General features: G+C 34.8%; 3 protein-coding genes across 3 annotated transcripts; 2 read left to right on the top strand and 1 right to left on the bottom strand.

The window, feature by feature from the left end:
• On the top strand, positions 4,437-5,278 carry LOC109845368. The gene has a single exon (XM_020414616.1). The coding sequence runs from the start codon at positions 4,488-4,490 to the stop codon at positions 4,941-4,943; it is 456 nt and encodes a 151-aa protein (XP_020270205.1). The 5' UTR covers positions 4,437-4,487; the 3' UTR covers positions 4,944-5,278.
• Positions 6,762-16,140, bottom strand: LOC109845182 (putative ALA-interacting subunit 2). The gene is made up of 7 exons (XM_020414401.1): positions 15,879-16,140; positions 13,378-13,439; positions 13,216-13,290; positions 12,993-13,109; positions 9,688-9,758; positions 9,252-9,549; positions 6,762-7,055 (listed from the first exon to the last, which is right to left on the bottom strand). Exons 1-7 carry the CDS (start codon positions 15,970-15,972, stop codon positions 6,762-6,764), a joined length of 1,011 nt encoding a protein of 336 aa, XP_020269990.1. The 5' UTR covers positions 15,973-16,140.
• Positions 57,939-64,357, top strand: LOC109846329 (kinesin-like protein KIN-14R). The gene is made up of 17 exons (XM_020415556.1): positions 57,939-58,150; positions 58,413-58,927; positions 59,378-59,546; positions 59,629-59,705; positions 59,788-59,983; positions 60,298-60,374; positions 60,472-60,571; positions 60,657-60,764; positions 60,841-61,020; positions 61,113-61,398; positions 61,480-61,641; positions 61,715-61,930; positions 62,232-62,269; positions 62,351-62,499; positions 62,576-62,701; positions 63,263-63,508; positions 63,725-64,357. Exons 1-17 carry the CDS (start codon positions 58,117-58,119, stop codon positions 64,355-64,357), a joined length of 3,312 nt encoding a protein of 1,103 aa, XP_020271145.1. The 5' UTR covers positions 57,939-58,116.

The following is a 64,768-nucleotide window of genomic DNA, read 5'->3' on the forward strand; positions in this document are numbered from 1 at the left end:
CCCTATCTATTACTACTATTTAAGAGAAGCTATTTTTTGATGTTCTACTCCTAATTAGTCAACATTTAAAAAATTCCCAAACATATCCCAAAATTGTACTCACAACTTCTAAAAATTCACAGCTTAATAGACGACACGTTTGGAAGATTATACCATGTAATTAACTATTCTTTTAGATCATACTCCCTTTAAAAGCACGAGTTCGGAAAAAATTTTCAGTAGATAAAAATTCCATTGAAATTCAAATACTAATCCATTAAGTAAAAGTAAGTTGATAAATTGATGAATTCTTATTGGATATACATAGTATAAAGATAGGGATATAGTTTAAATTGAAATGTAAACCCGAATGAAATTATTAAATCTCAACTTTACAAATGTATACAAGATGAAGGGCGTATATGCAAAAACCAAACAAATCAACGAGACAAATAATGTCTGCCCCAAATGTCGAACCTAGGAACAACGCAAACCTACAAATGTACATAATATGGATGAGATATTACAAAATCCACCAAACAAATTAAACAGACGAGAGTCGTTCTCAAAATTATAAAAAAGAAAAATTAAAATAAATGGTTGTGATCTAAGGACACAACATGGCGATTTCTCACCGACTAAACTTCAAGTAGTTCATGATACTGCATAATTTGTTTCAAAATTTAATTATACTATTATTCTTTATATAGAACTCTATTTATAATTGTTATTCTCTCACATGCAAAATCACATGCCAAATATATATAAGCTAAGAAATTATAATAATTTTCATAGCACTTTCATCTTCTTCTATAGATATGTGTCTTTGTTATTTTCTTCTTATTAGATTAGATTTGATTATTTTAAAGCAATTAATTATATTACATATTTAATCTTTTTTCATATTAAGAAATAACAATAATTTTTACATCACTTTCATCTATTTTCTTCTTATTAGATTAGATTAGATTATTTTAAAGTAATTAATTATATCGTATGTTTGATCTTTTTTATATCAGAAATTGCAATAATTTTTATAACACTTTCACCTCCTTCAATAGGTATGTGTCTTTGTTATTTTCTTCTTACTAGATTATATTGTTTAAAAATTATGAATTATGAAATTGCAATAATTTTTACATCATTTTCATCTATTTTCTTCTTATTTGATTAGATTATATTATTTTAAAGTAATTAATTATATTGTATATTTGATGTTTTTTTTAGATCACAAAGTTTAATTATACTATTATTATTTAAATAGATACTATTTGTAGAAAAATCAAAAAAAAAATCTCACACGTATTTTAGATCTCAATGCCAATTGTAATACTTACATATTAGTTTTTGTTAAAATAAATTTCATGCTTGGGCTTAACTTATACGATCCTGTTTTAACCGGATTAGATAATTTATTTTTTCACCCAAACTCTTCCACAAAGCCAAAAGAGAATAGTAATGATATAGCTATATATATCCATAGGACTATATATATATCTTGAAAATGAACGAAGAAAACCATACAAACAAAAATCATATTAATTACCCCACACACTCACTGTTTTTAAAACCACCATTCTCCATCTTCATCTATAATATATCCACATACCCAAATTAAGTTGTTAGAGTTTCCCCCTCATCAACTACAACATTGATCAATGCTCCTTTTTTCTTTTTACTTAAACTGTATAACATTCATTACGATGAGGACTCATCCGGGTCCTCTGCCTGCCTTGAACATCCAATAAAAAATAATATACTAGGCCTTGTAGTTAGTTAATAATGAGATCCTGTCATTATAAATAAATTAAGTAAAGATTAATAATTCGTAGGAATGTACTGCGTTCTCTTAGCTTTCACTGCAAACTTGTTAGCTGTTTATTCCTGACCCCAAAAGATTTTCAAAATTAATCTTGAGGGTTGCTTGCATTAAAAAAGTTCTATTAGAGGGCCCATACAGTCTGTTTTATAGTTTAAGATTGTCGACACATTTTGTCTCTGATGCATATCAATTATGAGTAATAATATAATTTAATTGATCTAAGTATATACTAATATATTTTTGGACTATTGTCTTGTCTTTTGCTCTTTATTATATACCAATCTAATATTACAATTGATATAGACGATGAAGACACTCCTGTAGAATTGCCCAAGAAAAAGATAAATGTGGAGAATGATTGATCTCGTTCTCAACTAAATATGAAAAAGAAGGAACAAATAATAATAATTTAAATATTTTATTATAGAACTTAATCTTTTGAGTAAATTAGGAACCTTCAAAAGAGATTTTGAAGCAAAATTTTTAATATGCTTATGTGATTGATTTTGTCATATAAAATTATACTAGTCACCAGTAATATTTATTTTTTATTTTTTATTTTAAGTCTATCAATAATTAAGATGTCTTGTAGTCTTGTGAAAAGTATGTACTCTGTGTTGAGCTTATATAAACCATCTTAATATTAAGTCTTTGGTTATATTTTATTAACACATCAACAATACATTATTGTATTTTTTTAAAACTTAACACTACATTTAATGACTAAGATAAACAAATTGGAGATTAATGATTTGATTCGATAAACAAGTATGTTATATGAAGTTTGATATATACAAATTTAAAAAAATAATGTTGTGTATACAAGTATATAAAAGTATATTGATCCCAGTTTTACACGCAAATTTGTTTCATAAAATTTTTAAAAATGTTTAAATAAAATTTATGTCAAATGTAATAATCCATGTATAAAGATTAACTCAAGATGAACTGGCTTATTTTATAGCAAGAAAATAAATAATAATAATAATAATTTTTATATTTAACTACGTGCATTGCACATGCATAGAAACTAGTATTTTAAAAGGATAATCAGGTAAAATGCATAGAAACTACGTGCATCCCACGTTTTGGCTTCATTTTTCTTTTCTTCTACTTAAATTAAATCCAAAAATCTCAAAAAACGCAAATCTTAACTAAGGGGGTGTTTGTTTGCATGCAAGTGAAAGATGAAAGTGAGAAAGTTACTTTCATTTAACAATTAAGGTGTTTGTTTTCATGTAAGTGGTTATGAAAGTGAGATGCAAAAAAGTTGCCACATATGATTTAATGCAATTTTGACTTCCCCTAAAAAAATGGTGAAGTCACATGAAAGTGGCAAAAAGGTAACTAATTTAATTAAATAATTTTAATTATACTTTTCTAATTAATCTTATTTTGCCACGTCATCTTCACATTGCACTTTAGATAATAATTTAATTTTTCAAACAAACACTGTATTTCACTTGCGTGCTGACATGGATGTAAAAATCATTTGCAAAAAAAAAGTAACTTACATATTTTAAATTCACTTTCAGATTACCAAACACCCGGGGGTGTTTGGCATTCTAAAAGTGAATTTAAAATATGTAAGTTACTTTTTTTTGCAAATGACTTTTACATCCATGTCAGCACGCAAGTGAAATACAGTGTTTGTTTGAAAAATTAAATTATTATCGAAAGTGCAATGTGAAGATGATGTGGCAAAATAAGATTAATTAGAAAATATAATTAAAATTATTTAATTAAATTAGTTACATTTTTGTCACTTTCATGTGACTTCACCACTTTTTTAGGGGAAGTCAAAATTACATTAAATCTTATGTGACAACTTTCTTACATCTCACTTTCATAACCACTTACATGAAAACAAACACCTTAATTGTTAAATGAAAGTAACTTCCTCACTTTCATCTTTCACTTGCATGCAAACAAACACCCCCTAAATGAATTACCATTTTTTTTTCTAACGTTCTTATCTCAAATATCTCAACTAAAAAACTAACTCCTGATTCTTTCTGTTTTTGTAACGTTCTTGATAACCATCTTCTACCAAGAATAGAGATCAATCCTCCTATTTTGCATCGCACGGGTCTCAGCTAATTTATAATCCACATGTTAATAAAAATAAAGACTTGTTCTTAATTCATATTTTTATCCTTTTTAATTTGTTGTGATTGCATTCTATCAAAATAAATAAATCATTTTACTGTGAGTAAAAAGTGTGTACTGTGTGCATGCGCGCATCACGTGCTCCAGAATTGATGAAGTGAACTATCTAGTGCATTTAATTAGTTCCATTTACCAAATATTAATTTCGCGGTTACCATTTAGCAATAATAGATCTCTAATAAGTAATAAATATATAAAGATTGCATGAAGGTTAAAATATAATCACAACGAGGCATATTATGGGCTAAATGGGCTGCCATGTGGGCTGAAACTTGACTCACAAACTTTGGACATTCTAAACCCATTATTATTAGCTAAATCGAGCAATTTAAACAAATTGTCCGAGTCAATCTCCTCTAAATCAAGCAAAATCCTAACAAACGTAACAAAAAAATAACCCTAATAAGATCTAAATCCCACTTTTCACTCTCCTCGCCAAAAAAATAAAAAGCCTTAAATAACAAGCAAAAAAAAGGGAGGGAAAAAAACACAAACAAATCAAGAGGAATGATAAGCGATGGAGACGGAGCTGCAGAAGCTAGAGAGCTCCACACCCCGGTCCATGAGCAAATGTTCAAGCATCATCATCAGGGACGACCATCAGTCTGATGTCAAGTACACTAGCCTCAAGGACGTGTTCTCTGCCGCCGACCCTCCTGTCGCCAGAAGAAACTCCTCCGTCCTCGACATCAACTCGTCGACGATATCGATCAAGAACCAGCTCGTCAAGCATGCAGCCTCGGCGTACCTGCAATCGGCGGCGATCATAGCCGCGCGTGACCAGAACTGGTTCACGAGTGTTTGGCGCCAAATGAGATGGCAACGGATTTTCAACTCGCGGTGGCAAGAGTGCGTCCGTGGGCCTGTTGGGCTCTGCGTTGGGCTTATAATGAGGGCCGTTAGGAGGATGGTGGCCCACGCCGCGACTCAAGTTGTTATAATCCGGTCCCGGTCAACTCAGGCGTCGCTTTGATTAATTAATTAATTAAAAGGGTGGGGAAGATTTACAAAAACTATCATAAATTGTGGTGGGTTTTGCGTAAAATTATCGTAAAATATTTTTGTTAGATAAAAATAGCATGAAACTTTCTCTCTAAATTACAATGTTTGAGGGGCGGTCACGGTAATTTGTCACGTGCTTCGCATATGATTTCATTGGGTTTTTCGCGGATTAGAAAGTTCATGCATGGTAGTTTTCAGTAATAAAAAGTTATGTCGTGGGCTAATGTAAAACCCCCCCAATTTCATGATATGTTTGAAATTTTTGCCCTTTTTCAAAATAATACTCCTCTCCAGCTGTTCTAATTTCTCGTAGGTCGTGAATAATGATTATGGTCAAGTATTGTAATTAATGACTGGTTGATGAGTAGTTGGATTTCTTAGGTGTGCAATTTGGAGTGTTTATTACTTTTTATTATTATTGTTGTCATTTTCGTGAATTATCTGTTTTTATTTTGATTGTTTTATGATTTTCTTCTTGTTTTGTACTTTATCTTTATACTTAGGATGCTACGCCAAATTATTTACATCAAATAGAAATAGCAACAACTACATTATTGACCAAAAATATAACCAACACTAAAATCAGCAGCGCAACGATCCGCGATATGAATGTGTGGGCATATCAAAACTGGAGGGTAAGACATGAAGAAACAAAAAACTACCTGTAGTTTTTTAATGTTCGAACCGATCTTTGAACAAACAATACAGAGTATACATCAAATGCGTTACAAGAATCACGCAGAAAGTTTTAAATAAGAAGGTACAACAACATCGATATATACACTCCTGCACTGTTGAACAATACATTTTCAAGGAATTTATGTCACAGATGGTTTCCTGCCACCTTGCGATGAAGATATGTATGTACTGTGAGAGAAAGAGCATTTGAAACCCGGTTGGCTTGAAAAAAGATGAAAAGGGTTCAAAACACTGCCTTCTCATCTTTGCCGTATTATCTAGCGCTGAATTTTCTGTTTAAAGAACATGCTACATCACTTTGTGTCCTGCATTGCAAATTGGAGAAGCATAAATAATTGTAATTGTGAACTAATAGCGATGCGCCAAAAAGAAAACAAGTAAAACTAAGAATAAAGGAAGGAGGGGAAAACATAATCATGCCCGAATTCCAGCATATATCATGTCTGCATAAAGATGCAGAATACAGCATCTCCAAGTTCAATATTGGCATGTATCCAAGTAACGTCTCAGCTCGAGGAGACGTAGTGGATTAGTTTTAAAAGGATTAATTGCAGATAGACCACCTCTGTACTATCGCCAAATTGAACTTATTACCCATGTAGTCGAGTTCTATTGTTGAAGATAGAACCCCTACAAGAGTCCTATTGCTACATGTAGATCCCCAGAGTGAAAATCTACAGTTACAGATAGCCCCTGAAAAAGCTCCAAAAAATTCACTGAGGGGTTCTATCCCCAGTTAACCTAAAAATACAAATGCCAATGACGAATAAGGAGTCAAATTCGATCACAGCTCTTCCTTTTGGTTGAAGGTATAGTGTGAACTAGGTATGCAACATAATAACATTTCACAGGACCACATTATTGCTACCAAATAAATGATTGCACAACCAACATCACAAATAAAATGTACTCAAAACCAAATTTTCGCAACCAAAACTCCCACAAAAATTAGACAGGAAAGAACAATTGGATTACAAAAAACTCTCAAAACAGAGTAACTTTTTGAACCACATAAAAGTTGTACAAGAAAAGGTAACTCTAAACAAAAATAACAACAATGATAATAATAATACATTATGCACAATTAACTTCACCTGGGATTTTTCACATGAAGCAAAGCAAACAAAATGGCAGTGAAGATGGAGAAGCAACCAGCAACAATGTAGGCTAAGCCAAGAAAATTGTTTTTTCCTCCCAGCCAATTTGATGTTGTAAGAACGAGCTTTTTCTTTCCGCCAAAGCTGTAAGTGTTATAGTTGTTCGTGAGGTGGACAGTTAAAAGTTCATCAGCTTCCAGGTCCTCTTCAATTATGCCGTACAGCTTCCGGAACTTGGGAAGAGCAGCAACTCGCATCCATATAATAAGATCTTCCTGCTCACTAAGCTATTTGGGAGCAACATTCCGAGTAAGGAAAAACACCATAAGTTAGAAATTGGAAATTGGAAATTGGAATACGATGTACATCAGCTAAGCTCAGTATTCATTATTTATTGTACACTCATATCTTTTTTATTAAGGGTACACAGCCTATTTATGGTCCTTTTTCTAACACAAACAACTCAAGATGCCTTATCTGATAATATACTTTCTTGTCTTATCCTTATTAGTTTCCCTATAATATATATAATATATTATATATATATATATTATTTATATAATAATATATAAATTATAATAATGTGCCCGCATGTCAATAGTGAGGCGAATATTCACCTCACTACCAAGATACATATCTTCCCCTCACTCATTTGAAATCGGGGCCCACAGATTATATATTATAATAATATTATATAACTATATATATATATATATACTATATATAATAATGTGCCCGATTTCAATGAGTGGAGAATAGTACCTCAACAAAGCATACCCATTGTTTATCATATATATATTATATATATATATATTATATAATATTAATATATATATACTAGATATATAATAACATATATATAACTATTATATATATAATATATATGAGAAAAATGAGTATCTTTCAGTACCAAGACAAAAAGTTGTTTTGCTAGTGATGTTATATATCCCTCACTCATTTCAAATGGTTGCATATCCACACCACTCCTAACCCATGAATTGCCCCTATTTGATGATGCTAAATGGCGGAGGAGATTATCACCCCTCACTACCAGCACCAAAAATTTATATTTTGCACCAAGGATACCCATATTTCTACTCTTTCACTTCTTTCTTTCTCTCTTCCTATATATATATATATATATATATTATATATAATTATATTATATATAATATTAATAAAACTATATACGAATATAATATAGATATAGAGAAGAGAGAGAGAGAGAATTGGTATGTCTAGTACCAAGCACAAATTTTGTGCTTGTAGTGAGTGGCCACAATCCCTCTCGCTCATCAAATGGGAACCGCATTCACAGGTTGAGAAGTGCTGGGATATGCAACATTTTAAATGAGGTGTGAAGGCGATTTACACCTCACTACTAAGCACAACTTTACGTGCTTCAGGTTACCAAGCTACTCAATTTTCTCATATATATATAGTATATATATACTAATATATATATATTAATATTATGATATTATATATTAGTATATTATATAGAGAGAGAGAGAGACTCATATATATATATATAGAGAGAAGATGAAGAGCAATATGGGTAGCCTTCTCCCGTACACACAAAAATGTGCTGGTAGAGGATGTCCACATCCTCGTCACACTCATATCAAAATATGGACCAATTCACACGGTAGTGGTAGATGAAGAACAATCACTACCAAGCACAAAATTTGTGCTTGGGTACCAAGCATACCCATTTTACTAATATATATATATAATATATATATATATATATATATTATCTATATATATATACTAATATATATCATATATATATAATAATACCATGGTAACTTGACCTTTCCATTCCATCGTTTTAACCTAGACATCGTTGGAAACCTTATTGCACAGAAGCACAACGCTAAACAACATAGCACTATATCAAACTTTTGGAGACAGTTAAATGAATCTCCTCTCTATTAAGGGTTATTTCCTCTGTTATATTACTGGTATCATATCCTTTTCACAGTGGGACCTAATCACCCTTATAAAGTTTCCATGAAATTGCTAAGTGATGGATCCAATATATAAGCATTAAAGCATGCTACTGCTTCATGTTGGGAGCAAAGTAGTGAAGAAGATTTTCTGAAGGCTAACACCAAATAATTGGGACAAGTTCTTGATGGTTGTGGACATGACCGTCAACAAGTCAACAAATAATTCTCAAGAACTAAAAGGGATGACATCCCTCAAGGGCCAAGCCTTATAGTGATTGCAGAATTAATTATAACCCGTGAGGTCTTGCACCCATCCTGGTAACGATTCTTCTAGCAAAAATGATTGTGTAAATTCCTAAATTAACATATTACCATTTTCTTAGCTTATTAGTTACTGAAAAAGTGTAAGAGAATCAAATTTAAGAGTATAATAGCATATTGCTAAGATGAAGTACTCACAGGAATGCTAGGATCAAGCCGAATCAAATTTAAGAGTATAATAGCATATTGCTAAGATGAAGTACTCACAGGAATGCTAGGATCAAGCCTCGCTCCACCAATTAATGTTCCATTTTGAAAGTTGTATGGATAGACATCTTTCCCATACTTGTGAGTGCGGTCACTTTCCCACGAAATGTTCTTCCTCTTCACATTCATTTCTACAGTTTCACGAACAAAAGTGTAGGTATCATTGAACAAGCTCCATGCAATCAACCCACAAGGGACTATTGGAAGGCCATTGCTATACTCTTCAGGTTGGCACGTACTAGTGTCCTTTTGATCCAATCCACGAACAAGCTGCTTATCATTTTTACTCTTTATATACCTGGACAGCATTGCAGACATTAAATATGCCCAGAAATTTAAATTTGTCTTTTTTAATTCAAGACAGCGTAACTACATAAAACTTTCAAATAAATAATCTAACTAGTTAGACAAGCAAAATGGAAGATAAAGAATATACCTCCGATGGTTCTGGTAGTAATTGTCAAGCTCATAATATATGTAGATTGGTGCTTTCATATGACTCTGAACCTGAAGTAACATCATAGAACCCATGTAAGTCCTGTCAAATGACTAACTTGAAAAAAAAACACCAAACTTCTGAAGGAAAATTACACTGCAGATAGTTACATATAGTGAAAGCAACAAGATCCACAGAAATTTAAAAATCAAACAAACAAGGTATCATAGTAGATTAGAAAATGATGCATAGCTCATATGTAGGTTGTCTACAAACCGTGAGGTCATCGTGCATCATAGAAGCATATTGAAAATCAAAAGTAATAATTCTATTGTTGGCAGTTTTGGTCATAACTATGACCACAAACAGAAAGCAAAAGCAAGTGAGATCAACTTCTTTGAATTGTTGAGTATAAAATCTGGAAGCATGCTTCACCCACCTAAGATACAAAGTAGCTATCAACTAAAAACTGCACAACCTATAGATGTGCATTCCAAGCTATTGACAATTCATGGAATGTAATACTAGTAAGTTGAGAAAACCAAATCTGCTGAAACATGAATAGATATCTAGGAGAAGGATCATTGAAGTTATATATGCATTTAGTTGGCTGCCTGACATCAATAGGGTTAAAAAGCAGGCTTCGTTATGTATGTCTTCATGTCAGCCATCAGGTTGGATTGCAAGGAAACGGATTTGGGTAAATTGAGGAACAGCAGCACCAATGTAACCAAATAACAAACTCACAAACATACTACAAAGTTGAAAATTGAACTACTCATTCCCAGTGAAACCATTTAGAAGTTAAGGCAAAAAACAATAGCGACTAAGTTAAGATATTTGAATAAATTGATCAAAGGAAAATGGTTGAAAGGACAATGTGGACAGAATATTAATTACACAAAGGACAAATCTACTCCAGGAGGACTACTCTATTGCGTATTAGTTAAGAACACAAGTACTGATCGATGAAATGGGGGAACTGTTTAGCCTTAATGGATGATTTGAAACAAAGAATCTAAAACTTGAGATAGTAGGACCTAGCATGTGAAATCCAATTTACATAGAAAGATAAATGGGTGATTCTTAGTCAAAGCAAATGGCCATGAGAAGCTCGTGCAGTGGATTTACTAACTAGCAAAAAGAGATATAGATGAAAAATCTTATGACATAAGACACAGGTAAAGTGGAAGGAAAAGGAAGAAGAGGCATACCATTGCTGCTTTATAGAATGAAAAGTTAAGGGCAATTTTTGCGAAATCAGAGTGCAAAAAACTAAAAATAGATACTTCTAAGACAAGACACAGAAAAATTCAGAGAGAGGGAACAAGCGATGGAAAAGAGCTAAGATAATAGTAGAATGCATGTTATACATGTAAGGAGATCCATCTATAAACTGACAATTCAGTTTGTCCAAGGTATATGGAAAATCTATAAAAGCAAATAATATAGCTTCATTAGACCAGAAAAGTGAACAAGATTACACAAGAAGGTTATATGCTCACTTAAGCTTGTCTGCCAGTGTGATAAATGTCATAATAGAAGGAATAACTACCTTTACTTGTTTCACAAAAACAACAACGCCCTTATAAGTAAGTTTCATGAGACATACTAGAAAACTCAAGTATCTACTACTCTGTAGAACTGTTTTTTATATATGTAAAGCTTAGATATCCTCAAATTCTGATGAATTAAAAAATGAAAACACGTGTCGGGTAGAATTTCATTTTTTTCTCTTTCTTGAATTTAATTTAACAAAAAAAAAGTAAAAATTAAATCCACATATTTCATGACATGAGTTACGCCAGTTTGCACCTGGTTTCTCACAATTGACATGTGAAATATATGTTCATTAAACTGGCTCCATAGCAGTAGAGAGTATTATGAGTACCATTTGTGGTGAGGTATTGCGATAAATTCCTGAACACCATTTTGTTAGATCCTCCTTCAGTAAATCGGTTGTATGGGGTACCAAACCTCACTGCCAGTTTATAAGGAAAAGAGCCGGTTGATATTTTTATATTCAGTTCGGAGCTTCTTAGGAATGACACTTTGATTATTGTTGTTGTGATGCCTTCAAACAGGTAGTTTTACTAGTTTTGTTCATAGCTAATTTAACCATCAGCTCCTCTGTTAAATATGTCACTAACAAAAAGAGTTACCACATCAATCTGTAGATTAACAGTAATATTGATCCTTATATAATCTCTGCTGAAAACTTCTTGAAAACCTCTATCTGGACACTGAATTTAGATCCTGGAAGACACTTCCATGATACTTTCAGCCAGATCTGTGGTATGCCTGACAGAAACCTACTTTGTTGAATAAGGTTTCAATTTTTTTTTTTTTTTTTTTGATATGAATCATTTGTTTAAGTTCATTTACTACAGAGATGGAGAGGTGAACGCACATGGACGTGCACATATCCATAGTGTGTAGTCATGCCCCAAGGATGGGATCCCACAAGTTCCTGCATGAGAAACTTCAGGACATCCAGATTAAGACAGATCTCCTTACCGACAATGTATTAATGATACTCAGAGACTAATATGTGTCTGTGTAACACCAAGTAACCAGTTGAAATGGATTGACTATGCACATCAAGCGCCACATATATAGCAACGGATGTTAAATGGGTTGCCAAACAATATAGACAAAACAAATCATCAACGACACCATTTTAGACCTTCTCTTTAACCAAAAGGGTTCATACATGGAACATGAATTAAAGACAATAAACTCCATGCAAAAGAGATTGCAATCTGAAGGATGTATTTACCCTTATTGTCCGAGAGCAATTCTTCGAAATTGAACTGTCCTTGATATAAGCTAATTTATTACTTCGATACACTTCAGGTATACACTCATTATCATAGCGATCGACGTCGATTAGGCTCATGTGGATTGGGTGGTGACGTCCATTGTCGCTCGTTAACACTGAACCGGTTGTGGAGAACTATAGGCAATTTTTGATGCCTACACACGACCTCCTAACAAATCGATCTTTGCAACAACCAGCTCGGCAGTGCGTGCAAAGGACCAAGAGCCCGTTAAGGTTTCACCCTCACAAAGGAATGATTCCAAACGTGCGACTCTTGCAGAGGCCAACAAGGCAATGTTTACTCAGAAGAAGACGCGTCGGACAGACGAACGCGTTATACCTGAGAACCCATGTGAGCAGCCGATAAATCATCAACGACACCATTTTAGACCTTTTCTTTAACCAAAAGGGTTCATACATGGAACATGAATTAAAGACAATAAACTCCATGCAAAAGAGATTGCAATCTGAAGGATGTATTTACCCTTATTGTCCGAGAGCAATTCTTCGAAATTGAACTGTCCTTGATATAAGCTAATTTATTACTTCGATACACTTCAGGTATACACTCATTATCATAGCGATCTACAATTTCTACAACCTGTAAAATAATAATGCAAGGGAAGTATCAGTATAAATCAGATTAGCTAATACACAAAAGTCAAGCATCAGAGTCTTTCATAAACAGGGTTAAGTGGAGAAATTACACTATCTGATGCGTGAAGGCATATAATTCCAACAGGTATAAAAACAACGCCCATCAACAAAAATGTTATTATTACCTGTTAGTCAGCAAACACAAAATGGATTGTTGAAGTTAAGGAAAAGATGGAAATGAACTGAGAAATGAACTACGACCATCAACTCACCGATACTGGTGTCAAACTAGGTTTACAAGTGGGCAAACTCTGTTGCGTAAACTTGTAGAAGGCTGAAAAACAAAAAATAAAATAAAAAGTGCAATCAGGAAACAGATCAGCAATAATCATTTTTCATATAGTATTAGTTGATCGAAATTTATATCACATGACATAACAAATTGTTGTGAATGATATGCTATTTCCTTCATAATTCTACATTTTTAGATTCATTGATTATGCCAATCAAAAATAAAGTTAACAAGAGCAATGGAAAAGAAAATATGACAAGCTACTACCAGATTTGATACACTAGATACATGCAAGGATCAATCACTCAAGCTCAAGTAAAAAACCATCATGTGGTATCAACTTCTAAATGCATATTAGCTTAAAGTAGCAGACTGCAGCCTATCTCAGATGTCAATTTGCCATGAATGCTCATTGCACTTATAAGCAATGAACTTACCAACATCCATGTATTTCATGTGGATGAGTTAGCTTCTACAATTTCAGCCTCACAACAAATAAAACTTGATAGTTCCACCAATAAGAGCACTTAACTTTGATCATCAGCTGTAGTTCATAAAAGTTATGAGGGTGTTGGATACCCTATCATACAGCATTCTGACTAATCATAAAAGGTTTTCTTTCCTTTCCTTATTTTTTTTCCAGTTCCACATGTTTGTGCCACGCATGATGGTAACATCTCAAAACCATCTTTTGCATGAAGTGCTGGATTATACAAAACCAGAACATATATAAGGTGCAGTATGCTTGTGTAAGAAATGATTTAGAATGACTTATATTGTCTTCTAATTTATTGGAAAAAAAAACAATAGTTTTGAAGGAAGAAAAAAGTATCTCTTTCCTAAAACATGTTTGAAGAACTATGAGTGCCATTTACAAGTTATTTTTAGAAACACAAAAAACTATTCTCATAAAAGATTAACAACAAAAGAAAATGATACGTAGTTAATGTATTAACATAATCTGATATCAGTGATATACAATAGAAATATATATCTTTTCCACTTCTTTATTTAGAGTTCAAACAACATATAAAGCCCTAATCTGTGTTTGCAACAAAAATGGAGGCCTTGCAGGAAGTGAAGCTCTTTTTTCGTATACGTGGAGGCTTTCTCTCCTTATACGAGGAGGCTTTCTCTCCAGACATGATAGATTCCCTTCCCTTTCTGAGGCGTGCCTCTTTATCCTTTGGATAGTTTTCCTCTTTCCTAAACTTGCCTAATCGCAGAGTGTTTATGCGGATGAGTTCTTTAACTGTTATAGGTAGCCTTGACTAATGCTTACATTGAAAAGAAATCAGTTCTTATTGGCAATAAACAATCAGTTCCCCTTAAACCTACTTGAAAGAGAAGTATATGTTTGGTTAGTATTTTTCTAACAAAATTACTTTCCTACTGAAAATTGAAACTAAGTGGCAGAGAAACAAACAATAACAGCAAGTACTGAACAGACACTTCAAGTTATATATAAATTAACTACATTAAGCAAATGATAAACTTGACAGTAATTAGCTAAAACGACATAAGTTCTGGTTAATATAACATGGGTTGGAAAATGTGGTCTTATGAGAAATCAATAAGACTTCAGAAAATACAGCTTGAAGAGAACATGTGAGCAACCAAACTGCACAACAACAATGCTTGAAGTTAACTACAAACTCAATACTGCATGGAAGAATCTAGCATATAAACTGCCCTTCCTCCAACGAAAACTTGACATGTTCAACTGACAGAGCCACAACAGACATGTCCATTTTTGCTTAACTATGTATAAGGTGACCTTATGGGATATATTATACACTAATTTTACAGAAGTAAATTGTTCTGTGTATCATCTAACATTAAGTTCTTTTCTACTTAAATAATAACCAACGATATATATATTTATGCAGTACGCATATGTTAAAAGTGGCTACTCAGGAGTATTTAACAGATAATGTTGCTATAAATATCACTACTGTCAAATGGCCCCTTCTACTATGCCGAAACAATGAAGGTGTGGTGGGTAATATATTTTGTTCACTAAACCTAAACGCATAAACCTAAACACATAAACATGTACTTGCAAAGAGGTATCCTTTTTATCCGCTTTAAATTCGTGACGAAATTTGAACTTGGGTTGCTTTGATATAATGCCAAATGCCCCTAATACACCAAAACCCCAAAGTCCTAGTGAGTGTTGAGAACCACAAACTATATTCATGTGCTTAGCCCACAATATTAATTAAATCTCAGAAGAAGTACTCGCCAAACGCATACTACTAGCATTACTTTCGTAGAGCCAAACGAAAAACAGCCTGGTTTTACTCAGTTTCAACACTCTGAAAGCAAATTAAATGGAGCAGATGCATGACAAAATCTCTGAAATGAAGCTTCGTCGAATTATCTCTCAAACATTCCGCTACCAAACCCTAACATATGAAAATAATACATCAAAAAGTTACAAAATTCAAAAAGAAGGATTAAGGAATCGGATCAGGTTACCTCCTCCGGATCGCCTCGGGACGAAGGCGTGGACTTGAGATCCGCTGCTTGATCCCGAGGATGACGACGAGGAGCTCAATCTCTCCATTTCCATCAAAATTTAGAAATTTATCTATTTATTTATTTGAGATCAAAGCTCCTCCATTAAGGAGGCGATTAAAACTGCAAAGGTGAAATTGTTGAATTTTCTTTCTTTTTAGTTTTCCCTCCTTTCTAATTATTTTCTTTAGAAGGGAAAGGTAGAAGGCGGAGCACGGTCAGGTTTGATGTACCGCGAAGAATTGTAAGCACCGGAGGTAGCGAACTATTGATTGGACAAATTTTCAAAACCACCCTATTTGGACATTTAATCCCAAAAAACGATCTGTTTTAAACTTATTTGCAAAAATCGACCTGGTTTCAGCCTTGACGCTGAAAACCAGGTTAGTTTTTATGAAAAAACTTCCTCCCGTGAAGTTTAGCAGCTTTACTAAACTTCACGGGAGTTCAACTCCCGTGAAGTTTCATAGTTCAAAATTTTTTTTTTGAACTATGAAACTTCACGGGAGTTGAACTCTCGTGAAGTTTAGCAGATTTACTAAACTTCACGGGAGTTGAACTCCCGTGAAGTTTCGAAAAAAAAAATTCAAAAACCGACCTGGTTTTATCGCCAGGGCTGAAACCAGGTCGGTTTTTGAAAATAAGTTCAAAACAGGTCTTTTTTAGGGATAAAATATGGAAATAGGTTGGTTTTGAAAATTCTTCCACTATTGATTCCTACGGATTTTCAATGGAGAATTTAAAAATAAAATAAAAGACCGGTTTTTAAAAATAATTAATAAAATTAACATTTTTCTAGATAATTAGCAAAATCGATTTTTTTTATCATATCATCAAGACCGATCAAAAACGTCAACTTTGTTAAATATCATCTTTAAATGCATGGAACTAATAGTCCATGTAATTAGTCATTACGTTAATCTGATTCTTATATAGGGTTAATTTTACAAAACCCCCTTACCTATTTGAACTCTAGAAAACCCCCTTCAATTATGGAGTTATTGTAGATAGACTCCATCAACTTTTCTCACTTAACCCCCTAAAACTAATATAATTTAAATCTAAAGGAACAAATGATTTAAAATGACTATACTATCCCTTGGGCAATAAAAATTACCTTAATTCCGAGCAAAGAAGTTCAAAACTGATAAAAAGCTAATATTTTTCAAACCGTAAGGAATTTGGCGAAACGGACAGGAGAAAACCGAACCCTTTGGGGTTGGTTTGGTTGGACCCGTCTCGTCGAGATAGTCGATTTTCATATATAATTCGTCCAATTCCGACTTATGGTTTGAAAGTTATGACCCGTTCTTCGCAGCATGTTCTGAAGTCCGCCTGCAAGATTGGACTTCGTCTGAACATTGAAGTTCACCTGCAATGCTAAGTTCACCTAACAACTTAGCTCGCCTGAACTGATTGAAACTCGCCTGACAGCTTTGCCTATGAGGTTCGCCACGCAGCGAGGCTCAACATCAAAAGACGAGGTTCGCTGCGTCGCGAAGCTCATCATTGGAAATTAGACTTTACATCAAAGACGAAGCTCGTCATTGGATACAAGGTTCGAAGCTCGTCGTTGGATACGAAGTTCGGAGCTCATCATTGGAAACGAGGTTCGAAGCCCATCATTAGAAACGAGGTTCGAAGCTCGTCATTGGAAACGAGGTTCGAAGCTCGTCATTGGATACGAGGTTCCGAACTCATCACCAGACCTAAAGCTCATTAGTTAAGATGAGGCTCGTCAAAAGAAAATTCACAAGACTTGCTATGCAGTTGGACTCAGCTATCGCAGACGAAATTTGTTGGTGAATACGAAGCTCGTCAGACGATGTCAGTGAAGACAGTTCACTATACTACAAAGTTGGCCTTAGAAGACGAACCTCGCTGCATATTGAGGCTCGTACAATAAGATGAACCTCGCCATGCAGCGAGGCTCGTCGTCTGAAGGAGATCCAGCTGTAACAGCTCCGAAGACCCAGTCAGCAATGTGGGCTAAATCCAAGGAGTTGGTTACATCACGACTCCGCGATTTTAGCATATCAGTTACTCTCTCTACCCATAATTTTAGCACGTCAGTTACGTGCTGAAATCATATAAATAGCCATGAGCGGCTATGGAGCAGGGGAGGGGCAGACGAAGAACACGGGAGGCAGACCTTTGGCATTCAAGATTAGAATTCGAACCTCGGTTCTAACAATCTAAGCCATCAACAAAGTTTGATTCTCTTCTCAAGTTGAAGTGATCTTGATCTGATCGTCAATGGGAAGTAATCTCAACTCAAGCATCGATGGAAGCATCCTCTCGCCACCAAGAACTCACGTTAAACAAAGAGGAGTTGAATTAATCTTCTCTTCATTTATAATCGAGAGAGTGTGTGAGTGATTGTAAGAGTTTCGTACCAAGCGATCGAACTCATTTCTTGAAACAAGAGAATCAATCCACACTTCAATTTTTCGACCCTACAATAAGATATTAAATATTTTTACCATCACTACAAAAAAGTGAGCATTTGGGGTGATCTATTAGGGGCAAAAATAGTGATTTGCCCCTATTAATTATGAATTAGGTGCGGATGTTGAATATGTGCCTATTACTATTATTTGGGGCGGTTCATAATAGCCCTACAAGTTTGGCGGGAATTTGAAAATAATAGAGGCGTCAGACTAAGTAATTTAGACTAAATAGAGCCATATATATCCGCCCCTAATGTTTTCTAAACCCTAAAAAACAAACCCACACTGCTTCTATTCCCCGGAAAAAAAAACCCTGCGCGTATTGCCCTACAGAGGCGTATACTTCCGCCCCTATTGTTTTCCTTTTTTTATAATAAAAACTTAGGGTTAATATTATCTAAACCCTAAAATCTAACTCATGTCGTCTATTTCCCCCCAAAAAATAAAAAACCACCCGCGCGGCCCTACCTCTCTTGCGATCAGATCCAAACTTTGGCCTTACCTCTTCTCGATCGGTAATTTTTTTTCTTTTATTTTTGTGTGCCTCTCGGCCTCCCAATCTTCGTGCGTAGACGATTTGATTTTCAATATAGATTAGAATGTTTAATTATCATCTTAGATTAGAGTATTGTTTGATTTGTAGAACGTTTAATTTTAGATTTGTAGAGAAGAGGACTGGGCCATGTTTAATTTGTAGAATGTTTAATTTTAGATTTGTAGACGATTTAATTTTATTTTTATCTAAGAAAATAAAAAAAATCTTAGATTAGACTATTTTTTCAGTATAATTGTTTTTTATATCATCTTTCTTTTAATATTTTTTCAGTATAATTATTTTAATGTTAGTATAATTTTTTTTCAGTATAATTTCGTTTCCACCATTGCAAGGGTGCCCTCAAGGTAAGTCCATTTTTTAGAGTTATTTTAGCATCATGATTATTCCATTGACTTTTATTGAGTTTATTTCTTTTTACTATATTTCTTATTGGATTATTTTTGTGCCGTTAATTAATTATTTTAATGAGGAAATTTGTTCTTGATGTATAGATTTGTTCTTTTTTAACATCAGTAACATCTAGTCCTTTAGCAGGAACATCAACCCATCAATTCCTTGAACAATATTCCCTCTCCTGCTAGAATTAACCTCCGATTTTTTTGAACCAATCCGATTGAATATGTGTTTTCCACTGGCTTAGTCATTTCTGTATTTCTTGATTCATTTTTTCCCAGTATCATCATAAAATAAAAATAAAAAATAATTAACTCCAAGAATGTTTGGTGGTTACTGCTGAATGTTACATGGATCCTATGCTTAACTACTGTAATTATTTGCATAGGTGAAATGAGAAATCCAAAATAATAGTTATAGGAGAATGTTTAATTATCTGAACATGTTCAAAGAGTTTACAAACCAAAATAGAATTAATATTTTTTAGATACCATACATCTAATTATACAATACAAACTGATGTCAAACTTGATGCATCAGATAGACTATTTTTACTTCTGTTATATTCTCCATTTCACATTAGGAGTTTGATGTTTGTCTATATCTCTTTCTATTTTTTTACTTAGTTCTGACCATTGACTGATTAGGTTTTGCATGTGTGAATAGGTTTAATTTGGTATTCTGTTCTGCAAAATAATTAAACAATGGATAAAAGTTAGGTATATTTTGATCGCCGAAGTCCAGATTATGTTACAGGGTTGAACTTATTTGTAGATGAAGCTCTTGCCAAGTCTAGTCGTAAAGATAAGATCACATGTCTTTGTAAAGAATGTTGTAATCGTTATTTTGAAGATAAGATGACTGTGGTGGGACATCTTCTTTGGCATGGAATGGACCCTTTATACATGAATGCTCGATGGACACATCATGGTGAGCCTTATGTTGAATCAACAAATGTCATGGAAATGGATGTTGCTGAAGGAGGAGATATAGGTGAAATGCATGATTTCCTTAATGAGACATTTGTGCAACCAAATATTGGTGAGAACATAGGGTCATCGAGGTAGCCTATTTTTGATGGTCAAACACCCAAGGCAAAGCGATTTTTTAAGTTACTTGAACAAGCTGATAAAGAGTTGTATCCAGGATGCAAGAAGTATAAAAATTTGGATGCCGTCGTAAAATTATACCAGATTAAGTGTTTGGGAAATGTGACTAATAAGGCTTTCGATACGTTTTTAGAGCTTTTTAAAGATATGTCGCCTGAGGGAAATTGTTTGTCACGGTCTATTTCACAAGCTAAAAAGATTATTGATGATTTGGGTCTTACTTATGAGAAGATTGATGCTTGCCCTAACAACTGCATGTTGTTTTGGAAAGAGACAGCAAACTTAACTGTGTGCTCTACATGTGGTGCGTCAAGATATAAAGTGAAAAAAGTAACAATGGTTGGGGATAGTTCAACTAGGGATAATTCTAGTAAGAAAGTACCGGCTAAGATTCTCCGGTATTTCCCACTAACACCGAGGTTGAAAAGATTGTATATATCAAAACATACTGCAGAATATATGAGAAGGCATGCGACTGAATGCCCTAAAGATGGATTTATGAGACACCCGTCAAATTCTCCAGCTTGGAAGCATTTAGATTCGTTGTACCCGAATTTTGCATTTGAAATTCAAAATGTAAGATTGGGTTTGGCAAGCGACGGGTTTAATTCTTTTGCACATATGAGTAGTGATCATAGCACTTGGCTCGTCGTAATTTCCATTTATAATCTGCCTCCGTGGATGTGCATGAAGCAACCCTTCTTGTTTCTTTCTTTACTTATTCCAGACCCTAATGCACCTGGAAATGATATTGACGTGTACTTGAAACCTTTAATGGATGAGCTAAAGGAGTTATGGGAGGTTGGTGCCAACACTTATGTTGTGTTTTCCAATCAGTCATTCAACAAGAAAGCTGCTGTGTTGTGGACAATAAATGACTTTCCTGCATATATGAATCTTTCGGGATGGAGTACGAAGGGGAAGCTTGCATGTCCTTGATGTAATCATCAAACAGTATCAAAACGCTTGCCTAATTGTAAAAAGCAATGTTATTTGGGTAATCGTAGATTTTTGCCCATTACGCATAGATTTCGAAATGATGGAGCTTCATTTGATGGCAAATGCGAGAGGGGTCAGGTACCAAAGATGTTGATCGGGGCCCAATGTATAGCACAAATGTCTAATCTGACATTTACCTTTGGGAAATCACCACCTTCAGAATCTGAAACTGATGATATTACACGGAAAAAGAAAAGGAAAAGAAATACTTCTGTTGCCTCCAAAGAACCAAGAAATGGTACTAATAATCTATGGAAAAAGAAAATAATTTTTTTCTTTATCATATTGGGAGCATCTTTTGATACGTCATAATCTAGATGAGATGCACATTGAGAAGAACGTATTAAAAAAAATTGTATACATTGTTGGGCACTTCTAAAAGGACAAAGGATGGACTTGAAGCTCGTGCTGACCTAGAACTTCTAAATATAAGGAAAGGTCTCCATCCAATTCGTGTGGGCAAATGCGAGAGGGGTCAAGCACCAAAGATGTTGACCGGGGCCCAGTGTATAGCACAAATGTCTAATCTGACCTTTACATTTGGGAAATCACCACCTTCAGAATCTGAAACTGATGATGTTACACGAAAAAAGAAAAGGAAAAGAAATACTTCTGCTGCCTCCAAAGAACAAAGAAATGGTACTAATAATCCATGGAAAAAGAAAAGTATTTTTTTTTTCTTTACCATATTGGGAGCATCTTTTGATACGTCATAATCTAGATGTGATGCACATTGAGAAGAACGTATCAGAAAAAATTTTGTATACATTGTTGGGCACTTCTAAAAGGACAAAGGATGGACTTGAAGCTCGTGCTGACCTAGAACTTCTAAATATAAGGAAAGGTCTCCATCCAATTCGTGTGGGAGCTAGGACATACTTACATCCTGCAATATTCTCTATGACTAATGAAGAAAAGACACTATTTTATCGTGTGTTATCGAAGGTGCGAGTGTAAAACCCCACAAATTTGAATATTTTGCGATAAATAATAATAAATATGTTATATATTTATAAATAACATATTATGATATTTGAGTTTGCTAGAAATTAATTTGAGATCAATTCAATATATATATGTATATATATAAGAGCAAATGCACAAATCATGCTCAATGTATAAATCTGGAAATTTATGACTAGTGGAGAGATTTTGTATTTTACACACTGATACGTTATGAATATGGAAAAACTTAAAAGACTAAAATTGTAGATATCTTTGACAGCTTTACAAAAAATCTTTAATCACCTTATTCTGAAGTCGGAAGCGAAAGTTACAGCCAAAATACCAAAGAGTATGTTTCTATTCAGACTGGGTTTTCCAGTTTCGGGTATCGGGTTTTGGGCTGTAGTTTTTCGGATTTGCTATCATATATACACATGTTTAAACATGAAAAATACCTCTTTTCTCCTGTATTCCAAACCCTAGCATCCCCTTTCCCCTCTCTCAAACCCTAGTTCTTTTCTTTGGCGATTTTGAGGGATTTCGGAGGATTTTTCAGCGGGTTTTGTGCAGTGCAATGAAGGGGATTGGTTCTCTTTCACGTAGCAGAAGTTTTTTAGTATCTGAGATGACTAACATCTCACCCAACTCTGCACCCTTTTATTTTGCACGTTTTATTAAGTTTTATTCGGATTTTTCGAGCCTAAAACGTATTTTTTAGTGTACAAAAGATAGATCTTTATAACTTATGAAGTGAGAATACATTATCATAATTTTTTAATTGATTACAACAGTAACCTTGACAAAATTTAGATCTAAAATTTATTAATCATGAATTAAATCACAAGTTTTTTGCTTTTAAAATGTTTAAACATGTGTATATAAATGTTTAGGGTTTCGACGATATATTTACATGCTAATATTTTATTTCATGTTGTTTCATGTTGTTTCATATATGTTGATATCAGTAATATTATGCTTGGAAAATAATGATGTCACTTCTAAATTTGTTTCGAAGCAGACAAAAACCTATGAAGGGTTTCTGCCTGTTTCGGTTGATCGCCGGCACAGTTTGTACATGTTTACTTTTGCCGTGTGCTTTAATGTGAACGAAGAGTCGCCTCAAATATTTGGCGTTAGAAATTATTGTTTATTATATATCTTCATATGTGAGATAGCTTGCGGACATGAGTTTAGATTTGCACACCGAGACACGTGTGAAATTAGTGTATATGCATCCTTTTCATATATCTCATCGATATTCTACACATTTCATTTAGTCCATATGTTGGGCAATTATTATGTGCAGTCAATGTGTTGGACATTCATCATATTCAGTCCATGTGTTGGACATTCATTATATTCAGTCCATGTGTTGGACATTCATTATATTCAGTCCATGTGTTGGACATTCATCATTCAGTCCACGTGTTGGATAATTTATATATGCAGTCCATGTGTTGGGCATCCACTAAACCTAGTCTTAGTCCATGTGTTGGACACCTATTTAAACCTTGAGTATGACACTTACACTTACATAGGCTGGACATGACACTTATGTGGGTTTTGACATGACATGGTATTTGAGTTTTGATATGGGTTAGTCTTCTTTATATTATTGTTCCTGTATTAGATCTTAGGTTTGGTATTTAGGAATTTACAATTTGAGACACAAGGTATATACATGAGGGTTTTCTTGTTTGGATTATTTCGCTCGACGTACATATGCTCGTGTTGTAATTTCCTAAATACTAAAATCCTCTTATTGTTAGGATCAATGATTTCATGTATATAACTGTATTTTCTATATGCAACGAGCCCTCTCCCTTGGGGTTGGTTGTGATGTTACTCGCTAGCGCTTTGACGCTCGTTGTCCCCTCCCATTTCAGGTAACGAGCCAGGTGCACGGAGAGTCGTAGGTTGATGGCGATACTTATTAGCGTCCATCTTTTATTTGTAGTTTTATTTTATTTATGGAGCTTCACCGTAGACATTTTATTTAGACATTTAAGAGTTATGTTCTAAAAGTTGTAAAGGATGTGTGCCTTGTTTCCTTTTATCAAATATTCTATATTTGAGACTTGTTGAGATCTCCAGACTAGTTATTTCAGAGATTCACTTTATATTTTTGTATGTTTGATGATAAAATATTATTTTTATCTCTATTATTTCATCATATATCTCTTGTATTATCTTTTACTTGCTTTTGTACCTACACCTGTTGTTGACTCTACTAGAGAGATAATAATTTTAATGGTGAAACATGTTATTACACGGTGTGGTGCATGACAGGTTTGACATTCCTGGTTTCACCTTGGACTGCAGCCTTTTGTGAACCCAGGGGCGTCACAGCGAGTTCCTGATGGATACTCATCAAATGTTGCGAGGTCTGTTGATGTGAAGGATAGAAAAATACATGGTTTGAAGAGTCATGATCATCATGTTATAATGCACCAATTACTCCCATTGCGATATGAAGGGTTTTGCCTAGACCTCTTACTCTTGTTTTGCTTGAGTTAAGTGCAATCTTTAGACGGTTGTGCGGTAAGAAAGAATCTGAAGCATCATTCAAGCATTTGGAATATAGAATTTTATTGACCGTATGTTATTTGGAGAAAATGCTCCCTCCTTCATTCTTTAATATAATGGTTCACTTACTAGTTCATCTCGCCCACGAGGCTGCTATTGCTAGACCAGTCCAATATCAATGGATGTATCCCATTGAAAGGTAAAACACAAAAAAAATTATTAAACTTTTTGCTTCTAAATTTACTTTCCTTCTATAACTCAGTTAATGTTTTTTTCCTCTCGAAAGGTATTTACAAATATTGAAATGATATGTTCGAAATAAAAATTATCCGGAAGGAAGCATTTGCATAGGATATCTTGTAGACGAGGCTTTGGCATTTTGCTCCATGTACTTATCAGACATTAAGACTCGTCGTACTCGTCGTGGTCGTAATGCCGATGTTTCTACCCCTCGTGAAGGCTTGTCAATCTTTGTACTCGTCGTGGTCGTAATGCCGATGTTTCTACCCCTCGTGAAGGCTTGTCAATCTTTGCATACTCAGGTCGTTGTGTGGGTAAAAGGCTTGTCAATCTTTGCATACTCAGGTCGTTGTGTGGGTAAAGCCACACAAGTAGATCTTGAAAGAAGGGTATAAGAGCAATATCGCAAATATATTTTGTTCAATTGTAGTGAAGTCTCTCCATTTCTAGAGTGAGATATTTTATTAGATGTTTAGCCCTTTTTTGTATGTCTAGTTCATTAAGTGAATTTCAAGTATGTACTTGTCTGTTATGGTTAACTTTAATGGAAAAAGGTTGGTGGAGTTATGCAAAATCCACCGACGAAAAACTATTCGTGAAGTAGAGAATTTGAGAAATAAGGAATTTCAAACTTGGTTCCAGAACCATGCAAGTCACAGCTTCGTAGTTATACAATTATCGTTTTTTGTACCATATTTTTATAATATATAATTAACTTTGCTAATTATTGCCTCAGGTGAATGATCTGCATGCAAAAGGTGATTCTTCCGTAACGAAAGATTTACGTTGACTTCCTAATGATCCTAATATGACTGTGAAATAGTATAAAACCTGCATTGTTAATGGTTGTAAATTTTGAATTAAATCGGTTGACGACAACCATAAAAATCAAAATTGTGGAGTCTTTGTTTCTGCACAAACCTCAAGTTATTCTAGTATAAGGGACAACAATCCGATTACCGATAATGTTGACTACTATGGAGTTTTAAAGAATATTTATGAATGTGATTATGGTTTTCCTGGAGAGCCCGAAGGTCATGGATGTAAAGTGGTATTATTTGATTGTGATTGGGTCAGCAACTCTGGGAAAAAGCTTGATAATTATGGTTTCACCTTAGTGAATTTCAAATACTTGACACACAATAACGATACATTTATAACAGCGTCACAAGCTATACAAGTGTTTTATGTTTGTGATCCAAAAGACATGGATTGGAATGTTGCTATTAAATTAAACCCGAGGGATTTCTTTGATGTCATGGAGAGTGATGATGGATCATCAAGTATGTCCAACCCATTAAATTCGGATGATTATTATACCATACCAAATCTTGATGATCGGGCACTAGACGATAAAGAATTACAAGTTAGAACTGATATCCGTGGAACCTTTGTTAATAAGCAGTTACCACTACCAGTTGCTAATGATTCTGTAGGTAATGAGGAAGAGATTGAGGATGATAATGAGGAAAACGAAGATGATGAAAGTGAGGACAGTGAAGAAGAATTGAATTAGTAGATTTTGTGATTGTATTATTAGTAGAATTGATTCTTTTGAAATTGCACTTGTTTCATTTGTTTAAATTCGCTGAATTTGTTGGCCCCAATTGTTGCAGAAAAAGTTTTTAGCTTTCATGCCTTGCAAATTTTGTATAATTTACTTGTGTATGTCGTAACGGTGATGCATGATCAAGTTAAGTTTATAATGTGCATCTTACAATTATTGTTTTTCGCCAAGTCAACTGTTATTATTGTATTGAAACCAGATTGTTCATTCTTTTTGAGTATGGTTCTCCCCTTCATATATCTATTCTTATGTGTTTCTTTCTTTTCACATTTTTCATGCGATGTTTTTTCTATTTCGAGTATGTTGTTTTAGAATTTGGTGTGTTGTGTTGGTGTCATGTGTCGAATATTCTTCTTAGCTCACATCACACGTCTGGATGGGTCTGCACCATAATGCGAGGCATCACTCAAACAATATATTGGTATTCATTAGATTTACTGCTCATGCATTTTTTTTTTGAAAGTGTTTAGTTAATAAAGTACTGAAAAACTTGTGAAGTTAGATTTGATAATTAATGTCATACTTTGTATTTTGGATTTTTAACTATTTAGATGAGTAGAGTTGAGTATTCTGATTCCAATGAAGAACACAATATAGAAGACAATACAGGGGAATTTGATGGCACTCATGATGATAGTGGTACGTGTTTTCTTAAATTGTTTGATCAATCTTAAGTTCTTTCTATTTTATTATTTCATATTCTATATTTATTTGATCAATCTTAAACTTGTGAATCTTTTCCTTTCTCGGGATATGTGATTCACGAATCTTTTCCTTCTCTCGCTACTCCTCCCACACACTTTAGAAGGATCAAGATAGAAATTTAGTTCAGTCATTAAAACTATATGATCCATGCCTGAGTTTCTGAGAATTAGCAAATAGTGATTTCTAATGATAATGTCGAGGATATAGTGTGTTCATATATGGTAACATCAATTTTCCAGCATGATTTAATACTGACAAATTATCCCCTTTTTATTATTGTGTGCAACTAATCTCTTTGATAGTAATTATGTTCCCTATGAAATCACCATTATGAAAATAATATGGGATATTACGCCAAAATAAAAGTCGACGCCATGACAAAAATGACCAAATAGCAGCTCCCTGAGCTATTACTACAGCTGCAGATAACAGCTCAGAGAGCTGTCTGCAACAGCAGCAGCTCTTTGAGTTGTTGTTGCAGTTAGCAGCTCAAAGAGCTGCTGCTGCTGCTGTTGCAGACAGCTGTTTGAGTTGCTGCTGCGCAGAAATGAGAAAAAAAGGGAAAAGCCTCGTGTCAATGTGCACATGAATGAACACTATGAATTCAAGTCCAATTATATACACTCATACCCCATTTCATGTATACAAGGTGTTGGAAAGGTCAAGAATCATTTCGAATGCCTCGAACAAGAAATTTGCTAAATTGTCGACATATCGACCAAAACCCTGGTTTTAATATTTATTTATCTATTTTATATGGTTATTAACTTTAGTGTATGCAGGTCAAATGCTAAAGAAAAGAGGGCGTGGTTATGACAAGCCAAAGTGGGGAAAATCTGGCAAGGAGTCCATTGCATTCACAGAGGATGGATTGTGCGTTGACCCCAAGGATGCCCAGTTGTCTAGGTACTTAGGTAACCTAGCAAAAAATTCAAGGTTTCTTCCCCTCAAGCCTATAGATTGGCGGTTGCATGATGATACTACCATGGATCATGTGTGGAAAACAATATATGTATGATGTTCTTGAACACTTTCAGCTTTAATATGTATTGAAACTGTGTGGAAAACAATATATGTATGATGTTCTTGAACACTTTCAGCTTTAATATGTATTGAAACGTATATTATAACACTTGTAAATGGTATAACACTTGTATGAGTGCAGGATACCATAGATTGGCGGCCTGAAGATGTTCTCAATATTCCTAAAATCCGACTTGTAATGTTGCAAAGATTGTCTGATAGGTGCAGAAACTATAAGGCAAGTTTAAAATCTAAGTATTACACTCCCTATATTGGTTTGCCAGAACGATTCTTGTGTGGAGATGATTATGTAGATCACGACCAATTGCGGGCAATGGTTAACTATTGGGACACTGATCCAAAAAATAAAGTAAGTACTACCATCCATAATATAAACTTATGATTTCAAATTAGGCATAATTTCTTATTATGCTATGCGCCTCAGGTTAGATGTGAGAAGAATATTGAAAGCCGCAAGAGGCAAAAAATGAATCACACTGGTGGCACAAAGAGCTTTGCATGACACATGGCTGATTATGTAAGTTAACACGAGATCTCCTTTTTTTCTTTAGACTGTGATGTCGTTTCATAGAATTTTTCATGTTTTATTTTGTGTTTGGGGAGCATTGACATCAGGTACTCAATATACACATGTTTGGCTAACAAATTATGGAAATATTGTTCTTTGATAAGTCAGATAATATATATGAGATTCTTAGCTAATTAAAATAGCTGAAATGATATATAATTATCTCACTATTTAATGAGTTTAGATATTTAGTATCCTGATATCCATTATGGAACTTGTTTTATTCACAATTGTACCGATAACTAACTTTTAGATTAATCAATATACATAACCATGAAAGTATAAATGAGAATACAAATTTACTTAGAAATTCACATATTGTTTTCCCTGGGGGAATGGTTGTCAACAAATAGCTTATTCTCAATAATGTAATCAGTGACAAATGGATAATCAGGAATTGTATACAGAGTAAACAGAATTATTTTTCCTGTTCTCAACAAATTCACATACTATTTTAGTATTTTTCCTATGGAATGGTTGTCAACAAGTAGCTAATTCTCAACATTACTTTGTTCTGTTTCTGTTCTGTTAGTTCTGTTCTGTTCCTGTTCTGTTAGTTTTGTTCTGCTAATTCTCACATTTCAGCAGTTCAAAATTTACTTATCGTTTACTTCCATACTTCTGAGATTTTGTTGACTATTGAGTGTGCCGTTTTTTGTCTTTACAGTTGAGTTATTGCAAGTTGTATTCCTTACAGGTTTGCCAGAGAATCATTGCCTCTCGTTAAAACTCATTTCCTTCAATAGTTTTGTTAAGTCATTTTCCTGCGAACCCACAGAACACCATTTTGCTTGAGTCCTACAGTTTTCTTTTTAATTTTGAGTTTTTACTATTTTCTGCATCATGTATGACATCCTTCTGATACATATGGACCTTGTAGTTTAATGGATAAATCCTTAGTAGTTACAGAGTCTCTTTTCTTACTTTCTTGAAATATTATCATTAGTTTCTTATTAATTTATAATTTCTTATTAATTTATAATGGTTGATGAACCCAAGAGTTGGATACTCAATACAGAAAAAATTTCCAGTCACTAATTCTTCGGAAACAAGCCACTGATGCAAGGCAAAATGGACACCCTTTCCTCTCTTTTTCCCACCCTTCACTGACAGAAATGATCCTGAGAACTAGACCGACCTTAACACAAAAATATGAATACTGTAAGATATTCTTACAAGTAACCATTTGATGTCCATAACATTACATTTACTATTGAAGTCTGCTTCTTTGAGATGTTGCTTCTTTAATTAAATAAAATTTATAATTGTTTTCTGTGTTTTACAAATAGGAGAAAAAACATGGTCGCAAACCCGATCCTATTGAGATGTTTTATATAGTGCACAAACGACAAGATGAAAACAAAAGTTGGATAGATGATGCATCAGAGGAATTAGCGGTGAGTTTGAAATTTAATCATTTTTATTTAGACAAGTAATACATGTAAAAAAATTGTTTTACTTCATATTGTGTCCATTTTGGCTGTTGAAGTGAATTCTTTTTTCAGGTTAAGATCTCATAGGAATTAACGAGTTTGGTTGAAACCCATGGTGAGGAAACATCAGAACTAAGGCAACAAGCTTATGTAGCGGAATTAACGAGTTTGGTTGAAACCCATGGTGAGGAAACATCAGAACTAAGGCAACAAGCTTATGTAGCAGCAAGGGGTTTAGAGACTCGTGGTAGAGTTCGTGGTTATGGAAGAGGGGTGACGCCAGAAATGATTCCTTGGGTAGCACAAACTCAGCCAACATCTTCATCACTTCGATCACGTACTAGGCGAGCATATGCTAATTTGCAATTTCAATATTCAGAACTTGAGGAAAAGTATGAGCGACAGCAAAAGGAGTTGGATGAGTTGAAATAGATGATCACTTCAGGGAACACACATCTGCATCAACAATCTTCCTCCCAACAACAGTCTAACTCCCAGCAACGGTCTCCATCCCAACAACAGTCACCTTCTAAACAAATTCCGACATCTTGCCCATATCCACCATATCAGCATCATCGTCCGTGATCTCCTTCCTAACAACACTCACCTTCCCAGCACACTCCGACATCGTATCCATATCCTCCATATCAGCATCTTCCACCGTATCCGTATATATCATCTTCACAGTTCTACTACCCCCATCCATACCAGCCACCTTTGTACTACCCAGTGCCACACCCACCTGGAGATTTTACAGCAATGCTCAATGATTCAGATTTTATGCAGCAGATGATGTCACTAAATGATAGGAATAAAAGTTAGATATTTTTACATTCATGTTGAAGGTCAACTTTGTTGGTTATTTAAGTTATTGTTAAGTACTATTTGTCACACGTTTTTTAAGCAATGTTGGTACATTATTATGTAATCAAATTGAATTGACTTCTTATTAATCAAAATTATTCATGTTTTAATTATTTTATGTTTGTTTTTCAATTTAATTATATGAATTAAAAATTAATTATTTTCCAGATTTATTAAAAAATAAAAATATTAATATCAAATTTAAGTTATTAGAGGTAATTATATTTGTACCTTAAATTAATACATTTATTTTAATTCCAACTATTTGGGGCAGTTACATCTGCATCTAATAAGTTATTAGAGGCGATTATATTTGTACCTTAAGTAAATACATTTATTATAATTCAAACTATTTGGGGCATTTATAGCTGCATCTAATAAGTTATTAGAGGCAATTATATTTGTACCTTAAGTAAATACATTTATTATATTTCAAACTATTTGGGGCAGTTACATCTGCACCTAATAAGTTATTAGAGGCGATTATATTTGCCCCTAATGCTTTTTCAAATAAACCCGCTGTGGTGGCGCATTGAGTATTTGGGTGGAAGTTTGTGCAATATTGCCCCTATTAACTATTAGCAACACCACATTTAGGTGCTGATACGAGATTTGTCACTCATGTAATTAGAGGCAGATAATTCCATTTATTTGCCTCTAATTGAATTAAAAGTGACGAAAATAATTGCTCCTAACTCTTCTTTTTTTTGTGCATATTGTTCCTTTTTAACTTTTTTGGTTAACATTAACTTTCATTTTATTTCCCCACTCTTCTTATTCCTCCATCTTTATTGCTAGGTTTACAAGCAAATCTATTTTTTTTTCCTTTTTTTAAACACTAAACTTCTTTTATTTTCTACTTACCCACGCTGGTAATATTTGAAACAATTGATACTTTTAATTTTTTTGAAGATTAGTTTCCTCATCAAAACTCATCGAAGTGAAGTCTAATATTTTGATTGGTTTGGGTTTTTAAACTCACAAGATTTTTTTCAATCAAGGTTATTTTAGTCATTGTATAGTTCAAATTAATAATATTGGGGGCTTATTTGAAAAAACTAGAAAGGTAAAGGGGGTTTTGTGACACACCTCATAGTTAATGGGGGTTCAGTCATATTTTTCAACTGAGGGGAGTTATCTACAACACCCTCTAAGAGTGATTTTCTAAAGAAAAAAAATACCTGAGGGGGTTTTCTGAGACAAACCCTATATAGTTGGGGGCTTTTCTAAAATTAACTCTATAATATAAATGGGACTAATAGTCCCATATATATAGTAGAGACTTTAGACTCAGCCAATAAAATGTACGGGAGAAATAAAATACACAGGACGAGACTGATAGTCTCGTGTCAAAAACAGACGGTTTTGCCACTCAAAATAGGAACGGATTAGCAAACCGTTACATTTGTCGGCATTATATAAACCCCCCCCCCCCCACATGCCCTAATTCTCATCCCAGCACCAATCTCTATCTCATGACTCCCGCAACTCGCTCTCCTAACCCCATCCCCCCCCTCCCCGATGAACTCTGCCGCCGACTAATGCTATCTTACTCTAACCAACACCATCCACCCCTGACGAACTCCTTCTTAAGGTGAATTTTCTCTTTTTTAAAAACTTTTTTATTTCAATTGCAATATGAAATTTTTGGTGATTTTGAATAATTTAGAATTGTGGAGTTGCATGATGCTAGGGTTTTCCCCGGAAGCAACATTGTTATATCAATGTCACCCCCAATGTAATGGCAAAATAAGCCAGAGTGTTTTAGGGCACTACATTCCTCTAATAGGTTGCCAACTAGTTTTAGGACATGATATTAGACTTTTACAAGAGAATAAAATTAGGTTATCTACTTAGAATATATGTACACTTATCGAAAAGACAATAGAATTGGTAGATATCATGCTTAGAAGAAAGATTAGTATAATTTATTTACATGAAAACTAAATAGAAAGGTGAAAGATCCAAATAAATTAAAAAGGCGGGATATAAACTTTGGTACACAGGAAAAGAAAAGAACAGAAATAAAGTTGGAGTACTTGTAGATAACATAATAAAAGATAGTATTGTAGATGTAAAAAGAGTACGAGATAGCTAATAAAAATTTTCTTAGGAGTAGAGATTATTAATATTGTTAGTGCTTATGCTCCACAAGTAGGGTTGCTCGAGAATACTAAAAGGGATTTTTAGGATAACTTAGATGAAATGATCCAAAGAATTCCATTAGGAGAGAAATTATTTATAAGAAGAGACCTTAATGGGCATGTTGGCCAAGATAATAATGGATATGAGAGGATACATGGAGGTTTTTGGTATGGAATTAAGAACAATATGAGAGAATCAAATTTAGAGTTTGCAACATCGTATGATTTCATAATAGGAAATACACAATTTACAAAAAAGGATGAACATTTAATAAAATTTAAAAGTGAATCTAATAGTAGTTAAAATAGACTTTTTCTTACTAGAAGTGTGGATAGATTAACATCCAAAGATTGTAAAATTATATACTTGGATAAAGTTTAACTACCCAATATAAGTTGATGCTATTAGACTTTTTTATTAAGAAGTGAAGTAGGAAAACTAATATGAACAAAAGATTAAGAACTAAATAGTGGAACTTAAAAGAAGAGAGAGAATTTAATACTTTTTAAAGATAAGATGATAGAAAAAGATATATGAAATATAGATAATGAGATTAATATTATGAGAAATAGTATGTCCTCTTGTGTTAAGAAGATGGCTAAGGATATTCTAGGAAAATCTAAGAGTTATCGCTTAGATGGTAAGGAGAGTTGGTGGTGGAATAAAGAAGTGTAAAAAAAGATTAGGAAGAAGAAAATATTATATAAAAATTGGCAAAAACGTAGAAGTAATAAAAACTTTGAGAAATATAAGCTAGTTAGGAAAGAAGCAAAAAGAGTGGTTAGTGAGACTAAATACAAGACATATTAAAATTTCTATAAAAAGTTAGAATCTAAGTCACTTTCTTTTTCGCTTGTTTTTGATTGACGAAATGGAATGGAGTGCCCATAAAATATGGGCAGTACAGACACATATTGTCTTCGTTTATTGTACGATACACAATGAACTTAATATAATTACCCGGTTTCAGATTAAAGCACATTCTTTCTAATTCCAACTTTTTTTGTGAATCCTCAATTATTAATACTAATTGAAAACAATCTATTTCATTCTCATTTTAATTGCATAGTGAATTTTTCACTTATACATTCCAATCCCAATCCAATAAAGAGGATATTAATATAAGCTTGCTAAGATGAGAGAAATAAAAAGTAGGAACTTAGAAGGTAATATTAGATGTATGAAGAGTGAAGATCAAAGATCTAGTAATCGATGAGAAAATAAAAGAGAGGTGGAAGAGTTACTTTCATTAATTGTTTAATGGTAAGCAAGTATGTGAACAATATAGAGAATTTAACTATATAGTGAATGATAGAAACTATAGATATTGTTAAAAAATTAGGATCAATGAGGTGAAAGATTCTCTAAAGAAAATAAAAAGTGAAAGTATCGTAGTACCGGACAATATATCTGTTGAAGTTTGAAAATATCTTAGAGATATAGGATTAGGATGGTTGACCAAATTATTTAATAATATTATTGAGACAAAGATAATGCCCAATGAGTAGAGGATTAGTATGTTTGATACAGATATATAAGAATAAAGAAGATATATAAAGCTGTTCAAACTATCATGGTATTAAACTCATGAGTCATATCATGAAACTTTGGGAGAGGGTAATTAAGCAAAGACTAAGAAAAAAAGATAAATGTATTTGAAAATCAATTTGGTTTTATGCCCAGGAGGTCATCAATGAAATTTATACATATTTTGAGATAGTTGGTGGAGAAATATAGAGAAAAAAAAGAAAGGATCTACATATGATTTTCATTCACCGTGAAAAAATTTATGATAGTGTGCCTAGAGAGGTAATATGGTGAGTTTTAGAAAAGAAACACGTATCTAAAATATATAGTAATATGATTAAAGATATGTATGATAGAGTAATAACTGTAGTAAGAATTAATGAAGGGAGATTATGTCATTTTCAATAACTATAAGTTTACATTAAGAGTCAGCCTTAAGCCCCTATCTTTTTGCTTTAGTTATAGATCAACTTATTAGACATATTCAGGATGAAATGCTATAATATATATTATTTACTGATGATATATTATTAGTTGACGAAATTAGAACATGTATAGTTTTTAAATTAGAAAAGTGGAAGCAAACTCTTGAAGCTAAAGGTTGTAGAATTAGTAGAACAAAAATAAAACACTAAAATACATTTTTAGTAAAACTAGAAGGAGAAAAGAGCCTATAGTACATACTGATGGTTAAGAAATATCTAAAAGCAATCAATTTTACTATTTAGGATAAATCATTTGGCATGATGGTGAGATTGAGGATGATGTTGTCAGTCGAATCAAATTAGGATGGTTAAAATAGAGAAGTGTTTCGGGAGTCTTGTGTGATTAGAGAATATCTGCTATACTTAAGGGAAATTCTATAAGACAATTATAAAACAAATAACATTTTATGGATCAGAATGTTGGGCAATTAAAAAATAACATGTGTAAAAAATGAGCGTAGCAGATATGAGAATGTTAAGATGCTTTTGTTGGTATACACTAAAAGATATGATAAGAAATGAATGCCTCTTTGGTAAATTAGATGTTGCTCCTATTAAGGATAAAATAAGAGAGAATTGAATAAGATGGCATGACTATGAGAGTGTTTGGGGATGCTTATTTTTTAGTCAAACTAGCTTTTAAGCTAGCTTTTTTATTTCTACCTGTTTGATAAAATGAAAAAGAAGTTAGTTTATAAATCTCATTTTAAAAAGCTGGTATACTCCGACTTTTGAAAAGCTAGCTTATAAACTCACTTAAAAAGCTAGGTTTGACCAATCAAATTATTATTCTACTAAAACAATTTTATGGTATTTTTATCAAAAAAGCCAAAAGCCGTTAAAAGCCAGCATAACTTATAAGCTTCAAAAAATAAGTCTTCCCAAACACCCTCTATGTACAACATAGACCTTTTAGTATGCCAGTTAGGAGAAGCAATAATATTATAGTTAATGAAGTAAAGAGATCTAGTGGTAGACCTAAAAGGACTTGCTTAGAGGCAATTAAGAAAGATAAGGTTATGATTAGCTTAATAGAGGATATGGCCCATAACAGGATAGAATGGAAGAATATGATTCATGTAGCCGACCCTAAATATTTGAGATAAAGGTATTTTTGTTGTTGTTGCTGCTGCAAAATTGAGGAGTTTTCATAACATGAATGTAGTGTCAATTATGATTTAACTAGAAATTGATAAAATAACTTTGATATAGTTATTTCTTTTATAGTTTAAATATAAAATTGCTATAGGAAATTTGTTACAGATTCTTATAGTCTCAAAATATAAAGTGTAAATAGATAATCTGCATATGATAGAATGTTTAATCTTTCAGTTTTGATGGCGAACAGAATACCCATTATTTGCTTCTTTAATGAAAAGCTAAGTGTTGAATTGAAAACATGCCCATACATGAGGAATGATCTAGAAAATATTTGTGTTATCTAAATCATGCAATTTTGATGGAATGATGAAGGAAATATACAGAGTTACTAGAATTAACAATAGAATATAATTGAATTGTTTACTGGAATACATTGTTATGCATTTTTTATATGATAGGTAGTCACCACTCCTCAAGGACTTGGACACTTGTCGCACATTTAATCATAGGCTAGTGTTGTTTTAGTATATTTATATAGAGAAAATACCCAAGGTGACTTTCATACAAACTAAAGAGCTCAAGAGGTGTCTGACTTTATCGCAAGTTTGGGTGTGGGAGAGACTTGTTCTAAAATGGAGACTATGCGAGAAAAAAAAACTTTAGATGGACAAATGTCACTTAGCTGTAGGTAAACACTTTCAAATCTAGCGAATATAGAAATATTTTTGAATTATACTTGCGGTATTAGATGTGAAACTTTGATCATTCACGCATATGGAATGTCCACAAATGCTATAATGAGATCCTAGCATGACAATTAGACTTTTACAAAAATAAGCTTGATCGCATGAAAATTTATCACATATCAAATTTTACTTTAAGGAAAATTCAATTTGCCACTAATTTTCAACGAGATACTAATATGTATTGTGTTTTCTAGTTCTCTTAGGAGCCATATGGTGGTCACATTGCTCATCTACCACCAATTTGTACAAAGGACCAAATTATATAGAGAGAAAGCGTTCCTCTTTTATGCTTTGAGATTGTGGAGATGCATGTGCCATATCACGTGCTTAGATGATTTAGGTTGGCATAACACATTTCATAAGAAGTTGAAAGAAAAGAGAGAAAAGCCAAGAAAGGAGAGCATAAGATGAACATGGCAAATACACATCATCAATACATATATAGATAGGATGATCGACATTTGAGTATCGTGGAACAAATTGATCCTACCCTTCAGGAATCATATTACATTACATGCTATTGAAAGATTACTAGAAGATGAATAATAAATGAGATCATCACTCCACTCGATATTGACTAACACGTCCCTACAATGGAGATGTGTGACTAGGGGTTTAGATGAGAGAAAACTTAGAAGTTACTTATTATAAATTCCACTTGTTTCTTATTACTATAAACTACTTATGTATGTAAATTTTTGACTTAATTGCAGATAGATGTTGTTGATGATATTGAGGCCATTGAAAATGAGGGTCTAGCACTTTCTATCGCAAGTACAATTCTAAAAGTACACGCATCACTATATTAGCGGATAGTGCAGAGAGTTCATAGAGTTTTGAATTGAACCCATGAGGATATTCATGATAGTCGAGAGGTGATGGTGGAGGAGGATCTCTTATACGAACGCCAACCACATCGACAGAGATGAGAAGGATCTTGCAAGAACAACAATGAAGTTAGATCATCATAACCACATACGCAACCAGACAATGAGGTCGTGCAAGCTCAAGTACATGGAGGACAACGACAATCTAATCGGGGAGGGAGACAAAGGGGAAGGGGAGGACTTCTTGATTATATGTGATCGATTTTTAAATTTTTTGTATTGACTCTATTTAAGTTATCAAGATAGTGTTAGACCCTAGAAGGGGGGTGATTAGGGTCTTATGCTAATCTAATCCGATTTTATGCCAATTAAAACTAATAACAAGTTATCCTAGTAAGTATGAAATATATGCAAGGATATACAAATTAACACAAGGGTGAAATAAACATAAACAAGATAGTGGATGATATAAATAAAGAGCAATGGACAATGGCGACAAGAAATGTAAACATAAGAAAAGTGTGCCAAAGCAAACTCAAACACACGATATGATCATGGAGTTCGGACCTTCCGTCCTATGTCTCCGCTCCCCACTCCCGTGGAGAAATCCACTATCACAACCGGGTTTTCTACGCTCACCCGAATAACGTTTACACCTCACAATGTCGGTTTTTAACGCTCACCGATCAACGTCCACACCTCACACTCGGTTTTCTAGTTTACCGAAAACTTCACAATTCACACTCTCACAATGTCGGTTTTCAACGCTCACTGATCAACATCTACACCTCACACTCGGTTTTCTAGCTCACCGAAAACTTTACAACACTCACAATGTAACTACAATAAAATGTTCTCTAACATGAATGAGAAATCAATTAAGCACAACTCAATTGTTACAATCTCTCACAACCCCAATATACTATGTGTGTAAATACTAAAAGCTCAAGTGGGTGTGTGTAACAATGAGGTAAATCAAATCTAAACTCAATATAAAACTAGTTTTAATAAAATGATAAACAAACAAATAGATATAAAGCTAGAAATAGAGTTTAGAAAACTACTCAATGGATCAAGAGATCAAGGGAAGATGGTTGGAAGCTCAAGCACCAATAGGATCTCTTCAAGCTCTTGTGAAATTGATTTCACAAATCCAAAACTCCCAATTGCTTAAAAGCTTCTTAAACACTCTTTTAAACAAACATTAAACAAGTTTAAACCCTTGTTAAACTCTTTTAAAACATTCTCTTAGGTTTCTATGAAAGATGAGGGCAATGGGGTATTTATAGCCTCCCAAAACCTCAGCCAAAAACCTCAAACAAAAGACCAAAAAACCCACAGAATCGGAAATCAGATTATGTACAAAAATGACCGTTGGAGTGAATGGTGGTCGACCGTGAAAATCTCGCGGTCGACCGTGAGCCACTTTCGAGGCTCAGAAAATTCTAGAAACTTTGACGGTCGACCGTGACAGTCAACTGTGGGAATTTTCGAGCTGACGGTTGACCGTGAAAGTTGTTGTTGGCTTCGTAGGGAAAATCAAAGTCGCGGTCGACCGTGGCGGTCGACCGTAAACTAACATATAAGAAAACAGGTTTGAAAGTTGATTTTCTGATTTTAAAACCCTGTTTAAAAATATCAAATAAATTCCAAAAAATATAAAACTTTGGGGAATGATTGTAGACATGATAATAAATATACTACAAAGACTGGTTTTTAAAAAGAACCTCCCAAATGAAACATATCATCATTTTGTAAAATAGACCAAAACATGAAAATGTAAACATATGAGTTTTGACATTTTAGCTTAACCATGTTTTGAAACATTACAAAGTGCGGTATAGGCCTATGTTTGGTAAGGAACTCTCGCCAGTCAACATAATCTCGTGCTCTACACCTCGCCATGGTGGTAGTCCCGTGATTTCTGAAAACAAGTCCGCATACTTGGCCTTCAAACTGTCAAGATCTCCCTCCTGACTTGAAGAAAAGTGTAAAGTGTTGTTATGAAGTCTATAAACAATGAATGTAGTATTTTATCAAAATACACATATAATGCACTAAAACATGATTTCATTTAACTAACTAAAATTGATATTGATGAAATCATATATATGCATATAAGTATGAAACAAAAATATGTTTTCTAATTATATTCAATTGTTTCATAGTAAAACTTGAAAACTATCAAACCAAAACATATATGTATATATATAACTATATATATACAAAACCAAAACGTGTATGTGTGTATATGATTGAGCTTAAAGTACTAACACACGTAATATAAACCTAAGCTAAATATACCCAAGCTTGTGATCTTCAACGAAACTCTATCTTGGTACACTCGCGGATGAAGCTTGAACTTGATTCTTTAACTTGAATTGTAAGGCTTTAACCACTATTCCACCAACCTTCATTTGATATGATCATTATGGCGCAATCCATCCAACCTCCAACGTATTATTTGTCTATAATAAATAACAAAATACAAATACTAGACAAATAATATTAGATGTAAATTATTTGTTAAATCATCATCAAAACAAGAAGGCCAACAGATAGGTTATTTATAAACCAATACATTTGATATATTTAGTTTTGCTGTAATATTTTGGTGTATGGAGATAATATTAGTTGTTGCTATGTGTTTATCAATTGCATTTTATTGTGATGTTTTGGTTTGTTTAGATGTGCATTTATGCGCATGAATTTATGGAATTCATATGTTTATGGATATTATAATGTTTGGATATGTACATGAGAGAAATTTGAAGCTTTTTATACATAGTAGATATTATATACGTATAGAAGATAAGCTACAAACCTAAAAGTGCATGTTTTGTACATCATAATATACACAGGACGACTAGTCTCATGTATTTTCCGGATGTATCTACAGAATACACGGGACTTATAGTCCCGTGTAGATTTTGGCCTTTAATCACTCCCGTAATTAGCAATTGTAAATTATATGGGACTACTAGTCCTGGTTATTTCGAAGATGATTATTTACAAAAGCGGCCTCTTTTTTGGTCAGCTTTGATGATGCGGCTAAAAAGAGGTTAAGTTTGCTAATTATTTTTAAAAAAGGTCTTCTTAAAAAATTCTCTATTTTCAATACATGGATATGTGCATCAATGTTGAAATCCAATAATCTATATATTGATATTCATTTGATGTACATTTAAAATCATGGACCTCGATGCACTTGATATTTTTCCTCTCTCTGAGCACACGCATGTAACCAAAGATTTTAGATAAGTTAGCACTTGTTTGTCTTGCTCAAACTAATTAATCTCGATGCTCCTATGATTGCAATGTCTAATTAAAATTGCCAATTTAGATTCGAGCATAATTCAAAGTTGAGCTCTAAATTGAATGTAGGTCGTAACTTTAATTGCACTCAATCATCAATAAGTTTAAAAAATAATATTATAATAAGTAAAGCTAAAATAAATTCAAGTGAACTAAGAATTATGTTCATAAACTTTTTTATCCATTAGCTTTCCTTCAAGATTTGTATTTGTGTATGATACACACTGTACTATCTTTGACATGTTGTCTTTGATGTGTATCATATACAAATACGAACGTCAAAATAAGATAAAAGAATATAAAATTAGTGGATAAAACCTTTAAACCATTTAAGTTTGGGTTGCTTTGTTTGTTGCAAAAATAATTCATCATTTTCAAATCCGTTGTCTAGATATTTGCAACTATATCTTAGGAAATGCATTTTTAATGTAACTGGTGCTCGGATGAAAAATAGATAATCCAAAAATTACATAAATTTACTATACAACAAAATTCGCGTGTAGGTCATTTTTCTATTTAAATTAATAAATATTACTTTTATGAGGTGGAATTATTCTTTTTTTAATATTCTTTTTGAAGCTTATAGCTCATTTTTTTCAAGTTTTATTTTTTGAAGCCGGTAGCTTTTATATATGGTCATAGCACTTGCTATGAACTTTTTCTACAAAATTCAAGTACAATTATTTTCCCTAATTAAAAATTGCAAACCAAACCATGGATTTACATATTTGTTTGCTTCTATTTACTCTTACAACTCCATTTTCATCTAACCAAATAGCTAGCTTTACTCCAATTATAATTGCACATGCAAATTATACAATTGACAAATAACTGCAATTTTAACAACGTGTATCTTTGAATATTCCATGCATATATTTATCCAATATGATTGTAGGGACAAATTTTCAAAACAAACCATTATTAAACTTTAATTGGAAAAATCGACCCATTTAGGATTTAATTAGCATTTTCAACCCAATTTCAGCTAGCTGGCTAAAACTGGGTAGAAAATGCTAAATAAGTTAAAAAACTTCACGGGATTGAGACCCATGAAGTTTAGCAATGAAATTAATCTAGCAGCTAATCAAAATAATCTTCACAGGATTGCCAATCTCATGAAGTTTTCTTTGATTGCAGACTTCACGGGATTAGCAATCCTGTGAAGCTGCAACCACTCAATCCATGGAGCAGAGAACTTCTTGTAGATCAGTGATGGTCTTATCCTTAAGAGTGTCGTATGTTGGATAGCAGGTTCCTAATTTGTTTTGGTAATAGGTTATTAGGATTCCTAATATATTTTAGTAACAGGTTATTAGGATTCCTAATCTGTTTTGGTAACAGATTATTAGGATTCCTAATCTGTTTTGATTTTAGTTTTAGAATTCCTAGTATGTTTTTGGTTTTAGGATTTCTATATATATGGAATGTATTAGAAGAGAAAATTAGTAGAGAGAATTAGAGAGAAAAAAGAGTCTTCTGAGCATATTGAGAGGGAGATATTGTGAGGGAGTTGAGATCTTTGGTTAGGGTTATATTTAAGAATTTGTGTGAGTTGTAACCCATTGTATTTCTCATCCATATTGTAAAATCTCCCCATCCTCTCCCCGTAGATGTAGGTAATTTGTCAAACCACGTAAATTCTCTATATTTATGGTTTGATTTGTGTCGTATTTTGGTGAATTGCGCTCGTGATTGGTTTAGTTCTCTTCTCTCATCGCTCGCAGACTCGTTTGGTTATCGAGCACTCTTCCGCACGACGTGCAATAATTGGTATCAGAGCTCCAGATTTAAGATCTAGGGTTTTGGTATTGGGTGGAGGAAGATTCATTGTGGAAGCTTGGTTCTTGGAGTTCTAAGTTTCGGTGAAGATAGCGTTGTGGAGTTTCCATTTGAGATCTCGCTTTTCTCGTGTGGTTAGGATATCATGTTGGAATTTTATCTAGGGTTTAGTTGGGTAATTTCTTAATTTCTATCAAAGTTTGCATCTTTTTTTATAATTTGGAGTGGTTTATAATAGGAGAAGAAGTTGGTGAAAGCAGTAAGACGATGGCGAATACAATTCTGGTTGGATTTCAAAACACTAAGATTAGTGTGGTGAAGTATGAGGATGAAATCAATTTTGGTTTGTGGATGGGCAATGTACAGGAGGCTCTCAATGCTCAAAATTTAGAAGAGACCATCATGGTCCATGAGAGGCCACCAAAATATGATGAGGCGATATGAGACAAGATGAATAGGAACGCTTGTGGGGGTGGTCATGCCTTGTTTGGAACAAGAACTAAAATACGATGTGATTGGGGTAACGTCTGCGATGAAGATGTGGGAGATTCTTAACAACAAGTACCTTACGAAGAGTGTTGAGAATCGGTTGCACTTATGAAGATGTGGGAGATTCTTAACAACAAGTACCTTACGAAGAGTGTTGAGAATCGGTTGCACTTGCTGCAGAGATTATTCAGATTTTCTTAACAACAAGTACCTTACGAAGAGTGTTGAGAATCGGTTGCACTTGCTGCAGAGATTATTCAGATTTCAGATGTCCAGGGGTACCTCACTAGCGGCTCATGTGAACAACTATACGAAGTTGTTGTCAGACTTAGCGAATGTGGATGAGAAAATAACGGACGAGTACAAGGCAATTATCTTGTTAGGCTCCTTACTCGATGAGGAGTATGATACATTCGTGCTCACTTTGTTGAACAAGAGATCTTCCATCACCTACAGTAAAATGACTAACACATTGACGAATTATGCTTTGAGGAGGAAGAACAAAGAGACTTTCAGTGCTAGCACTTCAGGAGAGGCCTTGTTGATGAGAGGTAGAAGTCCATATCTGAGAGGTGGTAATAGGAACATGTCAAAGTCAAGGGGTCATCACTAGTTAGTGAAGAACCAGTGTGTATTCTATAAGGAACAAGGACATTGGAAGAGAGATTGTCCGAAACTCAAGGAGAAGGAGAATAGCAAGAAGAAGGGTCCAAAGGCCAATGAGGTGAACGTCATGAGAGGTGATGATTCTGATGATTCATGATTTTCTCTATTGATTACTCCAGAGATGAACCATGTAGATGCATCTGATTGGATGCTTGATTCTGGTGCTACTTATCATGTGACTCCGCGGTGAGATTGGTTTGCATCATTCGAGAAACTCGATGGGGGCGCGATAGTCATGGGAAATGATTAATCCTGTGGTATTTGTGGGATAGGTACCATCAGAATTTGGATGCACGATGGAGTAGTTCGTGAATTGAATAAAGTGAGATTTGTTCCTCCGTTGAAGAAGAATCTTATTTTAGTTGGAGTTTTAGAGGCGAAGGGATTCAAGGTGATCTTTGAGAATGTTGTAGCGAATGTTACTAAGGGATCTTTGGTGGTGATGAAGGGAGTTCGCAGTAGAAATTTGTATTATCTGAAGGGGAGCATCTAGATTGGCTAGGTAGCTTCAACTTTTTCAGAGGCGGACGCGAGCAGGCTTTAGCACTATAGGTTAAGGCACACAGATAAAAAGTCACTGTAAGCTCTGTGCAAGCAGGAACTATTGAAGGAAGCTAAGAGTGGAAAAATTAAGTTCTGTGAGCATTGTGTTCTTGGCAAGAAGACGAAGGTGAAGTTCAGAATAGTCATCCATAGGACGAGGGGCATCTTACACTACATGCACACAGATGTTTGGGGTCCTACCAAGACAGCATCACTTGGTGGTCGATATTGGTTCGTTACGTTTGTAGATGACTATTCTAGGCATTATTGAGTGTACACCATGACGAAGAAGAGTGAAGTCCTAGAAATATTTGTGGAGTGGAAAAAAAGATTGGAACTGCTGATTAGGAGAAAGATCAAGACATTACGATCCAACAATGGTGGTGAGTATACTTCTGACCCCTTTAAGCAGCTATGTCGAGACAAGGGTATAGAGAGACACTTCACAGTTAGTCACACACCGTAGCAGAATAGGGTGGCAGAAAAGTTAAATCGGTCTTTGCTAGAGAAGGACCAATGTTTATTATCGCAGAGTGGTTTGGAGAAGATCTTTTGGACTGAAGCACTTTTTTATGCGAGCCACCTCATTAATAGGCTGCCTTCATCTGCGATTGAGGAGAAGACCCCTATGGAAATGTGGTCGGGAGAGCCAGGACACGACTATAATCAACTCAAGGTATTTGGGTGCCCTGCATTTTATCATGTTAGAACAGATAAATTAGAACCTCGAGCTAGGAAGACTATATTGGATTCAAGCATGGTGTCAATGGATACAAGCTTTGGGATCCAGTTGATAAGAAGATTGTGCTGAGTAGAGACGTCGTATTCGATAAGGCTTCTATCTTGAAGCTTCCTAGCTCTCATCAGGTGGAGAACGGCCCGACATTGGAGACATCGCAGGTGATGGAGATTGATGCAGCTCCATATTGTCTAGATAGGATCGTATCCATTAAAGTACCGACTGAGGTGATGCCAGACGAGCACGGTGATGATTTGGAGGATACAGGTACAGTTGAGCAGGATCAGGGACCGACGGCTCATGTTCAGGATTCTATTATAGTTCGAAGACAGAGGAGAGACATACAGATGCTACTAGGTATATAGATACAGTTGTTACGTATGCACTTTTGATGGAGAGTGTTAATGAGATGGTTCCTACTACATTTAGAGAGGCCGAACAGAATTCAGAGGCTGATCTGTGGCAGGTGGCTATGCAGGAGGAAATGAAGTCTCCTCATGAGAACGACACATGGGAGCTTGTCGAGCTTCCAAAAGGACGAAAGGTAATTGGTTGTAAGTGGGTGTATACGAGAAATGATACGAGTTGCCGTGCGAGCACCCTTTGGTCGCGGAATTACCAAAAGGTGGATTGAGAAGAAGACAACTAAACACAAGACAATTCAGTATGGCAAAGGAAAATACCTTCTTCTAGATTATGAAGAACAAAAGATTACAATCTCTCCCTCACAATCTCACTAGAATTGAGAACAACTTCTAAATCCTATCTAAACCCTAATACAAAGATTAGAATCTCTCTCTGAATCTATCTGATTGTTTAGAAACCCTAAGACAATTCTTTATATAGGTGTACAAACATGGATGACAATTTGGTAAATAACCAGACCAAACCCCAACAGGAATTCATGCAAACAGAAACCCAAACGAACCAGGAAACCTTCGATGAGTCGACTCATGACTGAGATGAGTCGACTCGTCCGAAACTAGACAAATCACAAAAACCAGTGATGAGTCGACTCATGACAGTCATGAGTCGACTCAACCTGATGAGTCGACTCATGACTGTTATAAGTCGACTCACGGGCTGAAAACTAGATACTTCGATTCTGCTACTCGTCGTCTCGTTCCATGCTTCTACCTGCGTTCCACTGTACTATTTTACACCCCTATTATCATGTTATCATGAGAATCATCTATCCTTAAGCTCTCATGAGGATTGCTAAGTTCCAAAGAGAAGATACATCTGTATCATGGGTCCCCTCTTTAAGAAACTTGAAGTCACATTCAAGTTAGAACTTCAGCTGAGGAAACTCTCGAGCCCCTCCATCTTTGTTAACTTCAGTCATCTTCTTCTTCCTTAATCTCTGAACTCCTTCCAAAGAAAAGGATCTCGCCAAGCTTCTTGTACTGTGATCGAGTAAGGACCATACACAGGATGCCCCTTCACCGGATCTGATTTGCTCTGATACCAACTTGATACGAGTTGCCATGCGAGCACCCTTTGGTCGCGGAATTACCAAAAGGTGGGTTGAGAAGAAGACAACTAAACACAAGACAATTTAGTATGGCGAATGAAAATACCTTCTTCTAGATTATGAAGAACAAAAGATTACAATCTCTCCCTCACAATCTCACTAGAATCGAGAACAACCTCTCAATCCTCTCTAAACTCTAATACAAAGATTAGAATCTCTTTCTGAATCTATCTGATTATTTAGAAACCCTAAAATAATACTTTATATAGGTGTACAAACATGGATGGTAATTTGGTAAATAACCAGACCAAACCTCAACAGGAATTCGTGCAAACAGAAACCCAAACGAACCAGAAAACCTTCGATGAGTCGACTCATGACTGAGATGAGTCGACTCATCCGAAACTAGACAAATCACAAAAACCAGCGATGAGTTGACTCATGACAGTCATGAGTCGACTCAACCTGATGAGTCGACTCATGACTGTTATGAGTCGACTCATAGGCTGAAAACTGGATACTTCGATTCTGCTGCTCGTCGTCTCGTTCCACGCTTCCACCTGCGTTCCACTGTACTGTTTTATACCCCTATTCTCATGTTATCATAAGAATCATCTATCCTCAAGCTCCCATGAGGATTGCTAAGTTCTGAAGAGAAGATACACCCATATAAAGGAAGGAGGACATTGAAGGCACTCCCGTGAGGTTCAAGGGTAGGTTGGTGTGATGCCCCTGGTTTCACACATGGCTGCAGTCTAAGGTGAATCTAGAGATATCAAACATACCATGTACCCATACTATGCATAAACATGTTTCACCAATCACAGTAATATCCTCTAGTGAAATCAAATAGAAGTGCAGGTACAAAACATGCAAAATAAGGGAATAAATGTAATAGACATAATATATAAAAGATATCTCATAAATAAAAAGAATCATATCTCAACTGTAATATATCTAACAATTGAAATAATGAGAATGTCAACATGAATCAACTAGAATCGTACTAAGGTACAGTGCCTTTACAAAATGAGAATGAAACTTTAATGTCTAAATAAAACATAAAATCTACTGTGGAGCCTCTAAAAACTCATGTGACGGCGACTATGCAAGAACTCCATCATCCTGCGACTCTACGTACCTCTGTACTACCTGAAAGAAGAGAAAACAATAAAAAGAACCACATAAAGAACGTCAGAGCGCTACAGCAAGATCACCTCCATCCTCCCCAGGGGAAGGGCTACTAGATGGAGTGGAGACTCTATCTATAAGCATAGTCTACCTAGATCATTTTTTCTATATCTAAGTGTAATTAGCATTTCGAAACCTACAACACAAGACGTAGTACGTTGAGTGAAATAATCTAAATAAGAAAACCCTCATGTATATACCATATGTCTCAAATTGTAGATATCTAAACATTACTACTGAACTAAGAATAGACAATCTAATGAAATCAATAATTATAAATCCACAACACGAGACTGGTACGTCGAGCGAAATAATCCAAACAAGAAAACCCTCTTATATATACCATTGTCTCAAATTATGAATCGCTAATCATTGATCCCAACTAACAAGTACAGAAATCAGTAAAGGAAATAAGAACATCACTACATAGTATTTATAATATCTTCCACTGTCACTGGGAAGATAGAATAAATACCAAAATATAATCCCGTATACTTTCAAAAGTAAAGTATCTCGATCACATATCTCAATGATGAGTCTCATCCATAACTAACATCCACCAAAGACTCATGCTATCAATTAGCTATCTCAGTGTAACTCTTTACAAGATTTTGAAACTTAGCATCATCATATACAACGGACTACCCTGTAGGTATCCTAAACAGTATACACGGCTCATTAGTCTCATTACTATCTCAGCACGTAACATGCATGCGGGATGCCCTACCATATAGGTATCCAAAAAGACGGCTCACAAGCCTCATTGCACCATCGTACGGACGGACTGCTAGAAAAAGCATCCAAACCCGACTCAATGGCCTGTACAAATAGAATATCGATGCACTACCCCACGTAGTACTGAACTAAGCTCATCAACGATATCTATCTCATGCATAAACTATGTAAATCTGGTATATTGATGCACTATCACATATAGTACTGAGTTGTGCTCATCAACGATATCCAACAGGTATGTGAACAATAAACAACTCAACACTTAACATAATCCCCTCTGGGATACACACGTGTGTGCACCGACACTGTACTTATATATTCATGGGTCTACGTGTAGAGAAGTACCGCTCGAACCCCATGAACACATCTCAAACAAATACAAAACACATACTCATAAAACAGCCTTAGTAGTCGACTACTACGCTTAATAGTCGACTACTCTGAGTCCATCCAGAATCTGAAAAAATTGGACTGAGAGTGAGTAGTCGACTAATATGAACATTAGTCGACTACTCTGCTATGAAAAAGTTTTCGTGAGTTGTGCCAGGAAAGGAGTAGTCGACTACACATGTTATTAGTCGACTACTCTGTGTTATACAGATTTCTATTTTCTCATGTTTTGATATTTTTGTGATATGTAACTTGTTCAAACACGACACTTTCTTATCATGAAGCATAGTACCACATTTAAACTTTGTTAATTACTTTACAGAAATTATCTTGAACATAATTCACACTTTTGGGTTAATCTAATTAGGGTTTAACAACCTAATTAACCAAATTTCTCGATTAAAACATGATCTCTTAACATGATTAACATAAGCATGCTTGCAAAAAACTCATAGAATAGATATAATTTAATTCAAGTTTGTTCATATCTCTAGGTATCACAAACCTAGGGTTTAAGTATGATTAATTAATATGATAACTCAATTAATTACTACATTAGGGTTTAAGCATGGTTTAAGCATAATTAACAACTTAAAAATACAATTAAGAGTAACCTTAATGATCATGATCATGTTACTAATATAAACAGCAAGAAAACATATAGATCTAATATTGGTTTAATATTAACCATTAAAAATCTCATCTTTTTCACATCGGTTTAAGCCCAAACATGTAAAACATTGATTTAAACATCTTAAATCATTTAATAACTAAGGGTGCAGGTTTGGATGAAGATGATCTTACCTTAATCTCATGTGAAAGCCTCTGAAATGAACATCAAGCAATCCAAAAGTGCAAACAATCCGTTCTCCCTTTCCACACGTCGATGATCTCGCTCTCGTGTCGGTATTTTGCTTTACAAGGCTTACAAAACTCACAAGAAATTGATCTAGAGTTTTTAAGGAGAGAGGGTGGCTGCTAGGGTTTAGAGATATTATAAAAGAAAAGAATTTTTATGAAAAACACATGTATTTATAGAGGCAAACCTGAAGCAAAACCCGTTTGACCCGAACCAGGAAACCTAGTCTGACTAGAAAAACCATATTTGGTATTTTGGCTATAACTTTCTCATCCGACATCGGAATAAGGTAATTTAAGATTTGTTAGAAATCTGTTGAAGAGACCTACAAATTTTATCTTTTAAGTTTTATCATATTCAAAATTTATCAGTGTGTAAAATACATATACTCTTAATTGGTCATTTTTCCAGATTTCAGGCTCGTGTATATAGTGCATGATTTCACTCTTATATTCACATATATATATTGAATTGATCTCAAATCAATTTCTACCATACTCAAACATTAATAAATATTATTTATTACCATATAACACATTTATTACCATTTATCATAATTTATTCAAACTTTTGGGGTTTTACATTCTTCCCCCCTTAAAAGAATTTCGTCCCCGAAATTTCACAATTGTATCTTAGAGATTAATAATACCAGAAAAGCACGTTGATTGGATAATCTAGACAAGAAAACCCTCACATAAACATCTCGTACTATTAATCTTCAGATATAAAATATAGCAATATCTACACTTAACCATCTAGATTGTGAATACTCCCACTTAACTCCTAACTAAGCGAAACAAGTACGCTAGGCAAAAAATTCAAACAAGGAACCCCTCATATATATACCATGTGTTCCGAATGATTAGGAGTTAAGTGTTAATACCCTCATTTTAGCATTAAATATAAATATGATCATATAAATAATCATGAACACCAATCAAAATTAATTAATTTACCTGCTCAAACAGGTGTGGATAGTCACGACGTATAACATCTTCACGCTTTACCCAGAATCCTCCTTGATATCTATACCTAACAATCTAGAGTGTAAATACTCCCACTTAACCCCCAACTAAGCGGAACTAGTATGTCGGGTGAAAAATCAAAACAAAGAACCCCCATATATTAACCATGTGTTCCGAATAATTAGGAGCTAAGTGCTAATACCACCATTCTAGCGTTAAGTATAGATATGAGCATATAGATAATCATAAACACACGCAGATCATAGTTAAACAATTTACTTGCTCAAATGGATGTGGGTCATCACAACGCATATCCTTATCGCAACCCCCAAGAAGCCTTACCAGCTCCTTTCCGGTTCCATTTAACTTTGACTATAGGAATCACTTTGTTTCTAAGTTTTTTTCCCCCCTGGCAAGAATACACACAGGAATTTCAATAGTAGTCAAATCATCTTAAATTTTAATCTATGGCGTGTCAAACACTCGCTGCTGCTCCTCATCACGTAGATGATTTTTAAGCATCGAAACATGAAAGATATCGTGTATACTAGACATCGATGCTGGAAGATCTAGCCGATATAAAATGGCTCTAATGCGCTCCACTATCCTGAACGGACCAATATACCTCGGGGCAAGCTTTCTCCATCTATCAAATCGCTAAACTTCCTTCATTGGTGCTAATTTTAACAATACATAGTTCCCAACCTAGAATTCTAACGATTGTCATCTTTGATCTGCATAACTCTTCTAACGACTCTGCGCAGTAAGAATGCACTCCCGAAGTCTTGCTACCTTCTCTGTGATCTGTCTCACTAATTTTAGTCCAAGCATGTAAAACCCCATAAATTTAAAAATATTGTGATAAATGATATTTATTGATGTTTTAGTATGCTAGAAATTGATTTGAGATTAACTCAATATATATGTGAATATAGGAGTGAAAGCATGTACTATATATACGAGCCTAAAATCTGGAAAAACGACTAGTTAAGAGTATATATGTTTTACATACTGATACATTTTGAATCTGGAAAAACTCAAAAGACAAAAGTTGTAGGTCTCTTCAACAAATTTCCAACAAATCTTAAATTATCTCATTACAAGGTTGGATGAGAAAGTTACAGCTAAAATACCGAAGGTGGTTTTAAAAGTTAGACTAGGTTTCCTGGTTCGGGTCAAACGGGTTTTGTTTCGGATTTGTCTCTATAAATACATGTGTTTTTCATGAAAATTCTTCTCTTTTATGATATTTCTGAACCCTAGTAGCTATCCTCTCCCCTTAAAAACTCTAGATCAATTTCTTGTGAGTTTTGTAAGCCTTGTGAAGCAAAATACCGATACGATAGCGAGATCATCAACGTGTTCTATGAGTTTATTTGCAAGCATGCTTATGTTAATCATGTTAATAGATCATGTTTTAATCGAGAAATTTGGTTAATTAGGTTGTTAAACCCTAATTAGATTAACCCAAGAGTGTGAATTATGTTCAAGATAATTTCTGTAAAGTAATTAACAAAGTTTAAATGTGGTACTATGCTTCATGATAAGAAAGTGTCGTGTTTGAACAAGTTACATATCACAAAAACATCAAAACCTGAGAAAATAGAAATCTGTATAACAGAGAGTAGTCGACTAATAACATGTGTAGTCGACTACTCCTTTCCTGACACGACTCACGGAAATTTTTTTATAGCAGAGTAGTCGACTAATGTTCATATTAGTCGACTACTCACTCTCAGTTCAATTTTTTCTAGATTCTGGATGGACTCAGAGTAGTCAACTACTAAGCGTAGTACGTAGTCGATTATTAAGCATAGTACTCGTGATAATCTATGCACAAACGCATGCTAACATCCTTACCCCGCTGCTTGGGTCCTCCAGGTTCAGCAAAAGGTCTCTTACCATTGCCATTGTCATTCTGTTATCCCGACTCAGAAAACAGCCTTAGTAATCGACTACTACGCTTAGTAGTCGACTACTCTGAGTCCATCCAGAATCTAGAAAAATTGGACTGAGTGTGAGTAGTCGACTAATATGAACATTAGTCGACTACTCTGCTATAAAAAAGATTTTGTGAGTCATGCCAAGAAAGGAGTAGTCGACTACACATGTTATTAGTCGACTACTCTGTGTTATACATATTTTTATTTTCTCGGGTTTTGATGTTTTTGTGATATGTAACTTGTTCAAACACGACACTTTCTTATCATGAAGCATAGTACAACATTTAAACTTTGTTAATTACTTTAAAAAAATTATCTTGAACATAATTCACACTCTTGGGTTAATTTAATTATGGTTTAACAACCTAATTAACCAAATTCCTCGATTAAAACATGATCTCTTAACATGATTAACATAAGCATGCTTGCAAATAAACTCATAGAATATATATAATTTGATTCAAGTTCATTCATATTTCTAGGTATCACAAACCTAGGGTTTAAGCATGATTAATTAACATGATAACTCAATTAATTGCTACATTAGTGTTTAAGCTTGGTTTAAGCATGCTTAACAACTTAAAAACGAAATTAAGAGTAACCTTAATGATCATGATCATGTTACTAACATAAATAGTGAGAAAAACATATAGATCTAACATTGGTTTAAGATTAATCATTAAAAATCTCATCTTTTTCACATCAGTTTAAGCCTAAACATGTAAAACATTGATTTAAACATCTTAAATCATTTATTAACTAAGGGTGTAGGTTTAGATGAAGATGATTTTGCCTTAATTTCGTGTGCAAGCCTCTGAAATGAACAGCAAGCAATCCAAAAGTGCAAGCAACCCGTTCTCCCTTGCCACACGTCGATGATCTCGCCATCATATCAATATTTTGCTTCACAAGGCTCACAAAACTCACAAGAAATTGATCTAAAGTTTTTAAGGGAAGAGGGTGTCTGCTAGGGTTTAGAGATATCATAAAAGAGAAGAATTTTCATAAAAAACATAGGTATTTATAGAGGCAAACCCGAAGCAAAACCCGTTTGACCCGAACCAGGAAACCTAGTCTAACTTTTAAAATCACCTTCGGAAATTTGCCTGTAACTTTCTCATACAACCTCGGTAGGTAATTTAAGATTTGTTGGAAATTTGTTGAAGAGATCTACAACTTTTGTTTTTTAAGTTTTTCCAGATTCGAAATGTATTAGTATGTAAAACACATATACTCTTAACTAGTAGTTTTTCCAGATTTCAGGCTCGTGTATATAGTGCATGCTTTCACTCCTATATTCATATATATACATTGAATTAATCTCAAATCAATTTCTAGCATACTCAAACATCAATAAATATTATTTATCACCATATAACATATTTATTACCATTTATCATAATTTATTTAAACTTTTGGGGTTTTACAGTTTGTTGCGAAGGGATATGCACAGGAGGAAGTATTGATTACAATGAGGTCTTCTCTCTAGTGGTGAAGCATTATTCGATTCGGATTTTGCTAACTTTAGTGGCATAGTATGGTTTGGAATTAGATTAATTGGATGTGAAAATAATATTTCTTCATGGTGATCTTGATAAGGAAATCTATATGACTCGGTTATTGGGGTTCCGAGCTACAGGGAAGGAGAAATTGGTTTGTACGTTAAAGAAATCGCTATACGGGTTAAAGCAATCTCTGTGACAGCGGTATAGGTGATTCGATGGGTTCATGATTGGTCATTCGTACATTAGGAGCCGGTTTGATCCTTGCGTGTACTATCATAAGTTGAATGGAGGTGCGTATATTTATTTATTACTTTATATCGATAACATGTTAGTTGCTTCTACTTCCAGATCCGCGATAGATAGATTAAAGATTCAACTTTCGAGTGAGTTCGAGATAAAGGATTTGGGTGAAGCTAAGTGCATTTTGGGGATGGAGATCGGTAGAGACAGAGACAAGGGTAGAATTTGTTTGACACTAATGACTTATTTGAAAAAGGTTCTACAACGGTTCAATGTGAGAATGGAAACGAAACCAGTTAGTGTACCATTGGGAGCCCATTTGAAGCTTTCAGCTGACCTTTCATCAAAGATAGTTGAAGATCGAGAGTTGATGTCGAAGACTCCATATGCAAGCACTATTGGAAGTTTGATGTATGCCATGGTTTGTACGAGGCCAGATTTATCACAGGTAGTGAGCATGGTTTCTAGATACATGCACGACCGAGGTTCGGGTCATTGGGATGCCGTGAGTGATTGTTGAGACTGTTCAAGGCCATTTGGATGAACTACGGGTGGCTTGATCCCTTGGAAGAGGAGGTATATAGGCAACCACATTGGTGCAGCCGGATTTGGAGAGACAACACATTGGTGCTCTTGTTGGTGTCCGCTCGATTTTGGAAATACTTCGCCGATGTGGAGAATTGTTGGATAGCAGGTTCCTAATCTGTTTTGGTAACAGGTTATTAGGATTTCTAATCTATTTTGGTAATAGGTTATTAGGATTTCTAATCTGTTTTGGTAACAGGTTATTAGGATTCCTAATCTGTTTTGATTTTGGTTTTAGAATTCCTAGTATGTTTTTGATTTTAGGATTTCTATATATATGGAACGTTTTAGAAGATAAAATTAGTAGAGAGTATTAGAGAGAAAAAGAGTCTTTTGAGCATATTGAGAGGGAGATTTTGTGAGGGAGTTGAGATTTTTAGTTAGGGTTATATTTGAGAGTTTGTGTGAGTTGTAACCCATTGTATTTCTCCTCAATATAGTAAAATCTCCTCATCCTCTCCCCGTAGATGTAGGTAATTTGCCGAACCACATAAATTCTCTGTGTTTGTGGTTTGATTTGTACCGTATTTTTTTGGTGAATTGCACTCTTGTTTGGTTTAGTTCTTTTCTCCCATCGCTCGCGGACTCGTTTGGTTGTCGAGCACGCTTCCGCACGACGCGCAACACCGTAGAGATCATTGAGGTGGCGGTGCTTGTGACCATACTCCTCCTTTAGCAGCCTCCCCTGCTCTCACCTATCCTCTCTTCACCCTCATCATGGCGTCCATCTCCAATTTGGTGGAGAGTGAGGGAGGGAGACAGGAGGCAGCCATGACGAGATGCCCATTCTTAGGGTTTGGTCCTTAGTCCATGATTCCACTCGTCTCTTCAAAGATCCCATTTTTGAGAGGATTTTTCGCTTCTCCTACTTTGTTTTTGCTTTTTGATGAAGAGAAAGCATATGCCAAAGGCATCGGGAGAGAGAAGCAACCGAATAAGTGGGGGCCCATCATCATGGGCTGTTGTTACCGAAGCCCAGGGCTATTGCTAAAGAAGTTTGCAATCACAAGCATCATCACGGGATTAGCAATCTCGTGAAGATTGTTTTAATTATTAGTGTAGCTTAATTTCGTACTTAACTTCATAAGATTCTCAATCCCGTGAAGTTTTTTTAACTTATTTAGCATTTTCGACTTAGTTTTAGCTAGCTAGCTGAAAATGGGTCAAAAATGCTACTTAAATGTTAAACGGGTCGATTTTTCTAATTAAAGTTTAAAAAGGGTCGGTTTTGAAAATTTGTCTATTATTATAGAGATATGAAATTCAGAGCATCTATCTTTATGATCTATGTGCTAGATGAGAAACCTAATTACTAATATTAACTGCAAATATCAAACCAGAGTCATAACACTTCAAATCAAGAATTGAGAATAGAAATAATCAATCTTTTTGTTTGACAATTTTCAGATAATTTAAATACCTTAAAGTGAAAAAAGTGTGAATTTTTATATCTAATTCGTGTGGTAGTAGAAGAGAGAATAAAACTGAACTGTCAAATAAATTATTGGAAATAACCATTTTCACACTTTATTGGAAAGAACCTTCATATTCTTTTTACAAAGTTTTAAATTTCTATAGGCAATGCTTAGAATCATATAAAATAAAATTTTAGGGTTCTGGCGGTAAAAGAAAATCAAACTAAAAGCCAGATGAAACTCATAAAATTAAACTATTATCTAGTTATCTTACGACTAGGTTTGGATCTACAGAACCATATTACCTGAGTGAAGCTCTTAAACATGAGAAAGGAAAATATATATGTCTGTTATTACATTCCTAATATAAAAATAAAAATGAGAATGGTATTTTGTTAATTTACACTAAATTCCTAGAATTTGCTCTGAATACTCTAGCTAATTTTCATTTGAATTTTTCTATCATCAGTAGAATTTTAAGGATATCCAACAATTCCAATAGAGTTCATCAGATGGAGTTATCACTGAAATTCTAAATTATTCTAGATTTTGTTACAATTTTTAACTAAAAAGTCATGGAAAAAAAAGTTTGAACCTACCTTGCTCACACAAATCTCGTGAAGAGCAATAACAACCTCTACCTGTCAGCGCTGTCACACTTTTTTTTTCCTATCATGTTGACCTGATAACATGATCTTCAGTGACGGCCAATATCAAAAGAACACGTGTCCGTGCGCCAGAAGTTCCTTCGCACTTTAATGCACGTGGCAGCTACTGAGCGGTCTGAAATGCGCTTTGACGTTCGTCTGTCGCATCCGATCCTTATACGGCGTCCATGGTAAGTCGTTAGGTATAAGGAAAGGTATAATTGTACTCTTAATTACGCTCATTAGTAAATTAATTAAGTTTTCAAAATTCAAATTAAAACGGTTATATTTCCTCTCTCTTCCCCCCTTTCTCTCTCTCTCTCTCTCCCTCTACACCTTTTCCTTTCGCTAAAACCCTAATGATTTCTCTTTTTACTCCTTTCTCTTTCACTTGAAAAATCTTAGCGCGCAACACTCCCTATTACTACTCTTATATGTTCAGTGAAATTTGTGGAGAATTCTAGCATTTTGGGGGGAAAAAAGGCGGAAATGGAAGGAAACCCAGTTCCCAATAATGACACGGGTACGTAAGATTACGATCCTTTTTGTTGTTTTAAACAAAATAAAAGTTGAAGAAATTGTAAGATTCCATGATGGTATCTCTAGTTTTGAAGGAATTGGGGGAAAACCCATTTCCTTATTTCTTGATTCCAGTAGAATTTCCCACAGGAACCGATTTGGTATTTTGCATAAATTTCTTTGCTGGGTTCTTGACAAAATTTCCCTTTCGAAAAGTTTATAAATCTCCCAATTTCCCCCCCTCAAAGTTTTACTTATACTTGCAGGCCAATCCAAGCTCCAGTTATCTATAACATCCCCAGATCCTGAGCTACCTTCTGAAAATATTCAAGAAACCCCAGATTACATAAGAAAGAAGTGCAGAAGAGTTCAAATCGCACCCGTCGAGCTCTTCTCGGAGAAAAGCCCTAAGCTTTCAGAGGAAAAACGGGGATCAGTTGAGGAATCTAAGGATCAAGAGCTCTCAGAAACAATAATGGAGCTTAGAGATGGCTCATTGAGTATCAATGTAGGAGGAATCAATGATTCTGTAGCGTGTGATGGTATTGATTTCCGGAAAGACTGCTTTTTTACGGGCGGTGATGACATTAGAACAGATGTAAGGATTGGTGATGGTGAAGGACTTGCATTGTATCAGTCTGCTCGAATTGGAGATTTTTCTTATATATTTCCGAAGTTAGAGGCGGGAGAATATATTGTTGATCTTCATCTTGCAGAGATTGTGTTCGTTGATGGGCCTCGAGGGATGAGAGTCTTCGATATCTTCATTCAAGAAGAGAAGGTAAGGATTTGCTAGTGTTGATATGTTACCTGCTTTTGAGTTCAGTGTTCTACTTGTTTCTGCTAGTTTTATGGGTAAATTTCACAAACCTCTGAATTTTGGGGTGTTTTTGCACAAAACCCCCTCCTTAATCTTTTTAAATCAGTACCCCGAACTTGCCACCCTTAAGTTTCGTAACCGCAGACATGTTTTGGACTATTGTGTCTTTACGCATTTTCTCAATATTACTGAAAGAGTGCGTTTCGGATAAGGATAGGTAGGCAGTGATATGAGTAGTTTAGACTTTTAACCCTTCATGTTAACAGTTTCTATGAATTTTTTCTACAGCCCATCGGTTTTTGTACGCGTTTGAAAGAGATTTTCACTGATTTATAAAGTTTAAGAGGTATTTTGAAATTACCTAACTTACTTGTGTTCTTTGTTTTTTTACTGGATTCGTATTGCTGGCAGGTTGTTCCAGGCATAGATATATATTCACAAGTTGGTTCGAACCAGCCTCTAATATTATCAGATCTTAGAGCTTATGTTGTTGGGGATGAGGGTTTGTCGATCAGATTCAAAGGAGTTGTAGGAAAACCTATTGTTTGCGGTATTTCAATAAGAAGATATTCTTCTACTGGTATGCTAATTTCCTTTCTAGAGGTATTAAATCTTTTAAAAATATGTTACATAAAGGTTAAAAATATCGAATTGGTATCTAGGAGAGGAACTTCAGAGGCAGGAGATTGAAGAAAATGCATCAATTTCTGTGGAGGAGGAAGATTTATCATCCAACTCGGTCTGTTTATAAGTGAACTACATGAAAATAACTTTCAGTTACAATTGCAATTGAAGAATTTAATTACAATCTTGTTTTTCAGGAAAATTGCATTGAATGTAGGAAGCTCAAACAACGGTACAACTTGCTTTTGAAGGAGCAATTGGAAGTTAAGAGATTGTTGGAAGATTTGAAGAAGGAGAATGAATTAAAGAGTAGAGAATGCCATGAGGCTTGGACTACACTCCATGAACTTCAGATGGAGCTCATGCGCAAATCAATGCATGTTGGTTCTTTAGGTGTGTGATGCGCAGAAAATATGGCCTCTTATTAAGATTAAATTACGTAAAATTCCCTTGAAATTTGGCCCCCTTTATTTCAATCTCTATGAATTTAACTTGAACGAAAAATCTGTGATCCGACGATATAAGCATTTAGAAAATTATTGTACCAAAATAGTGATTACATCAACATACTGATGAAAATTTTCCTATAAACTGTAATGAGGAGTATAACATGTATTCCTAAAATTCACAATGGATTTTCCATAATTTACCTTCTTATTAATAAGAAATTCCTTAGTGAACACTGATCTATATCCCCATTTTTATAGCTTTTGCTGTGGAAGGACAAGTGAGGGAGAAAGGTAGGTGGTTTCAATCTCTAGAAGACTTGAGTGAGAAATTTAAGGTATCAAAACCTTCATTTTTTTAATATTCCTCCTTACCTTTCTCCTTCTTTTTCTTCATTATTTGCATAGCTGATACATTTTTACATTTTGAAATAGATGTTGAAGATAGAGCATGCTAAGCTTTCCGAAGAGGCATTGGAATATAGAAAGTGCCTTTCCGACATGACACAGATGGCCAAAACAATTCAATCTACTGGTAAGTTTCGACATTTTGCAGTTATTAAACCTCTTGATATCACTGCTATGTCAAAGTTTAAACATTTTCTTTACCTATTGGACAGTTGATCATCATCTAGACATGAAAAAGGAGTACGAAGGCCTCAAATTTATGTATGCTAAAGAGGCAAAGGAACGAAGGGATTTGTACAATAAGGTTATAGAGCTAAAAGGTTAGTCAAATACTGTGAAATGGGATTAATTGTTGAAAAAGGGCATCTCATACTAAAAGATAGCTATATACTACAGGAAACATCAGAGTTTTTTGTCGATGTCGCCCTCTTAACTCGGAAGAAATAGCAGGAGGGGCTACCATGGCTGTTGAATTCGAATCAGCAAAGGATGGGGAGCTTACAGTCAAATCATCTCACGGATCATTCAAGAAAGTTTTCAAGTTTGACTCTGTCTTTAGCCCAGAAGATGATCAGGGTGATTTACCAATTTTCCTAATTTATCTAAAATGCTAGCTTTCATTACCAACATTTCTGTACTTAGATTTCTTTCGCTAAATTCATGAATAGAGAGAGTCTTTGAAAAGACTTCGCCTTTGGTGGTATCGGTGTTGGATGGGTTCAATGTGTGCATATTTGCTTATGGGCAGACCGGGACGGGCAAAACGTTTACCATGGAAGGAACAGAAGAAGCTCGTGGAGTAAACTTTCGGACTCTTGAAGAACTATTTCGAGTTATCAGAGAAAGACAAGGGATGTTCAAATATGAACTTACCGTCAGTGTATTAGAAGTTTACAATGAGCAAATACGTGACTTGCTCCTACAAGAATCTCATCCTGGAGTAGCCGCAAAGAGGTAAGTATAGTAGTTTTACCTCATTAATCAAAGACAAATAGGAAAGGAATATATGTTTTTAGATGTATTTTTTCCCCACAGATTAGAAGTGAGGCAAGTTGCAGAGGGAGTGCATCATGTACCTGGACTGGTTGAAGCTAATGTGAGCAACATGAGTGAGGTTTGGGAAGTATTGCAAACAGGCAGCAAAGCAAGAGCAGTTGGAGCAACCAATGCAAATGAACATAGTAGCCGATCTCACTGGTAAGAATTTCTTGCGAGAACATTGAATAATCCCGTATTATCAAAAATACTAACTTCTTTTTTTTTGGGTCAGCATTCACTGTGTGATGGTAAAAGGGGAGAATCTGGTGAATGGAGAGTGCACGAAGAGTAAGCTTTGGCTCGTTGATTTATCAGGAAGTGAGAGAGTGGCGAAGACTGATGCTCAAGGAGACCGGCTGAAGGAGGCACAGAGCATTAACAGATCCCTTTCAGCTCTCGGTGACGTGATCTCTGCTCTTGCGACTAAAAGCCCACATATTCCCTTCAGGTCTTGAAGCCATCTTCATAAATGGGGTAAATTTCACTTAAACCCCCAGAAACTTTGGCTCATTTTGAGATAACCACAAACTTTTAAATATGCCACGTAAAGCCCAAAAGTTGTCAGATAACCCCCAATCTGACACAACCTTTTTGGTGTTATATGACATCATTAAAACTCTTTTGGTGTTATCTCAAAATGGGCCAAACTTTTGGGGGCTATGTGAAATTTACCCTCATAAATGTCATGGTCATTACACATGTTCTATTAAAATCTTCTTCCACCTTACAGTTATTTTGAAATTATGCAGGAATTCAAAACTTACCCACTTGCTTCAAGACTCTTTAGGTGAATAACTCTCTTACTGTTTAAATTTGGAAGGTTGCTTCTTGAGGTCGGTTTGAATTTATTTCGGATGAATAAATGTAGGTGGAGATTCGAAGACTTTGATGTTTGTTCAGATAAGTCCTAATGAAAACGATGTAGGCGAAACTCTATGTTCTCTGAATTTTGCAAGCAGGGTGAGGGGAATTGAGCTTGGTCCAGCCAAGAAGCAAGTTGATGGATACAAACAAATGGTACAAATGTTTTCAGACTATATAAGCCTCTAGACTATCAATGGCATGCTAGTGAGCTCCCTCCTGCAATTTTCAGGTTGAGAAGGCGAAGAATGATATCAAGAACAAAGACGGTCAAATGAAGAAAATGGAAGAGACCATTCATTCTTTAGAAGTAAAGAACAAGGCGAAAGATCTGATCAATAAGAATCTCCAAGACAAGGTAAAAAGCAGTTGCTATTTCTCTGAATGCATGTTTTATGTCTTTTCAAATAGCTATGTGAGCACATGGACTTATGACTGTCCTTGCAAAACTTATAAAACACATGCAGTTGATAATATTTGCATGCCAACTGTAAGTCCAAACACCTGAAGCCTGATATGATACTTGGAAACATATTTTCTATTTTTCTTTGGAGACTATTCTTACGAACTGTCATGATGGACTAGCGCACTAATAAGAAATAGCATAAGAAGTGAGTGCATCTACAGAAGGTTACGGGATACTCCCATTGAGGATGAAATTAGAGAAAATCAATTGAGATTGTTTGACATGTAATGGAGGTCACAATCTACACAAATTAGGAGAGGTGATAATCTCTTATATTTAGGAATAATTTACATAAAATCCCATGAGGTTCGCAAGATTGACGTAAGATTCCCCCTGAGGTTTTCAATGGGAAGAAAATTTGTAGTGAAGACTGTCATTCATGTATATCAATGGAACAAACTTTGTTAATTGACGAGATAAGTACTGTAACTATACATATGACATTTATTACAGGTTAAGGAGTTAGAATCACAGCTACTGATTGAACGAAAGCTTGCAAGGCAGCACGTAGACAACAAGATTGCCGAGAACCACCAACAGCAGAAGCAGCAGAAACAAAAGCAACTAGAAACAAAAAACCACAACCATGTATCAGAGCTTGGGAATGTATCACGACCACAACCGCTGACAGAGAACAACATTATCAAGCCAGTGCAGTCAGATGACAACACACTTGCAGAGAATAATATCCTCAAGAATTTTCTTTTCCCGAAGGACAAGGAAAATAAACTAAGCTCAGCATACATCACAACCAACAACAAATCTTACATAAGCAACATGTTTAATAATTTAGAATCAGCTGCAGCTACTATATTACCTGTGAAATGTATTTGGAAGAACAAGAGGGAATGCCTTAGTCATAGCTGGATCTTGATCGATGACAACACACTTGCAGAGAATAATATCCTCAAGAATTTTCTTTTCCCGAAGGACAAGGAAAATAAACCAGAGTTTTCGGAAGAACAACCTCAGAGAAATGCTGGCAGATTCTCGCTCTTCCATGCAGTGCCTGAGATTCCCATTTTCCCTGCAGCTCGTTGTAACTCGCTGATCCCACCTTCGAGAAAGGCCAGCAGAGTCTCTCTCGGGCCTGCAGAAACTCATCCGAGCGTGAACATGCCATCATCACGTCGCAACTCACTGATTCCTATACCCGGCAATGCGACCATCAATGTTTTGCAGCTGATACCTTCGCCAGATATCAACACGAAAGGAGATGGTGCACGTGAAGGAGAGGATGTAAATAGCAGTCAGATGCAAACTACTAGTAGTAGTAAGAAATTGAAAGGCGTTTTGAGGAGAAGCCTGCAGAAGAAGAAGTGTGGGGTGAGGTCGCCGTTGCCGCAGACTGTGAAGAGGAGAACAGTCGCGGGGTTGGAGAATGTCAGGGTTTCGATCGGCGGGAGCGGGAGGATGGCTCGGAGAGTGATGGTTAGAGATGGCGCGAGGGCAGCAGAAAGAGAGATGCTGCATATAGAGAGGAGCTGGATGCAGAGGACCGACAGCGAGGAACGTTTCCATGATTGTTTGGTTTGGTTTCTGTACTAAGGAAACAGAACTAAAAAATGGAGTTTCATCCTGTGATTTAAACCATGAACTGCCTGTCAGGGGTGTATTTTTACTTTGAAAGTGCCATAAGAAATGCTTGCAACTTGAACTATTAAGGTTTGTGATGTGAGAATTGTTTAGAATGTGAACCTGAGTCATCAGATACAGCTAGAAGTATTGCAAACATAGCTTATTATTGCATGAGGGTAAAGAAACAATAAAAAGTAGTGAGCAATGGATATTAGATGAAGCTAATGAAACAAGGAGAATGCAACAGGTAACAATAAAAAGTAGTGAGCAATGGATATTAGATGAAGCTAATGAAACAAGGAGAATGCAACAGGTAACAATAAAAAGTAGTGAGCAATGGATATTAGATGAAGCTAATGAAACAAGGAGAATGCAACAGGT

The sequence above is a fragment of the Asparagus officinalis genome, chromosome 6 (assembly GCF_001876935.1).
Source record: "Asparagus officinalis chromosome 6, Aspof.V1, whole genome shotgun sequence".
Taxonomy (NCBI): Eukaryota; Viridiplantae; Streptophyta; class Magnoliopsida; order Asparagales; family Asparagaceae; genus Asparagus; species Asparagus officinalis.

Coding starts and splice junctions, on each gene's coding strand:
- LOC109845368 (XM_020414616.1), top strand. CDS start 4,488: ATGGAGACGGAGCTGCAGAAGCTAGAGAGCTCCACACCCCGGTCCATG.
- LOC109845182 (XM_020414401.1), bottom strand. CDS start 15,972: ATGGAAATGGAGAGATTGAGCTCCTCGTCGTCATCCTCGGGATCAAGC. Junction 13,440..15,878: donor CCCGAGGCGATCCGGAGGAG/GTAACCTGATCC, acceptor TTTGTTTTTCAG/CCTTCTACAAGTTTACGCAA. Junction 13,110..13,215: donor GCCTTCACGCATCAGATAGT/GTAATTTCTCCA, acceptor ATTATTTTACAG/GTTGTAGAAATTGTAGATCG.
- LOC109846329 (XM_020415556.1), top strand. CDS start 58,117: ATGGAAGGAAACCCAGTTCCCAATAATGACACGG. Junction 61,642..61,714: donor CATAGTAGCCGATCTCACTG/GTAAGAATTTCT, acceptor TTTTTGGGTCAG/CATTCACTGTGTGATGGTAA. Junction 62,270..62,350: donor CTTGCTTCAAGACTCTTTAG/GTGAATAACTCT, acceptor GAATAAATGTAG/GTGGAGATTCGAAGACTTTG.